This window comes from Ranitomeya imitator, chromosome 3 (assembly GCF_032444005.1).
Source record: "Ranitomeya imitator isolate aRanImi1 chromosome 3, aRanImi1.pri, whole genome shotgun sequence".
NCBI lineage: Eukaryota > Metazoa > Chordata > Amphibia > Anura > Dendrobatidae > Ranitomeya > Ranitomeya imitator.
The window spans coordinates 239,109,632-239,181,720 of record NC_091284.1 but is presented as its reverse complement, the minus strand read 5'-3'; positions in this window follow the sequence as shown (position 1 = coordinate 239,181,720).

Below are 72,089 nucleotides of genomic sequence, written 5' to 3'. Positions count from 1 at the left end.
TGGGTATCCCCTGCCAGTAGCCGTGGCTGGGGCATGTGATGGCGATGGCTCATCATGTGGCTAAGCGGTTACCACTGTTGGTGTCGCTCCAGTCCTGTTGATGGATCCTCGGGAATTCCTTCCTATGAATGAGCTTGTTAAGTACCTTTGATGACGTCGCGGCTTGTGATTGGTCACGTGAGCGGTCACATGACCGCTCAGCAACCAATCACAAGCCGCGACGTCATCGAAGGTCATTAAAGCGCTCATTCTTAGGAAGAAAAGCATGGCGATTGCAGCGGTGACAACCAGGGCTCGTCCGAGGGTAAGTATATCAATATTTTTTATTTTTATTCTTTATTTTACACATTAATATGGATCCCAGGGCCTGAAGGAGAGTTTCCTCTCCTTCAGACCCTAGGAACCATTACGGATACCTTCCGATATTTGTGTCCCATTGACTTGTATTGGTATCGGATATCGGTATCGGCGATATCCGATATTTTTCGGATATCGGCCGATACCATCCGATACCGATACTTTCAAATATCGGACGGTATCGCTCAACACTACTGATGACCCTATCAATTTTTAGAGTGAGGGCCACTTTATGACCTTCTAAAGATTTTGAGTGAGGGCTACATGATGACCCTATAAATATTTGAGTGAGGGCCGCTTAATGACCCTGTTGATATGGTGGAGGAGGACAAGGAAAAGAAGAGGTCTTTTTTTGGGTGGGAAGGGGTGAATGGGAATAGAAGGAAGGGGTGAATGGGAATAGAAGGAACCATTGAATTGACTTTATGTTCCCCTGCTGTCATCAGGTGGGGTTGAAAAGTCTGAGCTAATCCCGGCATTGTTCATTTTCATAAGAGTAAGCATGTCAATATTATTATGTCCCCTGTGTCACTAAAAACCCACTCTGACAAAACGTTAGCAGGCCAGGCAAGCACCTGGGACTCGTCAGGGTGGGAGGGAGGAGGATCAGGATGGAGATTATATGGTCTATACTCCTGGCTAGTGAGAATAAACCATGTGGAAGACAGAGTGGTGCTGGGAAACATACTGGAAGCATTATCTGTCATCCCACCATACTGTTTTGGCTTCAATAGTGGTGGACCTTGTCCCCTTGCAAAGTGAGACAGAAAGCTAGGTCTGGTGTGTTTGTTGTGCTCCCGCAGCAGGCACAGTTTCACCTGGACCTCGGTCATGGCCTCTGAGTTCACCATCAGTGGCATGTCCACTTCCCTGTCCCATACTGCACACATTACACATTTTAAATCATGTATGAGTGTGAGCAGGTTGCGGAATTCAAAAACGGACACTAGACAGAGCAAGGGTTAAAGTTAACTTTACAGAAACAGGGGTATACTCCACACAGGGAGGGGGAAAGTAGAGGCAGGGGTATGACAGGTGACAGGAGCACAATAGGTGTGCTGGGGTAGGTAATGAGTGCAAAAATATAACAACTATTCATCAAGGGGAAAGATCAGTTTGACAGCTTCCTGACTGTAGAATCTTAGATTCTAACGGTGGTGCCCATGCGGTCGGCACGTGATGAGTCCAGTGTTGTCCTGCAGGTGTTGATGATCTGGTTCCTGGTGATGGCGATGGGTCCTTGACATCTTGCACGGGTTCCTGGGTCCAGGATGTGGGTTGAGAGTGAAGAGCCGTCTCCAACACTACTGGGGGTTAACGCCCAGCAGAAATAGGCAGGTGAGGAGGGGAACAGTTCTCGGTAAGTCACTCGGGGTTTCGTAGGCGGCACGCATGCGTTATTTACTGGCCCATAGCATCGGGTACCTGGAGTAGTGGGAGCTGACGGACAAAATACAGTTCTCTGGTCACAGTCTCTGTAAGTGGCAACAGGGATAATATAATATAAGCCTGCGCTGCCACGGTGCTTAGAGGATGGAGCACCATACTTCCACTGCTGCACGCTGCGTGTTCCCACCAAGTCTCTTCCTCTTTTCGAGCACTCTCTCTTTTTTATCCTAGCTATGCTCTCTGCTGTCCAATGCAAATGTCTGTCCCGGTCTCTAAGCTTTCCCCCAGACAACAAAGGTAACAGTTCCAACAGTTGCAGACCCTGCACCAGAGAGGTACCGCCGTCTGGTGCCTGTTCTTACACTTATGCCTGCAAACTTTCCGATATTAATAAGGAAAAGAAAATGTAGCCCTGATAAGGACTGTCATTTTAATGGTGCAGCAGCAGTATACAAGTACTGAAACAGCAATATCAAACATTGCCTAGATTCATCTAATCCTAAACTTTCCCTACACTGCATGCAGTTAACAGCAGTATTACTATAGAAAGGAAAATATTTAGGTCTGAAAAGAAGTGTTCTTTTACAGGAGCAATATTATTGAACCCTGACTCAATCCCTGCTCTAAAGTACACTCTCCCTCCTTTAACAAATCACCTTGAACTTTTTCCTGAACACAGTGTGCTGGGCATCGCGTCACAGTGTCTTAGATAAGATTCTATGTTGACACCTCTCAATCACAGTAATGCTAGCACTCAACATTGCTATGATATTACTGTGTATGGTGGGCAATCTCCGCTTATTCTTTGGCTGTCTAATAGGTGGCAAAAATGCGGGCAGGGACTTGAGAATGGTGCTTTGGCACCCACGATAATCGATCGAGTACCAAGTGTGCCCGAGCACACTGATGCATGATCGAGTATCAAACGGTTGCGAGCATGTTCATTCATAACTATTGGCCACTTCAAGGGTACAAGCGCTTGTACTTGGTTTGAACAGCTATTCTGTGCTCACAGAATTCCTTTAAAAACCGTTAAGTTTGAGAGTGTCTTTTTATGATTGACACTCTTAATAGAAGCATGGAGTTGGGGCTTTTGCAATTTTTCCTATTTCACAGGTAGCATATTTTCATGAAGTTCCACTTCAGCAATTGTAGATTCATTATCTCTCTTCCAGCGATTGTTTTCTAATTAATTTTGAATCATTGCTCAACACAAATTAAGCAGGCAAAGCAAAAGGTGTCAGCGCTCAGCAATAATAACAAAGCAGGCAGGCCTTAAATCACACACATATTGTGTGCACTCATATTCCTGGAGAGATTAACAGATATCAAACACTGTGCCAAAAGTGTATGTTCTAGCATCAGAAGAAGGTTCCAGGAAACAAAGTAATTATCAGCATTTACATTTTTCTTTCATGGTGCTGATAATTATACTGATTTATTTTTTACACAGTCTATTGAAGTGTTTCTAAGGGTACCGTCACACTATACGATTTACCTACGATCACGACCAGCGATATGACCTGGCCGTGATCGTAGGTAAATCGTAGTGTGGTCGCTGGGGAGCTGTCACACAGACAGCTCTCCAGCGACCAACGATGCCGAGGTCCCTGGGTAACCAGGGTAAACATCGGGTAACTAAGCGCAGGACCGCGCTTAGTTACCCGATGTTTACCCTGGTTACAAGCGTTAAACTAAAAAAAAACAAACAGCACATACTTACATTCTGGTGTCCGTCAGGTCCCTTGCCGTCTGCTTCCCGCACTCAGTGACTGCCGGCCGTAAAGTGAAAGTGAAAGCACAGCCGCTGTGCTCTGCTTTCACTTTACGGCCGGCAGTCACAGTGCGGGAAGGAAACGGCAAGGGACCTGACGGACACCAGAATGTAAGTATGTGCTGTTTGTTTTTTTTTAGTTTAACGCTTGTAACCAGGGTAAACATCGGGTAACTAAGCGTGGTCCTGCGCTTAGTTACCTGATGTTTACCCTGGTTACAAGCGAACGCATCGCTGGATCGCATCGCTAGATCGCTAGATCGGTGTCACACACATCGATCTAGCGATGACAGCGGGAGATCCAGCGATGAAAGAAAGTTCTAAACGATCTGCTACGACGTACGATTCTCAGCAGGATCCCTGATCGCTGCTGCGTGTCAGACACAGCGATATCGTAACGATATCGCTGGAACGTCACGAATCGTACCGTCGTAGCGATCGAAATGGTATAGTGTGACGGTACCCTAATTTTTATGCAATACCAATCATCTTCCTATGACTTCGATCTATTTATCTAGTACTGTTTGGATTTCATTAGCAAAGTCTCATCAGTCTAATTAGGGTAGTTAAAGGGTGAGTAACCATACAAAAATCTTGGTCCCCTGACAGTTTGTTATAAAAAGATAAACCACACTTTAATCACTGTCTCCGGGTTAAGCTTTGAGTCTTCAACACTGTTCTTGGTGTTTGGTAATGGTAAGTCATGATGATATTACAGTAGCCAGTTACTGAGCTCAGCTTCTCCAAGCAGGGCATTAAATTTACACTGGCAGAGCCTCAGGAGCATCAGAGAAGACTTAGTGTTTCATCTGGAAATGGAAAAAAAAGCAATATTTGCTATTTTATACAAATACAGAGGCCAACATTTTCCGACAAGGGACAACCAGGGGTGAGTGAACCCAAACTGAAAAGTTTGGGGTTCGTATTGAACCCAGTAAGGTTATCTCAGCTCACAGCCGCCGGTTCTCAGGAGAGTAAATCTGGTAACCTTAATTCACAGTATCCAGGTGTTCCAGCAGTTGAAAAGTCCAGAAACCTTAAAGTCTCTCTTAATGTCGACCTTGAAGTTTCTGGATATCACAGCTGCCAGGAGATCTGCTGGCTGAACTCAGGTAAGCTTAGGGTTTTCATCTGCTGGAACACCTGGATGCTATGAACTCTGGTAATCTTACTTCACAGCATCCAGGTCTTCCAGCGTCTGGCTACTCCAGTAACCTTAAAGTCTTCCTTAAAAACTACCGTAAGGTTTCTGGGCCTCAGTGCTGCTGGAAGACCCATTAGCTGTAAACTCTGGTAACCTAAGGGGCCTCATTTGAGCTCACCACAGTTCACAGCAGACAGTTCTCGTGACGGCAGCGTGAGTGCTATAATGATGAATGCCAAACTGTTGAGTGCTGGACTTGCTGTCGCTCATTAGTCCAGCACACTGCTCTCGTTAGAACCGGCCACTGTGAACCAAGGTGATGCCAATAAGTTTACTTCAGTTCACAGGGTTTCTGCCTTCGTGAGAACCGGCTGCTGTGAACTGAGATAACCTTACTGATAGCACATCAGTTCACAGCAGCTGGGCATCGCAGAGCACAGCACGAGACCAGGTAGTAGCTGCTGCCACATGCTATAAAGCTGAATTCTATGAACACAGCTTCTCAAACTGGATAAAGAAGACTGATCGTCTTGGGACCTCTTTATTATGGATTTTTTTTTTTTTTATAATTTTTCTTAATAAATGGGGGAAAGCGGGAAATATTGGGGGAGATTTTTGGAAAAAAAAACAGACACATGTCCATTACTAACCTGCATTCTTGGTGTCAGCAGACATTACACAGCCGACAACAACCTCACAATCTCATTACCCTGATTGCAACTGCACCATTGCAATCCGGAAGAGCCAAGGCTTAGCTCCAGAACTGAAGCTTATAAAGGATGCTCTATTCCTGGAGTGGCTAAGAACTTGTCTTATTAGGCTGAGAAAGAGCAAATATCCAAGGACACTCCCAGCCTATTAATATCAGGCCCCCATCTGTCTGCTTTTGCTTAGCTGGTTACTAAAGTAAGGGGTAACCCGATGTCAATTTTTCGGGGGTCCCCCTAATTTTAATAACCAGCAAAGGCAAAACAGACAGCTGGGAATTGATCTTAATAAGCAGGGAAGCTCCATGGATATTGGCCCTTTCTCAGCATCATTTTTAATTTATTTATTTAGTAACAAGTACAGTAAACTACATACGCAAAACACTGCTCCACTCCTCCACTTCAACCTCAGCCTCCTAGCTCACGATTATTATTTTTTATATTTTTTATTCTGTTATTTTAAACATTTCCCCATCCATATTTTTTTGAAGGGCAATTGTTTTGCTATTATCTCATTTCCCTTACTTTTGCAGCTCCCAGCCTTTACTGTGACCATTTTACAGACATTTTACAGCACAATAGTTACGGTCCCTCTTGACTTATATGGAGCTCGAGTTCAAGTTCTAGTCAAGTTTTGGTACCTGATCTGAACTTTGGACTAAAGTTTGGCTGAACCCAAGCTTTCATGGGTCTGCTTATCCCTAGGGACAGCCTATTTAAATATTTTCAAATATGATTGCCATTGGAAATTTTTGACTTAAAGGGAACCCATCACCCCCAAAATCAAAGGTGATATAAGCCCACCAGCATCAGGGGCTTATCTGTTCTGTAATGCTGTAGATAAGCCCCGGATGTATCCTGAAAGAAGAGAAAAAGAGGTTAGATTATAACTCACCCAGGGGGGTCCCGGTCAGGTTTTGGTCCGATGGGCACTGCGGTCCGGTCCGGGGTCTCCCATCTTCTTACGATGATGTCCTCTTCTTGTATTCATGATGCGGCTCCGGCGCAGGCATACTTTGTCTGCCCTGTTGAGGGCAGCGCAAAGTACTGCAGTGCGCAGGTGCCGGGAAAGGTCAGAGAGGCCTGGTGCCAATCCTGATCCTTGAATAAAGGTGTACCGTGACTAATGAGTGGAGAAAGGGAAAGTCAGCTCATCCCAAACATGAATATTTTTCTGTCAAATGCTATTGATTTTCTCTGGGAAAAACAACCTCTGATTGAGTTCTGGAATCAGATGCTACCAAATTCATTAGGAGGAGTCATCACTTAATAATTTTGACAGATCTACTCAGCTGCGAGCTCCTCTGTGTGCCCTGCCAGAAATGTTTGTCCTGTCAAGGACAGGACAAACATTTCTGGCACAAGGAATGCCAGCACTAATAATAAATTTAAATTTGACTGGCGGCTTTAGCTATGCCCTATCCTGTTGAGGGCAGAGCAAAGTACTGCAGTGTGCAGGCACCGGGCCTCTGTGACCTTTCCCGGCGCCTGCGCACTGCAGTACTTTGCTCTGCCCTCAACAAGGCAGACAAAGAATTCCTGCACCGGAGATGCAGCGTGAATACAAGAAGAGAATGTCATTGTAAGAAGATGGGAGGCCCCTGGCCGGACCGCGACTCCCATTGGACCAGAACCGGACCGGGACCACCCCTGGGTGAGTATAATCTAACCTCTTTTTCTCATCTTTCAGGATACATCAGGGGCTTATCTACAGCATTACAGAAAGCTGTAGATAACCCCCCGATGCTGGTGGGCTTAGCTCACCTTAGATTTTGGGGGTGACAGGTTCCCTTTAAGATGCCATCAATAGTTTTAAAGGATCTTGCCTTAAAGATCAAAACTCAGAGCACTTACATGGAAAAGTGGTCAGATATGAGCCACTGATATATTATAGTTACTTTAAGCACCATTGAATTACACATTAACGGTTATCCTGAGGGCAGAGTGGAGTTCAGTTCTAAATATTGAATTAAAGTGAACCTGTCACCTGACTTATGTGGCCCAAATAAGAGGCAGCATGAATCAGAGATAGGATCCTTAAATTTTTTTCTCAAAATAGGCATTGACCCATTTCTGACTAGGGGGTGATTCATCAAATAGTTTTTGCGAGAATCTTTTGCAATACACATTAAAAGGTCTCAAAATATTTGCGAAAACAGATACATCAAAATGTGAAGAGCAGGAGAGGACCCAGTGAAGGATAGGGCATAGCTAAGGCCGCCAGTCAAATTTAAATTTATCATTAGTGCTGGCATTCCTTGTGCCAGAAATGTTACTCCTGTCCTTGACAGGACAAACATTTCTGGCAGAGCACACAGAGGAGCTCACAGCTGAGTAGATCTGTCAAATTTATAAAGTGACTCCTCCTAATGAATTTGGTAGCATCTTATTCCAGAACTCAATCAGAGGTTGTTTTCCCAGAGAAAATCCAATAGCATTTTAGAGTAAAATTTTCATGTTTGTGATGAGTTGACTTTACCTTTCTCCACTCATTAGTCACGATACACCTGTATCCAAGGTGCATCATTGCAAGGACTAGCCAGAGTCTAATCACAAATCCAAATAAACAAACAGGTATTAAAATAAAACTTCACATTTATTGATAATATTTAAAAGACTCCATCGTATATGAGCATGTCCACAGAACAGAAAGAAAATACTGTATGTGTTTTGGCAAATAGCCTTAATCATGATGTAAGTTGATACATGTCCCTCCTTGGTTGAACAGTATAGATCAAATCACAAGAACATGAACCAACAAACCCTGTACTTATGAATAACAGAATTCATAAAACACCCCCAAATGCTAAAAAATAAGATAATATCCATTAAAAACTTTACAGAGTATAAGGATTGGTATTGGAACATCAGATGTTGACTTACTCGCAGCTAAAGCTAACAGACAGTTTCCATCCTCCTCATTCTCGACCTGTCCTCTGCTTTCGATACAGTCGACCACTGCCTACAGCTACAGATTCTTTCTTCCCTTGGCATCAAAGGCCTTGCCCTGTCCTGGATCGCCTCATACCTTTCCGACCGCACATTTAGCATTTCCCACTCCCACACTACCTCCTCACCCCGCCCTCTCTCTGTTGGAGTCCCTCAAGGCTCTGTCCTAGGGTCCTTACTTTTTTCCACCTATACCCTTGGCCTAGGACAACTCATAAAGTCCCATGGCTTCCAGTACCACTTTATGCAGATGACACTCAGATCTACCTCTCTGGCTCAGATGTCGCCTCTCTGCTGTTCAGAATCCCAGGGTGTCTGTCAGCCATCTCCTCCTTCTTCAACCCTTGCTTCCCAAAACTCAATGTAGACATAACCGAACTCATCATCTTTCCCCCATCTCGCGTATCCCCCCTACCTGATCTATTTATTATGGTAAACGGCATCATGCTCTCTCCTGCACCTGAAATCCGCTGCCTCGGGGTAATTCTCAACTTTGCTCTGTCCTTCAAACCGCACGTCCAAATTATTGCCACCTCCTGTCACCTCCAACTCAAAAATATTGCAAGAATCCGTCCGTTCCTCAGCCCACAATCTACTAAAACTCTTGTGCATGCCCTCGTCATCTCCCGCCTCGATTACTGCAACACCCTCAGTGGCCTCCCCGCTGACTCCCTTGCACCACTCCAGTCTGTCCTCAACTGCTGCTCGGCTAATCCACCAATCTCCTCGCTACTCCCCTGCTTCTCCCCTCTGCAAATCCCTCTACTGGCTCCCAATTCCCCAACGAATCCAGTTCAAACTACTAACACTGATCTACAAAGCCATCCACAACCTGTCCCCTCCCTATATTTCTAAACTAATCTCCCACTATCTTCCCTCACGTAATCTTCGATCCTCCCAAGACCTCCGACCCTCCTCCACATTTATTCGTTCCTCACACTTCCGCACACATCTGCTTCCAAGATTTCTCTCGAATATCCCCCATCCTCTGGAATTCCACGCCTCAACACGTCCGATTATCTACCACCCTCGGATCCTTCAGACGGAACCTGAAACCCATCTCTTCAAGAAAGCCTAGAGCCTGCCGCCTCACCAACCACCCGAGCTGGCGCCTCACCAACCACCCGAGCTGCCACCTCACCACCACCAGAGCTGCCGCCTCACCACCACCAGTGCTGCAGCACCCTCAACCTCCTGTCTCTTCCCCATTATCCTGTAGAATTTAAGTCGGCAAGGACAGGGTCCTCTCCCCTCTGTACCAGTCTGTCATTGTAAATTTGTTTACTGTTAATGATATCTATAACCCTGTATGTAACCCCTTTTCTCATGTGCAGCACCATGGAATTAATGGTGCTATATAAATATATAATAATAATAATAATAATAATAATAATAATAATAATAAAAAAAAATAATAATGTTGAGTAGTATTTAAATCTGTAACTCTTGTTTCTATGGTAAAAATCCACTTATTTTCCCCATAATGGGCTGTATAAATTTTTTATTCCCATTAAACTTAAACCCTTAACTTCTATTCAATATTTGTGTGCAAAATATCTTGAAACTGTTGATGTATTGACTGTCATGGGATTTAGTGCTTGTGATAACTATCTCATAATGTCCACTTTAAGTCGACACGTAGTGCAGCCAGCAAACTGAATTTGGCACATTGTGCATTCAAACAGATATTGTCATGCTGTGGCTGTCTTTGGTAAGGGGGAGGGATCTCAAATTGTCCCTGGAACTGGGACCTTAACTATACCAGTCCCGGGTGTACTCTTGAATGTACAGAGGGAGAAGGGAGAAGGTAGAGAGAGTCTTACAGTTCCAGCAAAGTGGATGGGATTTATAGAAATGTCATGCCCACTGTGCTTTTCTTTTCTTCATTGTAAACTGACCTGTGGTACTTGTTTCAAAACCACAGCATGTTAATTTATCTTCTGGGCACGCTGGGGTTTCGGGGTGGATTTTCCAACAGACTTAAATGCTGTCAAAATGCACCAAAAATGAATGTAATCTGCACCCAAGTATGTCATTCAAGTTTTGACAAAACCAAATGCCAGGAAGTATGAAAACCAAAGTAGTTTTATTTAAAGCATGACACACCAAAAAGAGAAAAAAAACACTTAAATCAAAAATGTAATAAAAATGCAGCTTAAAAAAGCTCAATTAAAACCGCAAGTAACATAATTTCAATACTACACTGCGTGCAAAATTATTAGGCAAGTTGTATTTTAGAGGATTATTTTTATTATTGATCAACAACTAAGTTCTCAATCAACCCAAAAGACTCATAAATATCAAAGCTTAATATTTTTGGAAGTTGGAGTGGGTTTTTTTTTAGATTTGGCTATCTTAGGAGGATATCTCCTTGTGCAGGTAACTATTACTGTGCAGAAATATTAGGCAACTTAATAAAAAACAAATATATTCCCATCTCTCTTGTTTATTTTCATCAGGTAAACCAATATAACTGCATAAAATTTAGAAATAAACATTTCTGAAATGGAAAAACAAAACCCCCAAAAATTAGTGATCAATATAGCCACCTTTCTTTATGATGATACTCAACAGCCTTTCATCCATAGATTATGTCAGTTGCTTGATATGTTTATGATCAACATTGCATGCAGCCGCCACCACAGCCTCCCAGACACTGCTCCGAGAGGTGTACTGTTTTCCCTCTCTGTAGATCTCACATGTTATGAGGGACCACAGGTTCTCTATGGGATTCAGATCAGGTGAACAAGAGGGCCATGTCATTATTTTTTCTTCTTTGAGACCTTTACTGGCTAGCCACGCTGTTGAGTAGTTGGAGTCATGTGATAGAGCATTGTCCTTCATGAAAATCATGTTTTTCTTGAACGATACCGACTTCTTCCTGTACTACTGCTTGAAGAAGTTGTCTTCCAGAAACTGGCAGTAGGTCTGGGAGTTGAGCTTCACTCCATCCTCAATCCGAAAAGGTCCCACAAGTTCATCTTTGATGATACCAGCCCATACCAGTACCCCACCTCCACCTTGCTGGCATCTGAGTTGGAGTGGAGCTCTCTGCCCTTTACTGATCCAGCCTCTGGCCCATCCATCTGGCCCATCAAGAGTCACTCTCATTTTATCAGTCCATAAAACCTTTGAAAAGTCAGTCTTAAGATATTTCTTGGCCCAGTTTTGAGCTTTTATCTTGTTTCTTGTTTAAAGGTGGTCATTTTTCAGCCTTCTTTACCTTGGCCATGTCCCTGAGTATCGCACACCTTGTGCTTTTTGTTACTCCAGTAACGTTGCAGCTCTGAAATATGGCAAAACAGGTGGCAAATGGCATCTTGGCAGCTTTACGCTTGATTTTCCTCAATTCATGGGCAGTTATTTTGCCCCTTTTTGGCCCAACACACTTCTTGCGACCCTGTTAGCTATTTGCCATGAAACGCTTGATTGTTTGGTGATCACGCTTCAAAAGTTTGGCATTTTCAAGACTGCTGCATTCCTCTGCACGACATCTCACAATTTTGGACTTTTCAGAGCCCATCAAATCTCTCTTCTGACCCTCTTTGCCAAAGAAAAGGAAGTTGCCTAATAATTTAGCACACCTTATATAGGGTTTTGATGTCATTAGACAACACCCCTCTTCATTACTGAGATGCACATCACTTGATTTACTTAATTAGTAGTTGGCTCTCAAGCCTGAACAGCTGGAGTAGGACAACATGTATAAAAAGTATCATGTGATTAACCCCTTCCCGACCCATGACGCCACGTAGGCGTCATGAAAGTCGGTGCCAATCCGACCCATGACGCCTATGTGGCGTCATGGAAAGATCGCGTCCCTGCAGATCGGGTGAAAGGGTTAACTCCCATTTCACCCGATCTGCAGGGACAGGGGGAGTGGTAGTTTAGCCCAGGGGGGGTGGCTTCACCCCCTCGTGGCTACGATCGCTCTGATTGGCTGTTGAAAGTGAAACTGCCAATCAGAGCGATTTGTAATATTTCACCTATTATAACTGGTGAAATATTACAATCCAGCCATGGCCGATGCTGAAATATCATCGGCCATGGCTGGAAATACTAATGTGCCCCCACCCCACCGATCGCCCCCCCAGCCCCACCGATCTGGCCGGTACACTGCTCCGGCTCCCCTCCATCCAGTGCTCCGCTCCCCCCCGTGCTCTTGTCCGCTCCCCCCGTGCTCCAATCACCCCCCCGTGCTCCAATCACCCCCCCTGCACTCCGATCCACCCCCCCGGTGCTCCGTTCCACCCCCCCGTGCTCCATTCCAGCCCCCCGTGCTCCGTTCCACGCCCCCCATGCTCCGTTCCACCCCTCCCGCGCTCCGATTCCCCCCCCCGTGCTCCCCCCCCACCCCATCATACTTACCGATCCAGCCGGGGTCCCGTCCGTCTTCTCCCTGGGTGCCGCCATCTTCCAAAATGGCGGGCGCATGCGCAGTGCGCCCGCCGAATCTGCCGGCCGGCAGATTCGTTCCAAAGTGCATTTTGATCACTGAGATAGATTATATCTCAGTGATCAAAATAAAAAAAATAATAAATGACCCCCTTCCTTTGTCACCCCCATAGGTAGGGACAATAAAAAAATAAAGAATTTTTTTTTTCCACTAATGTTAGAATAGGGTTAGGGTTAGGGGTAGGGTTAGGGGTAGGGTTAGGGTTAGGGGTAGGGTTAGGGTAAGGGGTAGGGTTAGGGTTAGGGCTAGGGTTAGGGGTAGGGTTAGGGTTAGGGGTAGGGTTAGGGGTAGGGTTAGGGTTAGGGGTAGGGTTAGGGTAAGGGGTAGGGTTAGGGGTAGGGTTAGGGTTAGGGGTAGGGTTAGGGGTAGGGGTGGGGGTAGGGTTAGGGTTAGGGCTAGGGTTAGGGTTTCGGTATGTGCACACGTATTCTGGTCCTCTGCGGATTTTTCCGCTGCGGATTTGATAAATCCGCAGTGCTAAACCGCTGCGGATTTATGGCGGATTTACCGCGTTTTTTTCTGCGCATTTCACTGCGGTTTTACAACTGCGATTTTCTATTGGAGCAGTTGTAAAACCGCTGCGGAATCCGCACAAAGAACTGACATGCTGCGGAATGAAAACCGCTGCGTTTCCGTGCAGTTTTTCCGCAGCATGTGTACAGCGATTTTTGTTTCCCGTAGGTTTACATTGAACTGTAAACTCATGGGAAACTGCTGCAGATCCGCAGCGTTTTCCGCAGCGTGTGCACATACCTTTAGAATTAGGCTATGTGCACACTGTGCGGATTTGGCTGCGGATTGGCCGCTGCGGATTCGCAGCAGTGTTCCATCAGGTTTACAGTACCATGTAAACATATGAAAAACCAAATCCGCTGTGCCCATGGTGCGGAAAATACCGCGTGGAAACGCTGCGTTGTATTTTCCGCAGCATGTCAATTCTTTGTGCGGATTCCGCAGCGTTTTACACCTGTTCCTCAATAGGAATCCGCAGGTGAAATCCGCACAAAAAACACTGGAAATCCGCGGAAAATCCGCAGGTAAAACGCAGTGCCTTTTACCCGCGGATTTTTCAAAAATGGTGCGGAAATATCTCACACGAATCCGCAACGTGGGCACATAGCCTTAGGGTTAGGGTTGGAATTAGGGTTGTGGTTAGGGTTGTGATTAGGGTTATGGCTACAGTTGGGATTAGGGTTAGGGGTGTGGGGGGGTTAGTATTGGAGTTAGAATTGAGGGGTTTCCACTGTTTAGGCACATCAGGGGTCTCCAAACGCAACATGGCGCCACCATTGATTCCAGCCAATCTCGTATTCAAAAAGTCAAATGGTGCTCCCTCACTTCCGAGCCCTGACGTGTGCCCAAACAGTGGTTTACCCCCACATATGGGGTACCAGCATACTCAGGACAAACTGCGCAACAATTACTGGGGTCCAATTTCTCCTGTTACCCTTGTGAATCTAAAAAAGGCTTGCTAAAACATAATTTTTGAGTAAAGAAAAATGATTTTTTATTTTCACGGCTCTGCGTTGTAAACGTCTGTGAAGCACTTGGGGGTTCAAAGTGCTCACCACATATCTAGATAAGTTCCTTGAGGGGTCTAGTTTCTAAAATGGGGTCACTTTTGGGGGTTTCTACTGTTTAGGCACACCAGGGGCTCTGCAAACGCAACGTGACACCCGCAGACCATTCCATCAAAGTCTGCATTTCAAAAGTCACTACTTCCCTTCTGAGCCCCGACGTGTGCCCAAACAGTGGTTTACCCCCACTCATGGGGTATCAGCGTACTCAGGAGAAACTGGACAACAACTTTTGGGGTCCAATTTCTCCTGTAACCCTTGGGAAAATAAAAAATTCTGGGCTAAATAATTATTTTTGAGGAAAGAAAACGTATTTATTATTTTCACGGCTCTGCATTATAAACTTCTATGAAGCGCTTGGGGGTTCAAAGTGCTCACCACACATCTAGATAAGTTCCTTTCGGGGTCTAGTTTCCAAAATGGGGTCACTTGTGGGGGGTTTCTACTGTTAAGCTACATCAGGGGCTCTGCAAACGCAACGTGACGCCCACAGAGCATTCCATCAAAGTCTGCATTTCAAAACGTCACTACTTCACTTCCGAGCCCCGGCATGTGCCCAAACAGTGATTTACCCCCACATATGGGGTATCAGCGTACTCAGGAGAAACTGGACAACAACTTTTGAGGTCAAATTTCTCCTGTTACCCTTGGGAAAATAAAAAATTGCAGGCTAAAAGATCATTTTTGAGAAAATAATTTTTTTTTTTTTTTCATGGCTCTGCATTATAAACTTCTGTGAAGCACTTGGGGGTTCAAAGTCCTCACCACACATCTAGATTAGTTCCCTTGGGGGTCTAGTTTCCAAAATGGTGTCATTTGTGGGGGATCTCCAATGTTTAGGCACACAGGGGCTCTCCAAACGTGACATGGTGTCCGCTAATGATTGGAGCTAATTTTCCATTTAAAAAGCCAAATGGCGTGCCTTCCCTTCCGAGCCCTGCCGTGCGCCCAAACAGTGGTTTACCCCCACATATGGGGTATCAGCGTACTCAGGACAAACTGGAAAACAATATTTGGGGTCCAATTTCTCCTATTATCCTTGGCAAAATAGGAAATTCCAGGCTAAAAAATCATTTTTGAGGAAAGAAAAATTATTTTTTATTTTCATGGCTCTGCGTTATAAACTTCTGTGAAGCACCTGGGGGTTTAAAGTGCTCAATATGCATCTAGATAAGTTCCTTGGGGGGTCTAGTTTCCAAAATGGGGTCACTTGTGGGGGAGCTCCAATGTTTAGGCACACAGGGGCTCTCCAAACGCGACATGGTGTCCGCTAACAATTGGAGCTAATTTTCCATTCAAAAACTCAAATGGCGCGCCTTCCCTTCCGAGCCCTGCCGAGTGCCCAAGCAGTGGTTTACCCCCACATATGAGGTATCGACGTACTCGGGAGAAATTGCCCAACAAATTTTATGATCCATTTTATCCTACTGCCCATGTGAAAATGAAAAAATTGAGGCGAAAAGATTTTTTTTGTGAAAAAAAAGTACTTTTTCATTTTTACAGATCAATTTGTGAAGCACCTGAGGGTTTAAAGAGCTCACTAGGCATCTAAATAAGTTCCTTGGGGGGTCTAGTTTCCAAAATGGGGTCACTTGTGGGGGAGCGCCAATGTTTAGGCACACAGGAGCTATCCAAACGCGACATGGTGTCCGCTAACGATGGAAATAATTTTTCATTCAAAAAGTCAAATGGCGCTCCTTCCCTTCCGAGCCTTACCATGTGCCCAAACAGTGGTTTACCCCCACATGTGAGGTATTGGTGTACTCAGGAGAAATTGCCCAACACATTTTAGGATCCATTTTATCCTGTTGCCCATGTGAAAATGAAAAAATTGAGGCTAAAAGAATTTTTTTGTGAAAAAAAAGTACTTTTTCATTTTTACGGATCAATTTGTGAAGCACCTGGGGGTTCAAAGTGCTCACTATGCATCTAGATAAGTTCCTTGGGGCGTCTAGTTTCCAAAATGGGGTCACTTGTGGGGGAGCTCCAATTTTTAGGCACACGGGGGCTCTCCAAACGTGACATGGTGTCCGCTAAAGAGTGGAGACAATTTTTGATTCAAAAAGTCAAATGGCGCTCCTTCCCTTTCAAGCCCTGCCGTGCACCCAAACAGTGGTTTACCCCCACATATGAGGTATCAGCGTACTCAGGACAAATTGGACAACAACTTTCGTGGTTCAGTTTCTCCTTTTACCATTGGGAAAATAAAAAAATTGTTGCTAAAAGATAATTTTTGTGACTAAAAAGTTAAATGTTCATTTTTTCCTTCCATGTTGCTTCTGCTGCTGTGAAGCACCTGAAGGGTTAATAAACTTCTTGAATGTGGTTTTGAGTACCTTGAGGGGTGCAGTTTTTAGAATGGTGTCACTTTTGGGTATTTTCAGCTATATAGACCCCTCAAACTGACTTCAAATGTGAGGTGGTCCCTAAAAAAAATGGTTTTGTAAATTTCGTTGTAAAAATGACAAATCGCTGGTCAAATTTTAACCCTTATAACTTCCTAACAAAAGAAAAATTTGTTTCCAAAATTGTGCTGATGTAAAGTAAACATGTGGGAAATGTTATTTATTAACTATTTTGTGTCACATATCTCTCTGGTTTAACAGAATAAAAATTCAAAATGTGAAAATTGCGAAATTTTCAAAATTTTCGCCAAATTTCCGTTTTTATCACAAATAAACGCAGAATTTATTGACCTAAATTTACCACTGACATGAAGCCCAATATGTCACAAAAAAACAATCTCAGAACCGCTAGGATCCGTTGAAGCGTTCCTGAGTTATTACCTCATAAAGGGACACTGGTCAGAATTGCAAAAAACGGCAAGGTCTTTAAGGTCAAAATAGGCTGGGTCATGAAGGGGTTAAAATACAACATGTCTAATAATTCTGCACACAGTGTAGTTGCAAAAACGGTGCAGAAATTCTGCAGCATTAAAAACTCATCAAAAGCTCATAGCGGAAATGTAGTTTTATGGCCCTGTAAATAAGTGGTTAAATTCCATATACATTACATGTATTAAAGTTGAAGTCGCCCTAGACCAAGAATGGTTTCCATAGTAGGCAACGTTTTTATATTAACACTAGTGTTGAGCGATACCGTCCAATATTTGAAAGTATCGGTATCGGATAGTATCGGCCGATACCCGAAAAATATCGTATATCGCCGATACCGATATCCGATACAAATACAAGTCAATGGGACATCAAGTATCGGAAGGTATTCTCATGGTTCCCAGGGTCTGAAGGAGAGGAAACTCTCCTTCAGGCCCTGGGATCCATAGGGATGTGTAAAATAAAGAATTAAAATAAAAAATATTGATATGCTCACCTCTCCGGCGGCCCCTGGACTTCACGCTGGTAACCGGCCGGCTTCTTTGTTTAAAATGAGCGCCTTCAGGACCTGCGAATGACGTCACGGCTTCTGATTGGTCGCGTGCCGCCCATGTGACCGGCACGCGACCAATCAGAAGCCGCGACGTCATTCGCAGGTCCTTAATTCCTAGAATTAGGAGTTTTGTGAATGAGAATGACGTCGCGGCTTCTGATTGGTCGCGTGCCGGTCACATGGGCGGCACGCGACCAATCAGAAGCCGCGACGTCATTCGCAGGTCCTGAAGGCGCTCATTTTAAACAAAGAAGCCGGCCAGTTACCAGCGTGATGTCCAGGGGCCGCCGGAGAGGTGAGCACATCAATATTTTTTATTTTAATTCTTTATTTTACACATCCCTATTGATCCGATACCGATACCCGATACCACAAAAGTATCGGATCTCGGTATCGGAATTCCGATACCGCAAGTATCGGCCGATACCCGATACTTGCGGTATCGGAATGCTCAACACTAGTGTTGAGCGATACCGTCCGATACTTGAAAGTATCGGTATCGGATAGTATCGGCCGATACCCGAAAAATATCGGATATCGCCGATACCGATATCCGATACCAATACAAGTCAATGGGACATCAAGTATCGGAATGTATCCTCATGGATCCCAGGGTCTGAAGGAGAGGAAACTCTCCTTCAGGCCCTGGGATCCATATTAAAGTGTAAAATAAAGAATTAAAATAAAAAATATTGTTATATTCACCTCTCCGGCGGCCCCTGGACATCAGCGGGAGGATCCGGCGTCCGGCACGGCTTCTTTCTTCAAAATGCGCGCCTTTAGGACCTGTGGAATGACGTCCCGGCTTCTGATTGGTCGCGTGCCGCCCATGTGACCGCCACGCGACCAATCAGAAGCCGCGACGTCATTCCTCAGGTCCTAGAAGGCGCTCATTCTAGGACTTTAGCTGAGGAATGACGTCGCGGCTTCTGATTGGTCGCGTGGCGGTCACATGGGCGGCACGCGACCAATCAGAAGCCGGGACGTCATACCACAGGTCCTAAAGGCGCGCATTTTGAAGAAAGAAGCCGTGCCGGACGCCGGATCCTCCCGCTGATGTCCAGGGGCCGCCGGAGAGGTGAATATAACAATATTTTTTATTTTAATTCTTTATTTTACACTTCCGATACCGATACCCGATATCACAAAAATATCGGATCTCGGTATCGGAATTCCGATACCGCAAGTATCGGCCGATACCCGATACTTGCGGTATCGGAATGCTCAACACTACTCAACACTAATTAACACTAATCCAACCTAAATTTACAAAATATCCATTATTCAGAAATAAAACTATTCTGTTGGTGACACTAGACTACAGATACAATTGATGAATAACACTGATGGCAATAATAATAAATAATTCCATCCTCAGGAAGAATAATGCAGCTTCAGTAAACACAAGAACATACCTAAAAGTACCCAAAGTATGGGAGAAAAACAACTTTCTTCATTTTGCTCTTTGTGACCAGTATCAGTATTGTACCTGTAAGTATATGTGTTAAAGGATTCAAACAGAGGAATGAACTTGAAAATCATCAGCAGATGTCTCTTCAGAAGTTTCTGCAATGAAGTTGTGTTTCTTGTGAACAATTCCATTTAAAATTGAAACAGGTGCTAAGTTGCTTGTCAATGTTGCTAATATATATTATGACTGCCACTGAAATTAAAGCCTATGCTTTCCTGTCATTTTACATTGTGCTGCTATTTTGAATGTGCTGTCACTGAGAAAACCAACAAATGTTTTTGAATATGGCAGACAGATTCTCAGAAAATTAAGCTTAGATTTTGCTTTGAATGTAACTGTTGGACTTATGTGAACTGCAGTATATGCCAAGGATGAAGGATTGATGGATATTCTTACATTGGTAAAAAAATACTTCTGTAAAAAATATTTTAGTGCCATATTTTCAATGTACCATGTTAATTAGGTTTGTACAAACATGCAATTAGAACAATACAATGTTATTACAGGATAGACATTATTGGCATATGACTAGGATTTGTCCACAAAGCTCAATGTGCTTGAGTTCAACTACTGGAACCCCACACACATTTGATCACACATACCGAGGTGGACGGCTCGGCAACATATTACCAATATTAAAAAAAATTCTGTAATAGTATCATACATAAGCTAATGAGTGAGTTTTGTACTGCCAGAATTTTTATCTCTTTGCCCACTTTTATACCGATAACATTAATTGGCAGAAGCAATTTCCTCTTTAGTTTAAAATGAACCTGTCAAGTCCAGAAATGCTATTTACCTGCAGGTACAGAGTTAATCTGTTAATTGAAAGCATTAAAATCATACCTGCCTGTCTTCCTGGAGCAGCAGCTTAAGGGAGAAAATGAACTTACATCGTCCCTGCAGCCACTCACTTACAGTCATACAGAAGGTCCAGGAAGCTATTATAGTCACCGCTCACTATACTGTGAGTGTGGCTGTATTCAACTCCCTGTGGTTGTAATCATTCCTCCTCTGCAGCATGTGGGCAGGATCAGTACAAAGCAGGCTGTCAATCAAAGTGCCAGGGAGTATTTACATCAGCGCACAATGTATAGTGAGCAATGACTGTACCTACTGCCTGCATCGCCCCTATGACTGGAAGTGAGCAGCTACAGGGAGAATATAAGCTCATGTTCTCCATGTAGCCACTAGTCCAGGAAGGTAGGGAGGCAGGTATGATTTTAATACTATTGACCTACAGAGTAGCACCATATGTGCAGGGAAATAGAGTTTCTGAACATGACAGGCTCCTTTTACAGCTAGCCATGCTGCCATGCATCACGTGACATTGAATCACAGCGACATATTTCAATATTGGATGTAACGATTTCCTATGGTGTCACATTGCAACTTGTGACATATTGTGACATATTGTGACTGCAACACTGAGTATTAAGTGTTTTCAAATGTGTTGGATTTTCTATTGCTGGTTGCAAGTCACGCATTGCCATATACTTCAGTGCAAATCATACATTTTATTATTAAGTCGTATTTTGATTGGTTTGATGGGGCTTCTTATCTGATGTGCATTAGACCAGGGAGTAACAGGCCCTGACAGGGGTCGATTCTAAGCGGGGGCACCATTTGCAATTATCAGTAGGGTGCCAACCTCAGCTGCTATGCAGTTTCAACTCCCTAAAGACACACTGGAGAGGTAGAAGCATAACACACATCTACCTGTGTTATCAGTGTGGGGCATTTTCTGTCAATTGTTTTTTTTTGTTTTTTTGGGGGGTTTTTTGTGGAAAATTATTTACTTTTGCTTTGTGGCTATTTTACCTTTTTTAAAATATACATTATTTAAGTAATTAATAAAAGTAAAATTTTAAAGGGCTTTTGTCTTATATGGGCTCATTTAGACGAGCGTATTATATGCACATTTCTTACCGAAATCAGATAGAATATGGACAGCACAATGACAAATGTTATACAAATGGGAAGAAGGAATCAATATCACCATTACACACTTGGGGATCCTGGTTAATGATAAACTTACCTGGAGCAGCCAGTGCCAGGCAGCAGCTGCCAAGGCAAACAGGATAACGGGGTGCATTAAAAGAGTTCTGGATACACATGATGAGAGCATTATACTGCCTCTGTACAAATCCCTGGCACATGGAGCACTGTGTACAGTTTTGAGCACCGGTGCTCAGGAAGGATACAATGGAACTAGAGCGAGTACAAATGAGGGCAACAAAATTAATAAAAGGGATGGGGGAACTACAATACCCAGGGAGATTGAGCAAAATTAGGATTATTTAGTCTAGAAAAAAGAACGACTGAGGGGCGATCTAATCACCATGTATAAGTATATAAGGGGACAATACAAATATCTCTCAGAGGATCTGTTTATACCAAGGAAGGTGATGGTCACAAGGGGGCATTCTCTGCATCTGGAGGAGAGAAGGTTTTTCCACCAACAAAGAAGATTCTTTACTGTTAGGGCAGTGAGAATTTGGAATTCCTTGCCTGAGGAGGTGGTGATGGCGAACTCAGTCGAGGGGTTCAAAAGAGGCCTGGATGTCTTCCTTGAGCAGAACAATATTGTATCTTAAAGTTATTAGGTTCTTTAGAAGGACAAAGATCTGGGGATTTATTCTGATGGATTATAGGCTGAACTGGATGGACAAATGTCTTGTTCCGGCCTTGCTAACTATGTTACTATGTATGCATTCAATCAGTATTGTACATTGCAGCATGCACTATTCTCTTCTATATTTCAGATGAGAATTACCCTTTCAAATCAATGGGTGAGCAAAAAAAATCAGATCCTATATGAATCATGTGCATTGCATTCGATTTTTATGGATCCGTCCATAAATTACACTGAAAACAAAGGACTGGATGGCAGGCAGTGAGCAGGGGAGTGTATGGAAAGTTGAGTGGTGAGATGAGTATTAGTTTTGTTTTTTTTTCTTAACATTTTGTAACATTTTGCCAACCCTTTATGGTTAAGCAAAATGGTATCCAGCTGATTACCATTTTGCTGAATATCAGCAACACAAATTACAAAAATTCTGTATTCTATTGAATATAGATTTTTGTAAGATTCAAGAAGAATTCAACATCACTCAAACAAATTTATTTATCGCTACACCTGACACATTCTGGAAGCCCTGAAAATTTGTAAATCAAATTATAGTGGGTGTGTACCAAGGCTAAAAGTACTACCAAAAAGTATTGTTTACAATTGTAATGTCCGAACCCTAAGTGTGGCAGCGTCTTCACCCAGATATGCTTGCCATTCAATGCACCAATGCAGTATAAAAATTGTACATCAGCATGCAAAATCTCAGAAATTTCAGCTATTGTTGTTGTGTAGGTTTCCGCATTACAGCTTGCTTTGGTCAGTCCCAGATAAGGTCAAATTCAGAATGCACAGTAGTAGAAATAGTAGATGTCCACACCCAAAAAAAAATGTAGTGCAAAAAATTATATTCTAGAGGCAAGAAATCTGCACAGTTAAAAAAATATATATTTCAGCAGAGTATAATATTTAAAAATGATCCCCAGCTTTCCTTACGAAAAACAGGGATATTGTCATTGGTAGCTATTTACACTGTATTATAAGGCCGGCACAACACTAGAGAGGAATACGGACGCCGTACAGTCATGTCCCACAATTTAAATCCATCTGAAGGGGTTAATAAATTTACAACCAGGAGCCTGCTAATGCAGTCGCCCCTGATATCTTTCAAAAAAGGGTATACTAACAAATATGTTACCTCTTTAGGGCGATATATATGCTTTTGGCCAAAAGTAGACATGTTTCTCTTAAAAATTGGATAGAAAAAAAGATTTGCACTACAGACACGAAGGGCAAAGAAATAGGGAAGAAAAGTAAAAAGGTACAGCTGCCAATTGTACATTTTTTCTGGACAATTTTTCAAATGTTCTTCTGAATGTGGCCTAAAATAGATTTGTCAGCAGGTAGGTATGTGAGAATACAATCAAAAAGAGTGAAATCACAGCATTGTTGTGGGTGTAGTTGATGGACAAGGATTAGTAAAGCTATGCTTTATATTTTGAAGTCATGAAAACATTACGCACCGGTCTATGTCTGGCTTATACCAGTAGTATGGAGTGGACATCTAGTATCATCGCTAATAGCCTGCTCAGAAATAAAGATTCTCAGGGTTTACAGATAAAATATTGAGAGTAGGCTTGAAGAGTCATATGCAGAAGAAGACTGTAAGTCCTCTCACAATATAGATGAGAAAGGCCACAGGAAACAAATTTTCTCATACATATTCAGAGTAAAAAAAATTGTCTTTTTTACCAAATAACTCTTGCCCTTGAGAGTTATTACCATGAAGATCTTCTCTTTCCCCTTTGCTATCCAGTGGTGTTCTATTTTTCAATTTTTGAAGTGATAACATATGGTGTCTCAATAAGCATTTTTCGAGTTAACCTAATCATATGTTCTCTCTCTCTGAATCCATGCATACTTCCTTTTAATCTTAGCTGTAAAAAATCTAATATCTGGATGCACGTAGGTGTTCCAAATTACAGGTCCGCATCTAATCTTCCTTTTGTGCTTTGCTGGTGTGAGCATGCTGAGTACATCTCTTATCTCAACCTTTCAAGAATTCATTCTTCACAATAGAATTTGAGAAGAACTTTAAATAGAAATTGAGCAGTTATGCATGCAGAGGTGTGAAAATAAGGGGCTGCTGAAATAGCAAAAGACTTGACACCTTGGTGATTGAATCATCTTGCTATAGATTAATATTGGTGCGGCACAACTGCAAATTTCCTGGACAAAGAAAAAATTTTTAAATGTAGATTGTGTTGTTACTATTAAATACTAGTTGGTCAACTGGACGATGGAATGCTGAAGATCCCATTTCAGGTTAGGGTCAAATTACAGTAGATTCTCTCATCCAAGAGAATCGGATCGATTATGCAAGTGGCACTCCTATCAATGTATATATGATTCTTTTGTATGGAGAATCGGACCACACTTGGAAGAGACGATGGAGAGCAAAATTTTTTTTTAATCAATTTTTTAGTTTTTTTAATCCATTTCCAGTCCCTCATTTGTTATGCTTTGGGGCAGGAAAGCTCTCATAGCACATTAAAGTCTTTTCAGGGCAGATTCATTTCAGATCATTTTTATTCTAACAAATCAAATGTCAGTCTTTTTGATTAAACTACCTGAACAAATTTCTAGAGATTATCTGAGCTTTAACCAAAAGTGATTATATTGAAGACTGTGTGATTTTGTTAGTACTCTATCCTACTTTGGCCTTTACTACTATTTTTTGTCGTCAAGACGTTGTTACCAGTAATCTCATTGTGGGTCTACATTTTGCTGCAAATATCATCAATCTGGAAACATACTGTATACACCATTTTTTAAAACTACGCAACACAATTTACTTTAAGATGAATCCCAGGTTTAGACAGCAACAAATATAAAAAAAACATATTCCCTACTTATTATAATAACTTTCCTGGCAGTGTAAAGAGATGGAGTCAATATCACTATTGACTATTGTTAGTGTTTCTTTGCAGCATGAGCCTTAAAGGGAACCTGTCACCCCGAAAATCGCGGGTGAGGTAAGCCCACCGGCATCAGGGGCTTATCTGCAGCATTCTGTAATGCTGTAGATAAGCCCCCGATGTTACCTGAAAGAGGAGAAAAAGACGTTATATTATACTCACCCAGGGGCGGTCCCGCTGCTGGTCAGGTCGGATGGGCGTCTCCGGTCGGCTACATCAACGCACAGCTCAGCTTCATCAACACACGCTGCTTATCTACCACACATACAGCTCAGCTACAATTCACACAGCTCAGCTACAAGACACCCAGCTACAGTGGCTTGTGAAAGTATTTGCCACATTGGCATTTTTTGTGTCTTGCTACTTCACAACCTGAAAATTCACTTTTTTTTAGGGTTTTCATCAATTCATGTAAAGAACATGCCTGCAACTGTAAACATTTTGTTTTCCTTTTATTGTGAAGAAAACAACAAATAAAAAAAAATTTCAGTGTGCATAACTATTCAACTGCCATAAAGTCAGTATTTTATATAGCCTCCTTTTGCTACAGTTACATTTGAAGTTGCTTTGAATAATTCTCTATGAGCTTTCCACATGTTGCCACTGAGATTTTTGCTCATTCCTTAAGGCAAAATTGCTCCAGCTCCTTGAAGTTAGATTGTTTCTATTAACCACAAATTCTCAATTGGATTAAAGTCTAAGCTTTGACTGGGCCACTCCAAAACATTTACATGTTTCCCCTTAAAACTTGAGAGTTGTTTTATCAGTATGCTTTGGTTCATTGTCTTATTGGAGCATCCCAGTCTTGAATCACATGCAGACTGAAGAAAGTTTTTGCTCAAGAATATCCCTGTATTTTGCATCATCCATCTTCCCCTTGACTTGGACCATTTTTCCTATTCCTGCTGCCAAAAAACATCTGCACAGCATGATGCTGCCACCACCATGTTTCACTGTGGGGATGGTGTCCATAGCATTTACCTTGGTGGTCAAAAAGTTCAATTTTCTCATCTGACAACAGCACATTTCTCCATACAACTGAGGAGTGGCCAACATGTCTTTTGACAAACTGAAAACAAGCCTTAGAATTATTGTGTATAATTAAAGGATTTTTTCTGCCCACTCCTTCATAAAGGCTAACTCTGCAACTTCTTCAGGGTTACCTTTGGTCTGTGTGCTGCCTCTTTGATTAATTCTTTTCTTGCCTGGGCAGAGAGTTTTGATGGGCAGTTCCTCTCTTGGAAGGTTTGTTGGGTCACCGTGTTCTTTCTATTTGATGATATTGGATTTGATGGTGTTCCTGGGGATAATCATAGATTGAAATTTTTTTATAACCCACCCCTGACTAGCACTTTTCCCTGACTTGTTTGGAGATCTCCTTGGTTTTCATGGTGTTGTTAAGTTAGTGGTGCCTCTTGCTTAATGGTGTTGCATCCTCTGTGGCCTTTCAAAAAAAGTGGGTATATATTGACTATGTGACACTTTGATTTCGCACAGGTGGACTTCCTTTCACTAACCATGTCACTTATGAAGGTAAATGCTTGCATCAGAGATTTTTCCGGGCTTCAGAGCAAAAGGAGTGCCAATTTTTAGTAATTTAATCCCACAAATTTAATTTATGCCTCGACTTTTCTCTCTTCACATCACTAACTTATAATATTTAGTGCATCTCACGCAAATCACATTATGAAAATATTTAACCCCTTCACCCCCGGAGCTTTTTCAGCTTTTTCATTTTCGTTTTTTGCTCCCCTCCTTCCCAGAGCCATAACTTTTTTATTTTTCTCTCAATATGGCCATGTGAGGGCTTATTTTTTGCAGGACAAGATGTACTTTTGAATGATACCATTGGTTTTACCATGCCATGTAACAGAAAACGGGAAAAAAATTCCAAGTGTGATGAAATTGCAAAAAAAGTGCAATCTCACACTTGTTTTTTGTTTGGCTTTTTTGCTAGGTTCACGAAATGCTAAAACTAACCAGCCATTATGATTCTCCAGGTCATTACGAGTTCATAGACATCTAACATGTCTAGGTTACTTTTTATCTAAGTGGTGAAAAAAAATTCCAAAGTTTGCTTAAAAAAAAAAAATATTGCGCGATTTTTCGATACCCGTAGCGTCTCCAATTTTTGTGATCTTGGGTCAGGTGAGGGATTGTTTTTTGCATGCCGAGCTGTCATTTTTAATGATACCATTTTGGTGTAAATACGTTCTTTTGATCGCCCGTTATGGCATTTTAATGCAATGTCGTGGCGACCAAAAAAAGGTAATTTGGGCGTTTTGATTTTATTTCTCGCTATGCCATTTAGCGGTCAGGTTAATCCTTTGTTTTTATTGATAGATCGGGCGATTCTGAATGTGGCGATACCAAATATGTGTATGTTTGATTTTTTTTAATTGTTTTATTTTGATTGGGGCAAAAGGGGGGTGATTTGAACTGTTATATATTTTTTATTTTTTTTATATTTTTAATCACTTTTTTTTTTAATTTTGGCATGCTTCAATAGCCTCCATAGGAAGCTAGAAGCATGCACAACTCGATCGCATCTGCTACATAGAGGTGATGCACAGATCACCTCTATGTAGCAGAAATGCAGGGTTGCTTTGAACGCCGACCACAGGGTGGCGCTCAAAGCAATCGGCCATCAACAACCATAGAGGTCTCAAGGAGACCTCTGGTTGTTATGGCAATGCACTGCTGACCCCCGATCGTATGACGAGGGTCCGCAATGCGCATAATCCGGCCGCACGGCCGGGAGCGCTAGTTAAGTGCCGCTGTCAGCGCTTGACGGCGGCATTTAACTAGTTAATGGGCGTGGGCGGTGTTGTGATAGGCAATTCAGTATCACAATGGACATAGCGGTCAGAGCACATACAGTGATCTGACAATAACCCAAAATAATAGAACGAGCTCTGAGACGTGGGAACTCTGCAGACCGCAATCCCTAATCCTCTCCAAACAACACTAGAGGCAGCCGTGGATTGCGCCTAACTCTGCCTATGCAACTCGGCACAGCCTGAGAAACTAACTAGCCTGAAGATAGAAAATAAGCCTACCTTGCCTCAAAGAAATACCCCAAAGGAAAAGGCAGCCCCCCACATATAATGACTGTGAGTTAAGATGAAAAGACAAACGTAGGGATGAAATAGATTCAGCAAAGTGAGGCCCGACTTTCTTAACAGAGCGAGGATAGGAAAGATAACTTTGCGGTCTACACAAAACCCTAAAGAAAACCACGCAAAGGGGGCAAAAAGACCCTCCGTACCGAACTAACGGCACGGAGGTACACCCTTTGCGTCCCAGAGCTTCCAGCAAAACAATTAGACAAGCTGGACAGAAAAAATAGCAAACAAATAGCAAAGAAGAACTTAGCTATGCAGAGCAGCAGGCCACAGGAATGATCCAGGGAAAAACAAGTCCAACACTGGAACATTGACAGGAAGCATGGATCAAAGCATTAGGTGGAGTTAAGTAGAGAAGCATCTAACGACCTCACCAGATCACCTGAGGGAGGAAACTCAGAAGCCGCAGTACCACTTTCCTCCACAAACGGAAGCTCCCAGAGAGAATGAGCCGAAGTACCACTTGTGACCACAGGAGGGAGCTCTGCCACAGAATTCACAACAGTACCCCCCCCTTGAGGAGAGGTCACCGAACCCTCACCAGAGCCCCCAGGCAGACCAGGATGAGCCACATGAAAGGCACGAACAAGATCGGGAGCATGGACATCAGAGGCAAAAACCCAGGAATTATCTTCCTGAGCATAACCTTTCCATTTAACCAGATACTGGAGTTTCCGTCTTGAAACACGAGAATCCAAAATCTTCTCCACAATATACTCCAATTCCCCCTCCACCAAAACCGGGGCAGGAGGGTCAACAGATGGAACCATAGGTGCCACGTATCTCCGCAACAATGACCTATGGAATACGTTATGTATGCAATTGTTACCATCCACCTCTCGTGTCTCCCCTTTTCCCCATAGTTTGTAAGCTTGCGAGCAGGGCCCTCACTCCTCCTGGTATCTGTTTTGAACTGTATTTCTGTTATGCTGTAATGTCTATTGTCTGTACAAGCCCCCTCTATAATTTGTAAAGCGCTGCGGAATATGTTGGCGCTATATAAATAAAATTATTATTATTATTATTATAAAAAGAATCTGGGAGGGTCAGACGAAAAGACACAGGATTAAGAACCTCAGAAATCCTATACGGACCAATGAAACGAGGTTTAAAATTAGGAGAGGAAACCTTCATAGGAATATGACGAGAAGATAACCAAACCAGATCCCCAAAACGAAGTCGGGGACCCACACGTCGTCTGCGATTAGCGAAATGTTGAGCCTTCTCCTGGGACAAGGTCAAATTGTCCACTACATGAGTCCAAATCTGCTGCAACCTGTCCACCACAGTATCCACACCAGGACAGTCCGAAGACTCAACCTGTCCTGAAGAGAAACGAGGATGGAACCCAGAATTGCAGAAAAATGTCGAAACCAAGGTAGCCGAGCTGGCCCGATTATTAAGGGCGAACTCAGCCAAAGGCAAAAAGGACACCCAGTCATCCTGATCGGCAGAAACAAAGCATCTCAGATAGGTTTCCAAGGTCTGATTGGTTCGTTCGGTCTGGCCATTAGTCTGAGGATGGAAAGCCGAGGAAAAAGACAAGTCAATGCCCATCCTACCACAAAAGGCTCGCCAAAACCTCGAAACAAACTGGGAACCTCTGTCAGAAACGATATTCTCTGGAATGCCATGCAAACGAACCACATGCTGGAAGAACAATGGCACCAAATCAGAGGAGGAAGGCAATTTAGACAAGGGTACCAGATGGACCATCTTAGAAAAGCGATCACAGACCACCCAAATGACTGACATCTTTTGAGAAACGGGAAGATCTGAAATAAAATCCATAGAGATATGTGTCCAAGGCCTCTTCGGGACCGGCAAGGGCAAAAGCAACCCACTGGCACGAGAACAGCAGGGCTTAGCCCGAGCACAAATCCCACAGGACTGCACAAAAGTACGCACATCCCGCGACAGAGATGGCCACCAAAAGGATCTAGCCACTAACTCTCTGGTACCAAAGATTCCAGGATGACCAGCCAACACCGAACAATGAACCTCAGAGATAACTTTATCCGTCCACCTATCAGGGACAAACAGTTTCTCCGCTGGACAACGATCAGGTTTATTAGCCTGAAATTTTTGCAGCACCCGCCGCAAATCAGGGGAGATGGCAGACACAATTACTCCTTCCTTGAGGATACCCGCCAGCTCAGATAAACCCGGAGAGTCGGGCACAAAACTCCTAGACAGAGCATCTGCCTTCACATTTTTAGAGCCCGGAAGGTACGAAATCACAAAGTCAAAACGGGCAAAAAACAGCGACCAACGAGCCTGTCTAGGATTCAAACGCTTAGCAGACTCGAGATAAGTCAAGTTCTTATGATCAGTCAATACCACCACGCGATGCTTAGCTCCTTCAAGCCAATGACGCCACTCCTCGAATGCCCACTTCATGGCCAGCAACTCTCGGTTGCCCACATCATAATTTCGCTCAGCAGGCGAAAACTTCCTGGAAAAGAAAGCGCATGGTTTCATCACTGAGCAATCAGAACCTCTCTGCGACAAAACAGCCCCTGCTCCAATCTCAGAAGCATCAACCTCGACCTGGAACGGAAGAGAAACATCTGGTTGACACAACACAGGGGCAGAAGAAAAACGACGCTTCAACTCTTGAAAATCTTCCACAGCAGCAGAAGACCAATTGACCAAATCTGCACCCTTCTTGGTCAAATCGGTCAATGGTTTGGCAATACTAGAAAATTTGCAGATGAAGCGACGATAAAAATTAGCAAAGCCCAGGAACTTTTGCAGACTTTTCAGAGATGTCGGCTGAGTCCAATCATGGATGGCTTGGACCTTAACAGGATCCATCTCGATAGTAGAAGGGGAAAAGATGAACCCCAAAAATGAAACCTTCTGCACACCAAAGAGACACTTTGATCCCTTCACAAACAAAGAATTAGCACGCAGGACCTGAAAAACCGTTCTGACCTGCTTCACATGAGACTCCCAATCATCCGAGAAGATCAAAATGTAATCCAAGTACACAATCAGGAATTTATCCAGGTACTCTCGGAAGATGTCATGCATAAAGGACTGAAACACTGATGGAGCATTGGCAAGTCCGAATGGCATCACTAGATACTCAAAATGACCCTCGGGCGTATTAAATGCAGTTTTCCATTCATCGCCTCGCCTGATTCGCACCAGATTATACGCACCACGAAGATCTATCTTGGTGAACCAACTAGCCCCCTTAATCCGAGCAAACAAATCAGATAACAATGGCAAGGGGTACTGAAATTTAACAGTGATCTTATTAAGAAGGCGGTAATCTATACAAGGTCTCAGCGAACCATCCTTCTTGGCTACAAAAAAGAACCCTGCTCCTAATGGCGAAGATGACGGGCGAATATGCCCCTTCTCCAGGGATTCCTTCACATAACTGCGCATAGCGGTGTGCTCAGGCACGGATAAATTAAACAGTCGACCTTTTGGGAATTTACTACCAGGAATCAAATTGATAGCACAATCACAATCCCTATGCGGAGGTAGGGCATCGGACTTGGGCTCATCAAATACATCCCGGTAATCAGACAAGAACTCTGGAACCTCAGAAGGGGTGGATGACGAAATTGACAGAAATGGAACATCACCATGTACCCCCTGACAGCCCCAGCTGGACACCGACATGGATTTCCAATCCAATACTGGATTATGGGCTTGTAGCCATGGCAACCCCAACACGACCACATCATGCAGATTATGCAACACCAGAAAGCGAATAACCTCCTGATGTGCAGGAGCCATGCACATGGTCAACTGGGTCCAGTATTGAGGCTTATTCTTGGCCAAAGGCGTAGCATCAATTCCTCTCAATGGAATAGGACACTGCAAGGGCTCCAAGAAAAACCCACAATGCTTAGCATACTCCAAGTCCATCAAATTCAGGGCAGCGCCTGAATCCACAAACGCCATGACAGAATACGATGACAAAGAGCAGATCAAGGTAACGGACAGAAGAAATTTTGACTGTACTGTACCAATGGTGGCAGACCTAGCGAACCGCTTAGTGCGCTTAGGACAATCAGAGATAGCATGAGTGGAATCACCACAGTAGAAACACAGCCCATTCAGATGTCTGTGTTCTTGCCGTTCAACTCTGGTCATAGTCCTATCGCACTGCATAGGCTCAGGTTTAATCTCAGGTAATACCGCCAAATGGTGCACAGATTTACGCTCACGCAAGCGTCGACCGATCTGAATGGCCAAGGACATAGACTCATTCAAACCAGCAGGCATAGGAAATCCCACCATGACATCCTTAAGGGCTTCAGAGAGACCCTTTCTGAATATAGCTGCCAGCGCATATTCATTCCATTGAGTGAGCACGGACCACTTTCTAAATTTCTGGCAATATACCTCTATCTCATCCTGAGCCTGACAAAGAGCCAGCAAATTTTTTTCTGCCTGATCCACTGAATTAGGCTCATCGTACAGCAATCCAAGCACCAGGAAAAACGCATCGATATTACTTAATGCAGGATCTCCTGACGCAAGAGAAAATGCCCAGTCCTGAGGGTCGCCACGCAAAAAAGAAATGATGATCCTAACCTGTTGAACTGGGTCACCAGAGGAGCGAGGTTTCAAAGCCAGAAACAGTTTACAATTATTTTTGAAACTCAGAAATTTAGTTCTATCTCCAAAAAACAAATCTGGAATAGGAATTCTCGGTTCTAACAAAGAATTCTGAACCACAAAATCTTGAATATTTTGAACTCTTGCCGTGAGCTGATCCACACATGAAGACAGACCTTTAATGTCCATTGCTACACCTGTGTCCTGAACCACCCAAATGTCTAGGGGAAAAAAAGGCAAAACACAGTGCAGAGAAAAAAAAATGGTCTCAGAACGTCTTTTTTCCCTCTATTGAGAATCATTAGCACTTTTGGCTTCCTGTACTGTTGTGATAGGCAATTCAGTATCACAATGGACATAGCGGTCAGAGCACATACAGTGATCTGACAATAACCCAAAATAATAGAACGAGCTCTGAGACGTGGGAACTCTGCAGACCGCAATCCCTAATCCTCTCCAAACAACACTAGAGGCAGCCGTGGATTGCGCCTAACTCTGCCTATGCAACTCGGCACAGCCTGAGAAACTAACTAGCCTGAAGATAGAAAATAAGCCTACCTTGCCTCAGAGAAATACCCCAAAGGAAAAGGCAGCCCCCCACATATAATGACTGTGAGTTAAGATGAAAAGACAAACGTAGGGATGAAATAGATTCAGCAAAGTGAGGCCCGACTTTCTTAACAGAGCGAGGATAGGAAAGATAACTTTGCGGTCTACACAAAACCCTAAAGAAAACCACGCAAAGGGGGCAAAAAGACCCTCCGTACCGAACTAACGGCACGGAGGTACACCCTTTGCGTCCCAGAGCTTCCAGCAAAACAATTAGACAAGCTGGACAGAAAAAATAGCAAACAAATAGCAAAGAAGAACTTAGCTATGCAGAGCAGCAGGCCACAGGAATGATCCAGGGAAAAACAAGTCCAACACTGGAACATTGACAGGAAGCATGGATCAAAGCATTAGGTGGAGTTAAGTAGAGAAGCACCTAACGACCTCACCAGATCACCTGAGGGAGGAAACTCAGAAGCCGCAGTACCACTTTCCTCCACAAACAGAAGCTCCCAGATAGAATCAGCCGAAGTACCACTTGTGACCACAGGAGGGAGCTCTGCCACAGAATTCACAACAGGGCGGATCGCGATTCCGCTCATGCTCATTGCGTGCACATGTCAGCTGTACAAAACAGCTGACATGTCGCGGCTTTGAGGTGGGCTCACCGCCGGAGCCCACCTCAAAGCAGGGGATCTGTCAGCTGACGTACTATTCCGTCAGCTGGCAGAAAGGGGTTAAACATGGGTTATGATTAGTGATGAGTGAATAAAATCGTTACTTGAGATTTCCCGAGCATGCTCGGGTGTCCTCTGAGTATTTTTTAGTGCTTGGAGATTTAGTTTTCATCACTTCAGCTGAATGATTTACATCTCTTAGCCAGCATAAGTACATGTGGGGATTCCCTAGCAACCAGGCAAACCCCACATGTACTTATGCTGGCTAGCAGATGTAAATAATTCAGCTGAGGCGATGAAAACTATATCTCCGAGCACTAAAAAATACTCGGAGGTCACCCGAACGTGCTTGGGAAATCTCAAGTAACGAGTATATTCGCTCATCACTAGAGTTGAGCGACTTTTACTTTTTTAGGATCGAGTCGAGTTTCGCGTGAAATCGAGTCGGGTGAAATCGGCCGATTGTTGCGAAAAGTCGGGGGCCGACCGAAACACGAAACCCAATGCAAGTCAATGGGGAATCAAAGTCGGCAGTGAGTGGAGGACAGGAAAACACCTACAGTGCCCATTTTAATGCCAAAAACATCAATTCTTATTTCTTAAGCTTGTCAATCTTAATTTAATTTATAATAATAGTTAGGCATTGAAAACAGGGGGTCATTTGGCTAAAGTTGTGGGGGGGGGGGTACGGCTGGCTCAAGATTTTCGTGGGCCCAGGAAATGCGGAATACGTCACGGTGGTGGAGCAGGGAGAGGTAAGTAATTTAACATTGCAAGTGCTGTGATCCTGAGCAAGCAGGGGGGACCCACTAGTTGGCCCTGGCACAGGGCCCCTCATAGTACGGCGGTGTGTTTGATGGCGGGTGGCGTCTCCCACTGCCAGAGACACTTTTGCGTGCTATGAGGGGCCATGTGCCAGTACCAATGAGTATGCCCCCCCACCTGATGAAGGAACCTGCACTTTCATCTGCACCTTCCTCTTTGTCCCCGTGAAAGGTGGCATGGTATGTGGGAACTGGAACCTGACTTTCAGCAGGGTCAAATTCTGGCTGTGTAGAGTGCAAGGGGAATGTAGTGGTCTGGGTCAATGTACCAGACTCATCTAGCAGTGGCTGGGCAATGGGCAGGAGGAGGAGGAAACACAGATATAGGTCCAAAATAAAAAAGTAGGCTAAATTCAGTTCAAAATTGGTAACAGGACTAAACAGGCGGCATAGCTTTGTTTAGTGGAGGACAATTGTAATGAGTGGAGCAGACACAGGTAGTAGGCCCAAAATACAAAAGTAGGCTAAATTTAGTTTAAGATTGGTAACAGGACTAAACAGGTGGCATAGCGTTGTTAAGTGGAGGACAATTGTAATAAGTGGCGCAGACACAGGTAGTAGGCCCAAAATAAAAAATTAGGCTAAATTCAGTTCAAAATTGGTAACAGGACTAAACAGGCGGCATAGCTTTGTTAAGTGGAGGACAATTGTAATGAGTGGCGCAGACACAGGTAGTAGGCCCAAATTACAAATGTAGGCTAAATTCAGTTCAAAATTGGCAACAGGACTAAACAGGCGGCATAGCTTTGTTCTGTGGAGGACAATTGTAATGAGTGGCGCAGACACAGGTAGTAGGCCCAAATTACAAAAGTAGGCTAAATGCAGTTCAAAATTGGTAACAGGATTAAACAAGCGGCATAGCTAGGTACTGGGGTGGGCTCCTCTGCTGAGTAGCAGATAGTGGTAGTAGGCGCAAAGTATTAACTTTTCAAAATGGAGGCCAGGGCCCCTGTATATTTTAACTATCATCTATCATTTCAACAAATTTGTATTGGCAGTGCCATTGAAGGATTTAACAGCACAGACTACACAGTGGTGGAGCAGGGAGAGGTAATTATTGCAAGTGGTAGAGCACTGTTCGAGCTGGGGGGAACACTCTCTTGTGGGTGGCGGTACTGGCACAGGGCCTCTCATATTACGATGGTGTCTGACGTTGGTTGTGCACCACCACCGTCAGAGACACTTCATTGTACTATGAGGGACCCTGTGCCAGTGCCGTCGCCCAAGAGTGGACACACCCACCTGTCCAGGCAAACGGCACTCGCACGGGTGCTTGCGGCAGGTGGTGACTACGGCCCTGTGGGGGGAGTCAGACCATTTGGCGTGGTATGAAAATGTCCTATGGTGGACATTCAGCTGCTGCAAATGGAGGAATTGAAGAAGTCAGTAAGAGGAGGCCAAAAGCAAGACATTTTTCAGGCAACCTACGTGTCAGCAGGAGAAGGTGGGGCAAAATAATTTGAAATCCATGATTGGTTCATTTTAATGAAGGTTAGATCATCAACAATCTGGGTAGCCAGACGTGTCCTTTTTTCGGTCAGTATTGAACAAGCAGCACTGAAGACTCTTTCTGATAGCACACTAGAAGCAGGGCAAGCGAGCTCCTGTAATGTAATTCTGCCAATTCAGGCAGGTGTCTATTTTAGATGCCTAATAATAAAAGGGGAATGACCTGTGAGGGAGAACATTGATAAGGGAGGAAAAGTAGTTCATAACCATACTGGACAAATGCTGTCTCCTATCACTTTGAATCGATGCAGCAGTACCTGTCGTGTCAGCGGTCATTGCGAAATCACTCCACAACCTGGTCATAAAACCCCTCTGTCCAATGCCACTTTGGATTTGTGCACCTCTAACACCTCTGCCATGTTGCCCCTACAGCTCGGGTGAGAACCATCACCGCCGCTGTGTGTTCGGAATGCCTGAACCAAATTGTTTACAAGAGTTGCTTGTTTGGTAGCCAATATTTGCTCAAGGTTCTCATGTGGCATGATATTTTGTAATTTTCCTTTGTATCATGGATCCATCATCATTTTGATAATGCGGTGGTCCCTTTTTATGATACGCAAGGCATACTCAGCCATGTGGGCCAATGTTCCAGGTGTCAATTCACTGCTTGTGCTGGGTTGAGGAGCACTTTCTTGCAAATCAACATCACTTGTGTCCGCAAAAACCCTGTTCCTGACCTTGCAATGCCACCAGTTTCAATTGCCCCCTGAGAAGCATCCTCCTCCCATAAATATTCATCCCCATCATCCTCCTCCTCCTCTTCATCCACCACCTCATCCAGGAGAGTTCCCTGAGCAGACAATGGCTGACTGTCATCAAGGCTTCCCTCCTCCTCGGCTGTAGACGCCAGCTCCTTAATGTGCATCAAACTTTGCATCAGCAGACACATTAGTGGGATGCTCATGCTTATGATGGCGTTGTCTGCTCTTACCAGCTGTGTGCATTCCTGAAAACACTGAAGGACTTGACAGAGGTCTTGTAGCTTCGACCACTGCACACCAGACAACTCCATGTCTGCCATCCAACTGTCTGCCCATGTATGTGTATTCACCCACAAATTAATCACAGCACACCTCTGTTCACACAGCCACTGAACCATGTGCAGTGTGGAGTTCCACCTTGTTGCAACATCGATTATTAGGCGGTGCTGGGGAAGATTCAGCGATCGCTGATGGTTCAGCATACTGCTGGAGTGTACAGGCGACCGGTGGATGTGCGAGCAAAGCCTTTGCACCTTCAGGAGCAGGGCTGGTAACTCTGGATAATTTTTGAGGAAGCACTGCACCACCAGGTTCAAGGTGTGAGCCAGGCAATATGTGTTTAAGTTCTGAACGGGCTATGGCAGCCATAAAATTCCTTCTGTTATCACTGACTACCTTGCCTGCCTCAAGATGTACACTGACCAGCCATGTCTGGGTTTGTTGCTGCAAGTACTCGGCCAGTACTTCGGCGGTGTGTCTGTCGCCCAAGCACTTCATTTGTAGCACAGCCTGCTGACGCTCACCACTAGCTGTTCGATAATGGGACACCTCATGTGCAACACTGGCAGCTGCGGATGGAGTGGTCATGCGACTGCGCTCTGTGGATGAGCTTTCGCTTCTGGAGGAGGAGGAGGAGGGGTGGCGAACGCCTACAGCCAACTGTTTCCTAGACCGTGGGCTAGGCAGAACTGTCCCACTATGGCTGTCCCCTGTGGACCCTGCATCCACCACATTAACCCAGTGTGCCGTGATGGATACGTAACGTCCCTGGTTATGCCTACTGGTTCATGCATCTGTTGTGAGGTGCACCTTTCTATTGACTGATTGCCTCATTGCATGGACAATGCGGTCTTTGATATGCTGGTGGAGGGCTGGGATGGCTTTTCTCGCAAAAAAGTGTCGACTGGGTAGGTCATAGAGTTGTACTGCTTAGGCCATCAGAGCTTTGAAAGCTTAGCTTTCAACCAACCGGTAGGGCATAATCTCTAATGAGATTAGTCTAGCAATGTGGGTATTCAAACCCTGTGTAAGCAAATGAGAGGATGCGTACTTTCTTTTCCTAACAAGAGTCTCTTGTAGGGTGAGCTGGACTGGAGAGGTGCATATGGTGGAACTAGCGGTGGTGGTGGTGGACATGGCGGATTGAGAGAGGGTTGGTGATGGTATTCTCGATGTTGGCCTACTTACAGTGTTTCCTACCAAGAACCTTTTCATTCCCTGACTGCTTTGGCCTTGTGACAATACCTCCACATTTGCTGCTGGTGGTGTCCTAACCGGTGGGCTTACAGTGAGGGAAGCAATGTAGCGTTGCTGACTACCTTCATTCCGAGCAGGTGCACCAACGGTACGGTACGTTTGGTAGTTAGACCAGGCTTGCAAGTGCATGCTGGTTAAATGTCTAAGCATGCACGTTGTATTTAAATTTTGAAGATTCTTCCCTCTGCTAAAGGTCTTTGAGCATTTTTACAGATAACTTTTGACTAATCATTCGGATCTTAGTTAAAAAATTGCCACAATGCACTCTTCCTACTATGGAATACCTTTTCAGGCATTGCACGCTGTGCTACTTTCACTGGATGGCCACGCTGTCCTAAAACTGTTTTTGACAAACGTTTTTGGCCTGATACAGGCCTGCCAGATGACAGCTGTTGCGATGTAGATGGCTGCTGCGGATCATCCTCCTCCGCTTCTGAGCTACTGGCAGCGGCACCCTCTTCCTCCAATGGCTGCCAATCTGGGTGAACAACTGAGTCATCTATCACCTCTTCTTCAATGTCATGTGCACCTTCCTCTGTGTCACCGTGTAAGGTGCTATAGCGTTTGGGACGGGGCACCATAGTCTCATCAGGGTCAGATTCTGGCTCAGTACACTGCGAGGGCAATGTAGTGATCTGAGTCAATGGAACAGCATTATAATCTAGCTGTGGCTGTGCATCAGTGCACTCCATGTCCGATTCATCTTGTAATGGGCAGTTAACAATTTCCCGTTCTAACCCAGGCACGGTATGTGTAAAGAGCTCTATGGAGTAACCTGTAGTGTCGCCTGACGCATCCTTCACTTTTGGTTTGGGTGAAGGACACAAGGAAATGTCTTGTTCCTGACCAAGAGCATCCACTGATGACTCACTGCTTTTATATTTTGAACTTTCTGAAGAGGAGGCGAAAGAGCTAGAGGCTGAGTCAGCAAGGAAAGCCAACACTTTTTCCTGCTGCTCCGGCTTTAAAAGCCGTTTTCCTACTCCCACATAAGGGAACCGTCGAGGCCTTGTGTAGCCAGATGATGACGCTGGCTCAACACCTCCAGCCTTTGGTGCTATTGTGCTTTTGCCACTGCCACCAGATACACCACCACCACCATCAGTACCAGCTCGCAACCACCACCCACGGCCTCTTCCACCTGATTTCCTCATTTTTTGGAAAATCTAACCAAAATAACAACCATTACATGGTACTGTAAAACAAGGTAGAAAGTGTATATAAACGTGTTGAGATTTTAAATCTCCCTTTTTTTTTGGGGGGGAGACTGAACAAAAAATCAGGCCCTGTGCAAAAAACAACACAATGTAAGTGGCTGAAAGTGGCGGAATGATATACGACAAAAAACAGGACAGAAGTATATCCACTTTGTGAGAATTTGAATCTCCCCTTTTTTTGGGAGACAGAACCACAACTTAGGCCCAGTGTATATAACAACGCAATATAAGTGGCAGAAAGTGGCTGGCTGATGTGGGACAAACTAACAGGACAGAAGTATATCCACTTTGTGAGAATTTGAATCTCCCCTTTTTTTGGGGAGACTTAACCACAGCTTAGGCCCAGTGTATATAACAACGCAATCTAAGTGCCAGAAAGTGGCTGGCTGATATACGACAAACTAACAGGACAGAAGTATATCCACTTTGTGAGAATTTGAATCACCGTCTTTTTTTTGGGAGACTGAACCACAACTTAGGCCCAGTGTATATAACAACGCAATCTAAGTGGCAGAAAGTGGCTGGCTGATATACGACAAACTAACAGGACAGAAATATATCCACTTTGTGAGAATTTGAATCTCCCCTTTTTTGGGGGGAGACTGAACCTCAGCTTAGGCCCAGTGTATATAAAAATGCAATCTAAGTGGCAGAAAATGGCTGGCTGATGTACACCAAACTAACAGGACTGCAGTAGATCCACTTTGTGAGATTTTGAAACTCCCTTTTTTTGGGGAGACTGACCCAAAACTCAGGCCCAGTGTATATAACAACGCAATCTATGTGGTAGAAAGTGGCTGGCTGACATACACCAAACTAACAGGACTGCAGTAGATCCACTTTGTGAGAATTTGAATCTCCCCTTTTTTGGGGGGAGACTGACCCAAAACTCAGGCCCAGTGTATATAACAACGCAATCTAAATGGCAGAAAGTGGCTGGCTGACATACACCAAACTAACAGGACTGCAGTAGATCCACTTTGTGAGAATTTTAAACTCCCTTTTTTGGGGGGAGACTGACCCAAAAGTCAGGCCCAGTGTATATAACAACGAAATCTAAGTGGCAGAAAGTGGCTGGCTGACATACATCAAACTAACAGGACTGCAGTAGATCCACTATGTGAGAATTTGAAACTCCCTTTTTTGGGGGAGACTGACCCAAAAGTCAGGCCCAGTGTATATAACAACGAAATCTAAGTGGCAGAAAGTGGCTGGCTGACAGACACCAAACTAACAGGACTGCAGTAGATCCACTTTGTGAGAATTTGAATCTCACTTTTTTTTGGGTAGACTGAACCAAAACTCAGGCCCAGTGTATAAACAACACAATGTAAGTGGCAGAAAGTGGCTGGAAGATATATGAAAAAATACAAGGACTGTAGTACAATTTCAATCTCCCTACAATGATCTCAGGAAAAGTATGGCAGCAATAAAAAAAACTGCTGCACACAAAAGTGTGGACAAATAAGCAAGATAACTGTGCAGAAAAGAGCAACAGGATTTTTGCTTTTAAAAAAGCAGTTGGTTTGCACAGCGGCGTGCAAACAGCAATGCAGCTATCAGGGAGCCTTATAAGGCAGCCTAATAAGCTAGAGAGCTGATGCACAAAAATATAGCCTCCACTGTCCCTGAAAACAAATGGTGGTGTTGGACAGTGGAAATCGCTACAGCACAAGCAGTTTCGGTGCTTAATCTTCCCTCCCTAACTATATCTGTTGTGAATTCTGCTTTTGGGCTCCCTCCGGTGGTTGTAGGTGGTAATGCAGTTGTCCCTGGGCTGCAGTCTTGGACAGGTGTATCTGCTGATTGCAATTCTGACTGGGGTATTTTAGGTTTGCAGGACTCATTAGTCCTTGCCAGTTGTCAATGTTTCTTGGGAAGTGTTGAATCTCTGTCTGGCTTCTCCTTCTTAGCTGCCAATTCAGCAAAGATAAGTGTCTGTTTCTTTTTCTGTGGCACACATGCTGTGTGCTTATATTCTGTGCTATTCATTTGTTTTCTCTTGTCCAGCTTAGACTGTGTCAGTGTTTTCTCAGTCTTGTTGGATTCTCTGGAGTTGCAGATATACGCTCCACATCTTTAGTTAGATGGTGGAGTTTTTGTATTTTCTGCTGGGGATATTTTTGGAAGGATTTTAATACTGACCGCTTAGTATCCTGTCCTATCCTTTCCTATTTTAGCTTGTGTGGCCTCTTTTGCTAAATCCTGTTTCCTGCCTGCGTGTGTCTTTTCCTCTACTACTCACAGTCATTATTTGTGGGAGGCTGTCTATCCTTTGGGGTTCTGCTCTGAGGCAAGGTAGAATTCCTATTTCCATCTATAGGGGTATTTAGTCCTCCGGCTGTGTCGAGGTGTCTAGGATTTGTTAGGCACACCCCACGGCTACATCTAGTTGCGGTGGTAAGATCAGGGTTTGCGGTCAGTATAGTTACCACCTACTCCAGTGAAAGTTTTCATGCTGCTCCAAGGTCACCAGATCATAACAGTACAACTGGCCCATAATGAGTTAAATGCATCTCAGAAGAAGGGAAGAAAGGTCTTGAGCCATTTTTTCTTCAGTCTGCTTTGTCTTCTCCTCCCTCTTTACCTCTGGGTGGCTGAGGAGCCTTGTGCTAGCATGAATGTTCAGGAATTAGCTTCTCGTGTAGACCAGCTTGCTGCTAGGGTAAAGGGTATTTCTGATTATATTGTTCACACTCCTGTTTTAGAACCGAAGATTCCTACTCCTGATTTGTTTTTTGGTGACAGGTCCAAATTTTTGAGTTTTAAAAACAACTGTAAACTGTTTTTTACTTTGAGACCTCGATCCTCCGGTGATTCCATTCAGCGGGTTAAAATCGTCATCTCCCTGCTGCGTGGCGACCCGCAGGATTGGGCATTTTCCCTGGAATCTGGGAATCCGATTTTGCTTAATGTAGACTCCTTCTTTCAGGCTTTAGGATTATTATATGATGAACCTAATTCTGTGGATCAAGCTGAGTAGACCTTGTTGGCCCTGTCTCAGGGTCAGGAGGCGGCAGAATTGTATTGTCAGAAATTCAGAAAATGGTCTTTGTTGACTAAATGGAATAATGATGCTTTGGCGGCAATTTTCAGAAAGGGTCTGTTAGGGGTCGAGTTCCCACTTCTGCACAGGGGGAATCTCGAGCCATCTCCGCTGCAGTCTCCCATTCTTGTCCAGCCGCAGTGGAGTCTGCTCAGCAAAGACGTCGGTCCCAGCGTCTTGCTCATTCTCACTCTTTTCTGAGAGTTACTGCTGCTTCTCCAGTCTCTGCCATTAAAGTCAGTGCTGGTCAGCAGCGAGCGGACTTCTCTGGGACTAAGTCCTTGTCGGCACGTACTGAGCATGTCCAGGGTAAGATCTCCCGTTGGAGATCGAGGGTCATGTGCTCAGGCTCTGCAGCACATTCCATTGGTCCTTTTGGCAGGTCTTGGAAGGGCAAAGGTACTGTAGCCACTTCCTGTGCTGCTGCTATATAAACTGCGCATGACCGCACGGCCATGCGCTAGTATTGTCTTACTATTGAATACGTGTGTATGTTGTGAGTGCAAGTCGTTCATTAAATACCCCTACCCTATTGTATGACTGTTCGCGTATGGAGTATGGCTGCTATCTAGCGCCCGACTAATCACTCAACGTGTCACACACGTATCAGCGTCTATTGCTGTGACCGCCAGTGCGGCGCCACGCGCCAGTAGTGCGCTTCCTGACCCACGTCTGGGTGCTTAGTGGTGCCTGCCAGCACGGCACAGTTCGCACTTCGGTGCTCTTATTATAAGAGTTGCCTAACACACCCTGTTGCGGTGTTGTGTCAGCAAGTGGTCTAATCGGACTTCAATCCTGTGTCTTGGGGTTGTGTTCGCTGACTCCTTGCTTGCACTCTTTAGTGCGGTATTGCGGACCTGTGGTTTTACCGGGTTCGCTTCCACCGCCATATTACGCTGCCATTTACTAGCAGCAGGTTTTTACCTGCACGGTGGACCCCGGACTGCGAACGCATCTATTACATTTTTCTTGGTGCGTTCCGCCAGTCCTAACAGAATACTAGCGCCAGGGTCTGGCTAGTAAATGGCAGACGATCAGCGTTTACAGCGGTACATCCAGCAGCTGGAGGGAAGGTTGGCGGCTCTAGAGCGTTCAACCTCAGCTGTGGATGTCACTGCTGTCGCTGTTCAGGCTGCAAGTGTAGCCGCAGCCAGTTTGTCCGCTGCCACCTCTGCCCCGACTTTATCCCGTCTCCCGCTTCCTGACAAGTTTGCTGGTGACAGTAAACAATGTCGCGGATTCGTAAGCCAGTGCTCCATACACCTTGAGCTCCTGGCGGCGCGTTTCCCTACGGAACGGGCGAAAGTGGGATTTATTTTATCTCTCTTGTCGGGCAGGGCGTTGGAGTGGGCAACGCCACTTTGGGAGCGTGATGACCGTGTGGTACAGAGTGCTCCGCTCTTTCTGGACGCTCTGAAGCAGGTCTTTTTGGGACTCCGTATTACACACGATACCGCGCTCCAGTTATTGACAATCACTCAGGGTTCGTCCGTGGTCAGTCAGTTTGCCATTCAGTTCCGGACTCTAGCCTCGGAGTTAGAGTGGTCGGATAAAGTTCTAATTCCGGTGTTCTGGAGGGGACTGGCAGATCACGTGAAGGACGCCTTAGCCACCAGGGAGATACCCGCCACACTGGAGGAGCTTATTTCTCTATCTACCCGCATCGACCTCCGTTTTCACGAACGGAGGTTAGAGCGGACCCAGTGTAGGCAGAGGTTTAAACTGGCCCCCACCTTCGCCAGACCTCTTGAATCTTCTGTTTTGGCGTCCGACTCCCATGAGCCCATGGAGGTTTCTCGAGCGGGACCTAAGTCTCAGGCCACTCGAGTACCCATGGTTTGTAAAAAATGTCACCAACGAGGACATTACACTAATAAATGTCCACGGCGGTCGGGGAAACGATCGCGTCTAGTAACCTTAGGGGGAGGTTCACTAGACACAGCGGTTTTTTCCTCCAAACTGTCCTTTAAAGGGACAATCCTGTTTGACTCATCCACTCTACCAGTCGAGCTTTGTGTGGATTCAGGAGCAGAGGGAAATTTCATGTCCTCTGCTTTTGCTCTGCGCCACGCTGTACCACTTCTTATGCTCGCTAAACCTGTAACTGTTAGAGTTGTGAATGGGTCGACACTTCCACAACAAATCACACACCAGACTGTTCCATTCTCGTTGTCCATATCCCCTTCCCACCAGGAGATTATTTCCCTTCTAGTCCTACCCGAGGGAATGGATGAGATTTTACTGGGAATACCCTGGCTCCGTTACCACTCCCCACATATTGAGTGGTCCTCTGGGAGAATATTGGGTTGGAGTAAGTCTTGTATGGGCAGGTGTGTGAGTGAGTGTGTACAGGTCTCTACTACCGAGGTACCCGCAGACCTTTCATCTCTTCCAAGGTACTATAGGTGCTATGCAGATGTATTCTCTAAAAAGGCAGCAGAGACTCTACCGCCTCATCGCCCCTATGACTGTCCTATTGACCTCTTGCCTGGAGCTGAACCTCCTCGGGGAAGGGTATATCCCCTCTCTCTCCCTGAGATGGAGGCTATGTCTCAATACATCCAGGAGAATTTGGCAAGAGGATTCATTAGGAAGTCAGTGTCTCCTGCAGGGGCGGGATTCTTCTTCGTACAGAAGAAGAATGGGGAATTACGTCCTTGCATCGATTACAGGGGTCTCAATGCTACCACCATTAAAAATAAGTACCCGTTGCCCCTGATATCGGAGCTCTTTGACAGGCTAAGGGGAGCAAAGATATTCACCAAACTAGATCTGCTGGGTGCCTACAACTTGATTCGCATCCGTGAGGGGAACGAATGGAAAACGGCTTTCAATACCAGGAATGGGCACTATGAGTACCTGGTGATACCCTTCGGGCTCTGTAATGCCCTAGCCGTTTTTCAGGACTTTGTCAACGATATCTTCCGGGATATGCTTTCCACCTCGGTTGTAGTCTATCTGGATGATATTCACATCTTCTCTCCAGATATTGACTCCCACCGGAGAGATGTTGGCAGAGTCTTTGAACTCTTATGGGCGAATTCCTTATATGCAAAGTTGGAGAAGTGTGTGTTTGAACAGGAGTCCTTGCCTTTCCTGGGCTATATCATCTCGGCCCAGGGATTGGCTATGGATCCTGCCAAACTACAAGCAGTGATGGACTGGCAGGAACCCCATTCTCTTAAAGCGGTGCAGCGCTTTATGGGGTTCATAAATTACTATCGCCAGTTCATCCCCCACTTCTCAACTTTGGTAGCTCCCTTGGTATCCCTCACCAAGAAGGGAGCGAATCCCAAATCGTGGTCCGAAGGGGTCTCCAAGGCCTTCTCTTCTATAAAGTCCCATTTTGCCAGTGCTCCTATCTTACATCGTCCCGATGTGGGTAAGCCATTCCTTTTGGAAGTGGATGCCTCATCCGTTGGTGCTGGAGCAGTCCTCTATCAAAAGGATGCTCAGGGTCGGAAGTACCCATGCTTCTTTTTCTCAAAGACCTTCACACCAGCGGAGAGAAATTACTCCATCGGGGATAGAGAGTTGCTGGCAATGAAGTTGGCCTTTTCGGAGTGGAGACATCTCTTGGAGGGTGCTCGGTTCCCATTCCAAGTTTTCACGGATCACAAGAATTTGGTCTATTTACAAACAGCCCAGCGGCTGAATTCTCGTCAGGCCAGATGGTCCTTGTTTTTCTCCCGGTTCCACTTTACCCTACATTATCTTGCCGGGGAGAAGAACATTCGTGCTGATGCTCTTTCTCGCTCCTTCATGTCAGCTGAGGAGGAGGAGGACGAGCCTCGGCTCATTGTCCCTTCGGAGAGTCTGAGAACTGTAGCTCCGGTTTCGCTGGAGTCTGTGCCCCCGGGCAAGACTTTTGTTCCCATCAATTTGCGTCCGGAGGTTCTCGCTTGGGCTCATTCATCCAGAGTGGGTGGACACTTTGGGGCAAAAAGGACATCTGAGCTACTGGCGAGGACGTACTGGTGGCCACATATGGTTCGTGATGTCGGAGACTACGTTCAGGCATGTGTCTCTTGTGCCAAGAATAAGTCTTCCCGACAACGGCCAGCTGGTTTGTTATACCCTCTGCCGGTGGAAGACAGGCCCTGGGAGATGGTCGGGATGGATTTTGTTGTGGGTCTGCCCAAGTCTCGTGGCTGTACCATTGTTTGGGTAATCACCGACCATTTTTCTAAAATGGTGCATTTGGTGCCGCTTCCCCGGTTACCTTCTGCACGGGCCTTGGCAGCGTTGTTTGTCAAACACATCTTTCGTCTTCACGGTATGCCAGACAAAATTGTCAGTGACCGAGGTCCCCAGTTTGCGTCTCGGTTCTGGAGAGAGCTTTGTCGTCTTCTCAGTATCGAGTTGAATCTCTCTTCGGCTTATCATCCCGAGACGAATGGGTTGGTAGAGAGAGCCAACCAGACCTTGGTCACATATCTGCGACATTTTGTTTCGGCTAAGCAGGATGACTGGGCACCTTTGCTACCGTGGGCGGAGTTTGCTCTTAACAATGCCGTCGCTGATTCCACTGGACAGACTCCATTCCTCCTTAACTATGGTCAGCATCCGCGGGTACCTGTGCCCATGCCCGTGTCTTCCGCCGATTCCAGGGTGGCAGACTGGGCTGTGGAGGCACGGGACATTTGGGATCGCACTCAGGATGCCATTCAGGCTTCCAAGGAGAGAATGAGGTCCTCCGCCGATGCACATCGGCGCCCCGCTCCAACCTTTGCTCCTGGCGACTTAGTGTGGCTCTCCGCCCATAACATCAGGCTGCGAGTTGAGTCTACCAAGTTTGCACCTCGCTACTTAGGTCCTTTTAAGGTCCTCGAACAGGTTAATCCTGTGGTTTACCGTCTGGCCCTTCCTCCACGCCTAGGTATCACCGACACCTTTCACGTGTCCCTCCTTAAGCCCGTCTACATGTCCCGGTTTTCTGAGTCATCTACTGGGACGTCGGGTTCGTCTACGGACGATTACGAGGTGAACGCTATCTTGGGGTACAAGGTGGTTCGTGGCAAAAAATTTTATTTGGGGGATTGGAGAGGTTACGGTCCTGAGGATAGATCCTGGGAGCCTGCTGAGCACATTCGGGCTCCGCAGCTCATTGCTGCCTTCGAACGGGTAATGTTAGGGGTCGAGTTCCCGCTTCTGCACAGGGGGAATCTCGAGCCATCTCCGCTGCGGTCTCCCATTCTTGTCCAGCCGCAGTGGAGTCTGCTCAGCAAAGACGTCGGTCCCAGCGTCATGCTCATTCTCACTCTGTTCTGAGAGTTACTGCTGCTTCTCCAGTCTCTGCCATTAAAGTCAGTGCTGGTCAGCAGCGAGCGGTCTTCTCTGGGACTAAGTCCTTGTCGGCACGTACTGAGCATGTCCAGGGTAAGATCTCCCGTTGGAGATCGAGGGTCATGTGCTCAGGCTCTGCAGCACATTCCATTGGTCCTTTTGGCAGGTCTTGGAAGGGCAAAGGTACTGTAGCCACTTCCTGTGCTGCTGCTATATAAACTGCGCATGACCGTACGGCCATGCGCTAGTATTGTCTTACTATTGAATACGTGAGTATGTTGTGAGTGCAAGTCGTTCATTAAATACCCCTACCCTATTGTATGACTGTTCGCGTATGGAGTATGGCTGCTATCTAGCGCCCGACTAATCACTCAACGTGTCACACACGCATCAGTGTCTATTGCTGTGACCGCCAGTGCGGCGCCACGCGCCAGTAGTGCGCTTCCTGACCCACGTCTGGGTGCTTAGTGGTGCCTGCCAGCACGGCACAGTTCGCACTTCGGTGCTCTTATTATAAGAGTTGCCTAACACACCCTGTTGCGGTGTTGTGTCAGCAAGTGGTCTAATCGGACTTCAATCCTGTGTCTTGGGGTTGTGTTCGCTGACTCCTTGCTTGCACTCTTTAGTGCGGTATTACGGACCTGTGGTTTTACCGGGTTCGCTTCCACCGCCATATTACGCTGCCATTTACTAGCAGCAGGTTTTTACCTGCACGGTGGACCCCGGACTGCGAACGCATCTATTACATCTTTCTTGGTGCGTTCCGCCAGTCCTAGCAGGGTCTTTCTGAATCCGTTAAAGATGTTATGGTGGGGTTTCCCACGCCTTCCGGTCTGAGTGATTTTATGTCTCTGGCCATTCAGATTGACCGGCGCTTGCGGGAGCGCAGAACAGTGTGCGCTGTGGCGCTATCCTCAGAGCAAATTCCTGAGCCAATGCAGTGTGATAGGATTCTGTCTAGAACGGAACGACAAGGTTTCAGACGTCAGAATAGGTTGTGCTATTATTGTGGCGACGCTTCTCATGCAATTTCTGTCTGCCCCAAGCGGACAAAGAGGATCGCCAGTTCATTTACCATCAGTACTGTACAACCTAAATTTCTGTTATCTGTGCACTTGATCTGCTCATTGTTATCATTTTCTGTCATGGCATTTGTGGATTCAGGCGCCGCCTTGAACTTAATGGACTTTGAGTTTGCCAGGCATTGTGGTTTTCCCTTGCAGCCTTTGCAGAACCTTATTCATTTAAGGGGCATTGATGCTACACCCTTCTGATTTGTTTGCTAGGATTAAGGGAGCTAGTTGGTTTACGAAGATTGACCTTCGGGGGGGGCATATAATCTTGTTCGTATTAAGCAGGGTGATGAATGGAAAACTGTGTTTAACACGCCCGAAGGCCATTTTGAATACCTTGTGATGCCGTTCGGGCTCTCTAATGCTCCATCTATTTTTCAGTCCTTCATGCATGATATCTTCCGGACTTATCTTGATAAATTCTTGATTGTATATTTGGACGATATTTTGATTTTTTCCGATGATTGGGAGTCTCATGTGCAACAGGTCAGGATGGTATTTCAGATCCTTCGAGACAATGCTTTGTTTGTGAAAGGGTCTAAGTGTCTCTTTGGGGTGCAGAAGGTTTCCTTTTTGGGCTTTATTTTTTCTCCCTCGTCTATAGAGATGGATCCGGTTAAGGTTCAGGCCATTCATGATTGGATTCAGCCCACATCCGTGAAGAGCCTTCAGAAATGTTTGGGTTTTGCAAGTTTTTATCGCCGTTTCATTGCTAATTTTTCCTGCGTGGTTAAGCCCTTGACCGATTTGACGAAGAAAGGTGCTGATGTGGCGAATTGGTCCTCTGCGGCTGTCTCTGCCTTTCAGGAGCTTAAACGTCGATTTACTTCTGCTCCGGTGTTACGCCAACTGGATGTTTCTCTTTCGTTTCAGGTTGAGGTTGACGCTTCTGAGATTGGGGCAGGGGCCGTTTTGTCTCAGAGAGATCCTGTTGGTTCCTTAATTAAACCGTGTGCCTTCTTTTCCCATAAGTTTTCGCCTGCTGAACGCAGTTATGATGTCGGCAATCGGGAGTTGTTGGCTATGAAGTGGGCGTTTGAGGAGTGGCGACATTGGCTTGAGGGAGCTAAGCACCGTATTGTGGTCTTGACCGATCATAAGAATTTGATTTACCTCGAGTCTGCCAAACGGCTGAATCCTAGACAGGCTCGATGGTCCTTGTTTTTTTCCCGTTTTGATTTTGTGGTCTCGTACCTTCCGGGTTCTAAGAATATTAAGGCTGATGCCCTCTCTAGGAGTTTTTTGCCTGATTCTCCTGAGGTCTTAGAACCGGTCAGTATTCTGAAAGAAGGGGTGGTCCTTTCTGCCATTTCCCCTGATTTACGACGGGTTCTTCAGGAATTTCAGGCTGACAAACCTGACCGCTGTCCTGTGGGGAAACTGTTTGTTCCTGACAGATGGACTAGTAGAGTGATTTCTGAGGTTCACTGTGTAAGGAGTCGAGTTTCCTCTGCTGCACAGGGGGAATCTCGATCCGTGTCTGCTGCGGTCTCCCATTCGGTATCGGCCGCAGTGGGCTCTGCTCAGCGGAGACGTCGCTCCCAGCGTCTCGCTGGGGCTGATTCGGTGCATAGGGTCACTACTGCCTTTTCTGGCTTTCCTATGGTACCCTGCACTGATCTGCGGCGAGCGAGCCTCTCTGGGACTAAGTCCTTGTTTACTCACACTGAGCATGCCCAGGGCAGGGTCTCCCATTGGAGGTCGAGGGCCACATGTTCTGTCACATGCTCAGGTGCTGCAGTAGATTCCATTGGTCCTTCTGGAAGGTCCTGAAAGGGCAAAACATGCTCAGGTACTGCAGCACTTTCCATTGGTCCTTCTGGACGGTCCTGAAAGGGCAAAAACTTCAGTAGCAGCTTCCTGTGCTGCAACTATATAAACTGCGCATGACCGCACGGCCATGCGCTAGTATTGTCTTATGTTATGTGCTTTGCGCCAGTGTGGTCACATGTATGTGTGTTCAGGGACCCGGCTGAAATAAGCCCCTAGAATGCTGGCTCCTCCGGCGAGGAGATTGAGTCTGAGTGTATTCAGGGACCCGGCTGAAATAAGCCCCTAGAATGCTGGCTCCTCCGGCGAGGAGTTTTGTGTGTTTGTGTGACCACTGACTGCTCTCTGTTTGGGCAGTTAGCCTGTGCCTCTGTGGAGTCTAACAGGGCACAGTGCTTTCCTTTCACGGCTACTCAGTGAATTAACTGAGTTAGTCTATACCGCCATATAGCTCCACCGTTTGCTAGCAGCATGTACTCCTGCACGGTGGACCCCGGGCTGCGAACGCACCAATATCAATAAACATCTCTATTTACTCGGTGCGTTCCGCTAGCCCTAACAGAATACTAGCGCCAGGGTCTGGCTAGTAAATGGCGGACATTCAGCAATCTTTGCGGTATATCCAGCAGCTGGAGGGTAGGTTGGCGGCTCTCGAGAGCTCAACCTCAGCTGTGGATGTTACCGCAGTTGCTGTACAGGCTGCTAGCGTGGCTGCAGCAACCTTGTCCACTGCCACCCCTGTTCCGACGTTATCTCGCCTCCCGCTGCCAGAATAATTTTCTGGAAATAGCAAAACTTGTAGGGGATTCGTGAGTCAGTGCTCTATTCACCTCGAGCTCCTGGCTGCACGTTTTCCTACAGAGCGGGCTAAGGTGGGATTTATTGTGTCTCTTTTGTCGGACAGGGCGTTGGAGTGGGCTACGCCGCTGTGGGAGCGTGGTGATCATGTGGTGCAGAGTGCTCCGTTGTTCCTGAGCACTCTGAAAAAGGTCTTTATAGGACCTCAAGTCACCCATGACACAGCGCTCCAACTACTGGCATTAACTCAGGGTGAGTCCTTGGTCAGCCATTTTTCCGTACGCTTCCGTACTTTAGCTTCCGAGCTGGAGTGGTCGGATAAAGCCCTTATCCCCATATTTTGGAGGGGCCTGGCTGACCACATTAAGGACGCTCTGGCCACTAGGGAGATTCCTGCCACACTGGAGGAGTTAATAACTGTCTCTACTCGTATTGACCTCCGTTTTAACGAGCGGAGGTTGGAGCGAGCCCAGTGTAGGCAGAGGTTTCGGCTGGCTCCCACCTTCGCCAAACCTTTGGAATCTCCAGTCCAGGCATCCGAGTCACATGAGGCCTTAGAGGTGACACGAGCGGGATCCAAGTCTCAGTCTGCCCGTGCACATAAGGTCCATCATGTTTGCCAGCAGTCAGGACACCTTGCCTCCAAGGGTCCTCAGCGGTCGGGGAAACGTCAGCGTCTAGTGGCAGTTGGAGGAGGTACACTAGACACGGCGACGTTTGCCTCAAAGTTGTCCTTCAAGGGGACAATTACCATAGGCCCATCCACTCTTATGGTCGAGCTATGCGTGGATTCTGGGGCAGAGGGTAACTTTATGTCTTCCGCTTTTGCCCAGCGTCACGCAATACCCTTGGTGATGCTTACCAAGCCGGTAACCGTTCGAGTGGTAAATGGGTCAACACTACCTTCACAGATTACCCACCAAACCATTCCTTTCACGCTATCTGTGTCTCCATCACATCAGGAGATAATCTCCCTATTAGTCATTCCTGAGGGAATTGATGAGGTCCTGTTGGGGATACCATGGCTTCGCTACCATTCTCCCCATATTGAGTGGTCCTCTGGGAGAATTTTGGGATGGAGTAAATCCTGCGAGGGTAGATGTCTGAGGGAGTGCGTTCAGGTTGCTACTACACAGGTACCCGCAGATCTTTCCTCTCTCCCCAAGCACTATTGGCCCTATGCAGACGTGTTCTCCAAAAGAGCTGCGGAGACCCTTCCGCCTCACCGCCCCTATGACTGTCCTATTGATCTCTTGCCTGGTGCTGAGCCTCCCCGAGGTCGAGTCTATCCGTTATCTCTCCCGGAGACGGAGGCAATGTCCCAGTACATCCAAGAGAATCTTGCAAGAGGATTCATTAGGAAGTCAGTGTCACCGGCAGGGGCAGGGTTCTTCTTCGTACAAAAGAAGACTGGAGACTTACGTCCATGCATAGACTACAGGGGTCTTAACGCCATCACCGTTAAGAACAAGTACCCACTACCCCTGATATCTGAGCTGTTTGATAGGCTACGGGGAGCGAGGGTATTTACAAAGTTAGATCTGCGGGGTGCTTACAACCTGATTCGCATCCCTGAGGGGGATGAATGGAAGACGGCTTTTAATACCAGGGATGGGCACTATGAATATCTGGTGATGCCCTTCGGGCTCTGTAATGCCCCAGCCGTTTTCCAAGACTTTGTGAATGACATCTTCCGGGATATGCTCACCACCTCGGTCGTAGCCTATCTGATTGATATTCTCATCTTCTCTCCAGATATTGACTCCCATCGCAGAGATGTTCGCAAAGTCTTCGACCTCTTACGGGCAAACTCCCTCTACGCCAAGTTGGAGAAGTGTGTGTTTGAGCAGGAGTCCTTGCCTTTCCTTGGTTATATCATCTCTGCCCAGGGTTTGGCTATGGATCCTGCCAAGCTACAGGCTGTAATGGACTGGCAGGAACCCCATTCTCTTAAAGCGGTGCAGCGCTTTATGGGGTTCATTAATTACTATCGCCAGTTCATTCCACACTTCTCAACTTTGGTAGCTCCCTTGGTTGCCCTCATCTAGAAGGGAGCAAATCCCAAGTTGTGGTCAGAGGAGGTCTCCAAAGCCTTTCTTTCGATCAAGTCACACTTCGCTAGCGCTCCCATCCTACATCGCCCCGATGTTGATAAGCCATTTATCTTGGAGGTGGATGCCTCATCCGTTGGTGCTGGAGCAGTCCTTTTCCAAAAGGATGCTCAAGGTCGAAAGCATCCTTGCTTCTTCTTCTCCAAGACCTTCACACCAGCGGAAAGGAATTATTCCATCGGGGACAGGGAGTTGCTGGCCATGAAGTTGGCTTTTTCGGAGTGGAGACATCTCTTGGAGGGATGTTATGTTTGCTAATGACAGGTGTTATGAAGGCAATCCAGAAACACAGTGTGCTTAGCGATCAGAGCGCACACAGTGATCTGACAAATACCCAAAAATACAAGAACGAGCTCTGAGACGTGGAAACTCTGTAGACTGCACACCTGATCCTATCCTAAACACAACTAAAAGCGGCTGTGGATTGCGCCTAACAACTACCTAGGCAACTCGGCACAGCCTAAGAAACTAGCTAGCCTGAAGATAGAAAAATAGGCCTGACTTGCCTCAGAGAAATTCCCCAAAGGAAAAGGCAGCCCCCCACATATAATGACTGTGAGTAAGATGAAAAGACAAAACGTAGGGATGAAATAGATTCAGCAAAGTGGGGCCCGATATTCTAGGACAGAGCGAGGACAGTAAAGCGAACTTTGCAGTCTACAAAAAACCCCTAAGCAAAACCACGCAAAGGGGGCAAAAAAAAACCACCGTGCCGAACTAACGGCACGGCGGTACACCCTTTGCGACTCAGAGCTTCCAGCAAAACAAAAGACAAGCTGGACAGAAAAAAAGCAACAAAAAAGCAAAAAGCACTTAGCTATACAGAGCAGCAGGTCACAGGAACAATCAGGAGAAGCTCAGATCCAACACTGAAACATTGACAAGGAGCAAGGATAGCAGCATCAGGCGGAGTTAAGTAATGAAGCAGTTAACGAGCTCACCAGAACACCTGAGGGAGGAAGCTCAGAAGCTGCAGTACCACTTGTGACCACAGGAGTGAATTCAACCACAGAATTCACAACAGTACCCCCCCCTTGAGGAGGGGTCACCGAACCCTCACCAGAGCCCCCAGGCCGACCAGGATGAGCCGCATGAAAGGCACGAACAAGATCGGAAGCATGAACATCAGAGGCAAAAACCCAGGAATTATCTTCCTGAGCATAACCCTTCCATTTAACCAGATACTGGAGTTTCCGTCTAGAAACACGAGAATTCAAAATCTTCTCCACAATATACTCCAATTCCCCCTCCACCAAAACCGGGGCAGGAGGCTCAACAGATGGAACCATAGGTGCCACGTATCTCCGCAACAACGGCCTATGGAATACATTATGTATGGAAAAGGAGTCTGGGAGGGTCAAACGAAAAGACACAGGATTGAGAACCTCAGAAATCCTATACGGACCAATAAAACGAGGTTTAAATTTAGGAGAGGAAACCTTCATAGGAATATGACGAGAAGATAACCAAACCAGATCCCCAACACGAAGTCGGGGACCCACACGGCGTCTGCGATTAGCGAAAAGTTGAGCTTTCTCCTGGGACAAGATCAAATTGTCCACTACCTGAGTCCAGATCTGCTGCAACCTATCCACCACAGAATCCACACCAGGACAGTCCGAAGACTCAACCTGTCCTGAAGAGAAACGAGGATGGAACCCAGAATTGCAAAAAAATGGAGAAACCAAGGTAGCCGAGCTGGCCCGATTATTAAGGGCGAACTCAGCCAACGGCAAAAAGGACACCCAATCATCCTGGTCTGCAGAAACAAAACATCTCAGATATGTTTCCAAGGTCTGATTGGTTCGTTCGGTCTGGCCATTAGTCTGAGGATGGAAAGCCGAGGAAAAGGATAGGTCAATGCCCATCCTACCACAAAAGGCTCGCCAAAACCTTGAAACAAACTGGGAACCTCTGTCAGAAACAATATTCTCAGGAATGCCATGCAACCGAACCACATGCTGAAAGAACAAAGGTACCAAATCAGAGGAGGAAGGCAATTTAGCCAAGGGCACCAGATGGACCATTTTAGAAAAGCGATCACAGACCACCCAAATGACTGACATCTTTTGAGAAACGGGAAGGTCAGAAATGAAATCCATCGAAACATGTGTCCAAGGCCTCTTTGGGACCGGCAAGGGCAAAAGCAACCCACTGGCACGAGAACAGCAGGGCTTAACCCTAGCACAAATCCCACAGGACTGCACAAAAGTACGTACATCCCGTGACAGAGATGGCCACCAGAAGGATCTAGCCACTAACTCTCTGGTACCAAAGATTCCAGGATGACCAGCCAACACCGAACAATGAAGTTCAGAGATAAGTTTATTAGTCCACCTATCAGGGACGAACAGTTTCTCTGCTGGACAACGATCAGGTTTATTCGCCTGAAATTTTTGCAGCACCCGCCGCAAATCAGGGGAGATGGCAGACACAATGACTCCTTCCTTGAGGATACCCGCTGGCTCAGATAAACCCGGAGAGTCGGCCACAAAACTCCTAGACAGAGCATCCGCCTTCACATTTTTAGAGCCCGGAAGGTACGAAATCACAAAGTCGAAGCGGGCAAAAAATAACGACCAACGGGCCTGTCTAGGATTCAAGCGCTTGGCAGACTCGAGATAAGTCAAGTTCTTATGATCAGTCAATACCACCACGCGATGCTTAGCTCCTTCAAGCCAATGACGCCACTCCTCGAATGCCCACTTCATGGCCAGCAACTCTCGATTGCCCACATCATAATTACGCTCAGTGGGCGAAAACTTCCTGGAAAAGAAAGCACATGGTTTCATCACTGAGCAATCAGAACCTCTCTGTGACAAAACCGCCCCTGCTCCAATCTCAGAAGCATCAACCTCGACCTGGAACGGTAGAGAAACATCTGGCTGACACAACACAGGTGCAGAACAAAAACGACGCTTCAACTTCTGAAAAGCTTCCACAGCAGCAGAAGACCAATTAACCAAATCAGCACCCTTCTTGGTCAAATCGGTCAATGGTTTGGCAATGCTAGAAAAATTACAGATGAAGCGACGATAAAAATTAGCAAAGCCCAGGAACTTTTGCAGACTTTTCAGAGATGTCGGCTGAATCCAATCCTGGATGGCTTGGACCTTAACTGGATCCATCTCGATAGTAGAAGGGGTAAAGATGAACCCCAAAAATGAAACTTTCTGCACACCGAAGAGACACTTTGATCCCTTCACAAACAAAGAGTTAGCACGCAGGACCTGAAAAACCATTCTGACCTGCTTCACATGAGACTCCCAATCATCCGAGAAGATCAAAATGTCATCCAAGTACACAATCAGGAATTTATCCAGGTACTCTCGGGAAGATGTCATGCATAAAGGACTGAAACACTGATGGAGCATTAGAAAGTCCGAATGGCATCACTAGATACTCAAAATGACCCTCGGGCGTATTGAATGCAGTTTTCCATTCATCTCCTTGCCTGATTCTCACCAGATTATACGCACCACGAAGATCTATCTTAGTGAACCAACTAGCCCCCTTAATCCGAGCAAACAAGTCAGATAACAATGGCAAGGGATACTGAAATTTAACAGTGATCTTATTAAGAAGGCGGTAATCAATACACGGTCTCAGCGAACCATCCTTCTTGGCTACAAAGAAGAACCCTGCTCCCAGTGGTGATGACGATGGGCGAATATGTCCCTTCTCCAGGGATTCCTTCACATAACTGCGCATAGCGGCGTGTTCGGGCACGGATAAATTAAATAATCGACCTTTAGGGAATTTACTACCAGGAATCAAATTGATAGCACAATCACAATCCCTATGCGGAGGTAGAGCATCGGACTTGGGCTCTTCAAATACATCCTGATAATCAGACAAGAACTCTGGGACCTCAGAAGGGGTGGATGACGAAATCGACAAAAATGGAACATCACCATGTACCCCCTGACAACCCCAGCTGGATACCAACATGGAATTCCAATCCAATACTGGATTATGGGTTTGTAGCCATGGCAACCCCAACACGACCACATCATGCAGATTATGCAACACCAGAAAGCGAATAGCTTCCTGATGTGCAGGAGCCATGCACATGGTCAGCTGGGCCCAGTATTGAGGTTTATTCTTGGCCAAAGGTGTAGCATCAATTCCTCTCAATGGAATAGGACACCGCAAAGGCTCCAAGAAAAACCCACAACGTTTAGCATAATCCAAATCCATCAGATTCAAGGCAGCGCCCGAATCCACAAACGCCATGACAGAAAACGACGACAAACAGCATATCAAGGTAATGGACAGAAGGAATTTGGACTGTACAGTACCAATGACGGCAGACCTAGCGGACCGCTTAGTGCGCTTAGGACAATCAGAAATAGCATGAGTGGAATCACCACAGTAGAAACACAGACCATTCAGACGTCTGTATTCCTGCCGTTCAACTCTAGTCATAGTCCTATCGCACTGCATAGGCTCAGGTTTAACCTCAGGCAGTACCGCCAAATGGTGCACAGATTTACGCTCGCGCAAGCGTCGACCGATCTGAATGGCCAAAGACAAAGACTCATTCAAACCAGCAGGCATAGGAAATCCCACCATGACATCCTTAAGAGCCTCAGAGAGACCCTTTCTGAACAAAGCTGCCAGCGCAGATTCATTCCACTGAGTGAGTACTGACCATTTCCTACATTTCTGACAATATACTTCTATATCATCCTGACCCTGGCACAAAGCCAGCAAATTTTTCTCAGCCTGATCCACTGAATTAGGCTCATCGTACAGCAATCCGAGCGCCAGGAAAAACGCATTGACACTACTCAATGCAGGGTCTCCTGGCGCAAGAGAAAATGCCCAGTCTTGAGGGTCGCCGCGCAAAAAAGAAATAATAATCAAAACCTGTTGAATAGGATTACCAGAAGAATGAGGTTTCAAGGCCAGAAATAGCTTACAATTATTTTTGAAACTTAGAAACTTAGTTCTATCTCCAAAAAACAAATCAGGAATAGGAATTCTTGGTTCTAACATAGATTTCTGATCAATAGTATCTTGAATTTTTTGTACATTTATAACGAGATTATCCATTGAAGAGCACAGACCCTGAATATCCATGTCCACACCTGTGTCCAGAATCACCCAAATGTCTAGGGGAAATAAAAAAAGTGAACACAGAGCAGAAAAAAAAAAAAAAAAATGATGTCAGAACTTTTTCTTTCCCTCTATTGAGAATCATTAGTTTGGCTCCTTGTACTGTTATGTTTGCTAATGACAGGTGTTATGAAGGCAATCCAGAAACACAGTGTGCTTAGCGATCAGAGCGCACACAGTGATCTGACAAATACCCAAAAATACAAGAACGAGCTCTGAGACGTGGAAACTCTGTAGACTGCACACCTGATCCTATCCTAAACACAACTAAAAGCGGCTGTGGATTGCGCCTAACAACTACCTAGGCAACTCGGCACAGCCTAAGAAACTAGCTAGCCTGAAGATAGAAAAATAGGCCTGACTTGCCCCAGAGAAATTCCCCAAAGGAAAAGGCAGCCCCCCACATATAATGACTGTGAGTAAGATGAAAAGACAAAACGTAGGGATGAAATAGATTCAGCAAAGTGGGGCCCGATATTCTAGGACAGAGCGAGGACAGTAAGCGAACTTTGCAGTCTACAAAAAACCCCTAAGCAAAACCACGCAAAGGGGGCAAAAAAAACCCACCGTGCCGAACTAACGGCACGGCGGTACACCCTTTGCGTCTCAGAGCTTCCAGCAAAACAAAAGACAAGCTGGACAGAAAAAAAGCAACAAAAAAGCAAAAAGCACTTAGCTATACAGAGCAGCAGGTCACAGGAACAATCAGGAGAAGCTCAGATCCAACACTGAAACATTGACAAGGAGCAAGGATAGCAGCATCAGGCGGAGTTAAGCAATGAAGCAGTTAACGAGCTCACCAGAACACCTGAGGGAGGAAGCTCAGAAGCTGCAGTACCACTTGTGACCACAGGAGTGAATTCAGCCACAGAATTCACAACAGAGGGAGCTCGCTTTTCCTTCCAAGTCTTCACTGACCACAAGAACTTGGTGTATCTGCAAACGGCCCAGCGGCTGAATTCTCGCCAGGCTAGATGGTCCCTGTTCTTCTCCCGGTTCCATTTTACTCTCCATTTCCTCTCCGGGGAGAAGAACGTTCGTGCTGACGTTCTCTCCCGCTCCATGGTGTCATCAGAGGAGGAGGAGGAGGAGCCTCAGCTTATTGTCCCTTCTGAGAGCCTGAGAACTGTAGCTCCGGTTTCGCTAGAGGCTGTGCCCCCGGGCAAGACTTTCGTACCAGCTAACTTGCGACCGGAGGTTCTCTCTTGGGCTCACTCCTCCAGAGTGGGTGGGCATTTTGGGACCAAGAGGACATCTGAGCTTCTGGCGAGAACATACTGGTGGCCGCATATGGCCCGAGATGTCAAGGACTATATTCAGGCGTGCGTTTCTTGCGCCCAGAATCGGTCTCCTCGGCAACGGCCTGCTGGGTTGCTTTACCCTCTACCGGTGGCAGACAGGCCCTGGGAGGTGGTCGGGATGGACTTTGTGGTGGGTCTACCCAAGTCGCGTGGCTGCTCCATTATTTGGGTTGTCACCGACCATTTCTCCAAGATGGTGCATTTGGTGCCGCTTCCTCGGTTACCTGTCATGATTCCAATGGCAGGGAATCACAAAAGGACAAGCACCAACGAGCTCTAGGGTGATGGAACCTGAGCTGACCGCGACCCTAAACCTGAACACACAAATAACAATAGCCGGGGAACGTGCCTACGTTGATCCTAGACGTCTCGCACCAGCCGAAGATCTAACTTCCCCTATTAGAAGAAACACAGACCTCTCTTGCCTCCAGAGAAATACCCCACAGAAATAGCAGCCCCCCACATATAATGACGGTGAAATGAGAGGAAGGCACATACACAGTATGAAAACAGATTCAGCAAAATGAGGCCCGCTAAAACTAGATAGCAGAGGATACAAAAGTAAACTGCGCGGTCAGCAAAAAACCCTTCAAAAAACCATCCTGTAATTACTTGAACTCATGTTCCAACTCATGGAACATGAGGAGCAATTACAGCCCACTAGAGCAACCAGCAGCAAAGAAACAATTATATGCAAGCTGGACAAGACAAAAATAAAGCAAAACGTGGAACAAGAAAATCAAAAACTTAGAATGTCCTGAAGATTACTGAAGCCAGAAGCTGAGGTAACAAAACACTCTGATAATCTTGATAGCCGGCGGGGAAATGACAAGAAAGCCCGGTTAAATAGGAAACTCCCAAATCCTAATAGAACAGGTGGACACCAGAGACAGCAGAACACAAATCACCCAGTACCATCAGTAACCACCAGAGGGAGCCCAAAAACAGAACCCACAACAGTACCCCCCCCTTGAGGAGGGGTCACCGAACCCTCACGAGAACCACCAGGACAACCAGGATGAGCCCTATGAAAAGCGCGGACCAAATCATCAGCATGAACATCAGAGGCAACCACCCAAGAATTATCCTCCTGACCATAACCCTTCCACTTGACCAAATATTGGAGTTTCCGTCTGGAAACACGAGAATCCAAGATCTTCTCCACAACATACTCCAATTCTCCCTCCACCAGCACCGGAGCAGGAGGCTCAAGCGAAGGAACAACAGGTACCTCATACCTCCGCAACAACGACCGATGGAACACATTATGAATAGCAAACGATGCCGGGAGATCCAAACGAAACGACACAGGGTTAAGAATTTCCAAGATCCTATAAGGACCGATGAACCGAGGCTTGAACTTAGGAGAAGAGACCTTCATAGGAACAAAACGAGAAGACAACCACACCAAGTCCCCAACACGAAGTCGAGGACCCACGCGGCGACGGCGATTAGCAAACTGCTTAGCCTTCTCCTGGGACAACTTCAAATTGTCCACCACATGACTCCAAATCTGATGCAACCTATCCACCACCATGTCCACTCCAGGACAATCAGAAGGCTCCACCTGACCAGAGGAAAAACGAGGATGAAACCCCGAATTACAAAAGAAAGGAGAAACCAAGGTAGCAGAAATAGCCCGATTATTAAGGGCAAACTCGGCCAGCGGCAAAAAGGTAACCCAGTCATCCTGATCAGCAGAAACAAAACATCTCAAATATGTTTCCAAGGTCTGATTAGTTCGCTCCGTCTGGCCATTCGTCTGAGGGTGGAATGCAGACGAAAAGGACAAATCAATGCCCATCTTAGCACAGAACGTCCGCCAAAATCTAGACACAAACTGGGATCCCCTGTCAGAAACGATGTTCTCCGGAATCCCATGCAAACGAACCACGTTCTGGAAAAACAGAGGGACCAACTCAGAGGAGGAAGGTAACTTAGGCAAGGGTACAAGATGAACCATTTTAGAAAAGCGGTCACACACAACCCAGATGACGGACATTTTTTGAGAGACAGGGAGATCCGAAATAAAGTCCATGGAAATGTGCGTCCAAGGCCTCTTCGGGATAGGCAAAGGTGACAACAATCCACTGGCTCGAGAACAGCAAGGCTTAGCCCGAGCACAAACCTCACAAGACTGCACAAAAGAACGCACATCCCTCGACAAGGAAGGCCACCAAAAAGACCTGGCCACCAAGTCTCTAGTACCAAATATTCCAGGATGACCTGCCAACGCAGAAGAATGGACCTCGGAGATGACTCTACTGGTCCAACTATCCGGAACAAACAGTCTCTCAGGCGGACAACGATCAGGTTTACCCGCCTGATACTCCTGCAAAGCACGTCGCAAGTCTGGGAAGACGGCCGACAAAATCACCCCATCCCTAAGGATACCAGTGGGCTCAGAATTTCCAAGGGAGTCAGGCACAAAACTCCTAGAAAGAGCATCCGCCTTCACATTCTTTGAACCTGGCAGCTATGAAACCACAAAATTGAAACGAGAGAAAAACAGTGACCAACGAGCCTGTCTAGGATTCAGACGCCTGGCAGACTCAAGGTAAATCAGATTTTTGTGATCAGTCAAGACCACCACACGATGTCTAGCACCCTCCAGCCAATGACGCCACTCCTCAAATGCCCACTTCATGGCCAAAAGTTCCCGATTACCCACATCATAATTCCGCTCAGCGGGCAAAAATTTTCTAGAAAAGAACGCACATGGCTTCATCACCGAGCAATCGGAGCTTCTCTGTGACAAAACCGCCCCCGCTCCAAGAACTTCTGCAAACTCTTAAGAGATGCAGGCTGCGTCCAGTCACAAATAGCCCGAACCTTGACGGGATCCATCTCAATAGTAGAAGGGGAAAAAATATACCCCAAGAAAGAAATCTTCTGGACTCCAAAGAGACACTTTGAGCCCTTTACAAACAAGGAATTAGCCCGCAGGACCTGAAACACCTTCCTGACCTGCTGAACATGAGACTCCCAGTCATCAGAAAAAACCAAAATATCATCCAAATACACAATCATAAATTTATCCAGATATTCACGGAAAATATCGTGCATAAAGGACTGGAAGACTGAAGGAGCATTAGAAAGTCCGAAAGGCATTACCAAATACTCAAAATGGCCCTCAGGCGTATTAAATGCGGTTTTCCACTCATCACCTTGCTTTATTCGTATAAGATTATACGCACCCCGGAGATCAATCTTAGTGAACCATTTAGCCCCCTTAATGCGAGCAAACAAATCAGTCAACAAAGGCAAAGGATACTGATATTTTACGGTAATCTTATTCAAAAGACGATAATCTATACAAGGCCTCAAGGACCCATCTTTCTTGGCCACGAAAAAAAAACCTGCTCCCAAAGGGGACGAAGATGGACGGATATGTCCCTTTTCCAAGGACTCCTTAACATAATCCCGCATAGCAGTATGCTCTGGCACTGACAGATTGAACAAACGACCTTTAGGAAATTTACTACCAGGAATTAAATCTATAGCACAATCGCAATCCCTGTGAGGGGGAAGCAAACTGAGCTTAGGCTCCTCAAAAACATCCCGATAATCCGACAAAAATACAGGAACCTCAGAAGGAGTAGATGAAGCGATAGAAATCGGAGGTGCATCATCATGAACCCCCTGACATTCCCAGCTTACCACAGACATTGTTTTCCAGTCAAGGACTGGATTATGAGTTTGTAACCATGGCAGACCAAGTACTAGAACATCATGTAAATTATACAATACCAGGAAGCGAATCACCTCCTGATGAACGGGAGTCATACGCATGGTCACTTGTGTCCAGTACTGAGGTTTATTCATAGCTAAAGGTGTAGAGTCAATTCCCTTCAAAGGAATAGGGACTTCCAGAGGCTCAAGACTAAACCCACATCGCTTGGCAAATGACCAATCCATAAGACTCAGGGCAGCGCCTGAATCTACATAGGCATCGACGGAAATGGATGATAATGAGCAAATCAGAGTCACAGACAGAATGAACTTAGACTGTAACGTACTAATGGCAACAGACTTATCAACCTTTTTTGTGCGTTTAGAGCATGCTGATATAACATGAGCTGAATCACCACAATAAAAGCACAACCCATTTTTCCGCCTATAGTTTTGCCGTTCACTTCTAGACAGAACTCTATCACATTGCATTGTCTCAAGTGCCTGTTCAGAAGACACCGCCAAATGGTGCACAGGTTTGCGCTCCCGTAAACGCCGATCAATCTGAATAGCCATAGTCATAGACTCATTCAGACCCGTAGGCGCAGGGAACCCCACCATAACATCTTTAATGGCCTCAGAAAGGCCATCTCTGAACTTTGCAGCCAGGGCGCACTCATTCCACTGAGTAAGCACTGACCATTTCCGAAATTTTTGACAATATATTTCTGCTTCATCTTGCCCCTGAGAGAGAGCTAATAAAGCTTTTTCAGCCTGAATCTCTTGGTTAGGTTCCTCATAGAGCAAACCCAATGCCAGAAAAAACGCATCCACATTAAGCAACGCAGGATCCCCTGGTGCCAATGCAAATGCCCAATTTTGAGGGTCACCCCGCAGGAAAGATATAATAATCTTAACCTGCTGAGCAGGGTCTCCAGAAGAGCGAGATTTCAAAGAAAGGAACAGCTTGCAATTGTTCCTAAAATTCAGAAAACTAGATCTATCTCCAGCAAAGAACTCTGGAATAGGAATTCTAGGTTCAGACATAGGAGCATGTACAACAAAATCTTGTATATTTTGAACCTTAGCAGCAAGATTATTCAAGCTGGAAGCTAAACTCTGGACGTCCATGATAAACAGCTAAGGTCAGAGCCATTCAAGGATTAAGAGGAGGAAAAAAAAAAAAATCAGCCAGGCTGCAAATAGGGCTAGGCAGCAACCTCAGAGGAGAAGAAAAAAAAAAAAAAAAAAAACTTCCTCAGACTACTTTTCCTCCTACTTCAGCCCAAACATTTTTGGCCGGCTATACTGTCATGATTCCAATGGCAGGGAATCACAAAAGGACAAGCACCAACGAGCTCTAGGGTGATGGAACCTGAGCTGACCGCGACCCTAAACCTGAACACACAAATAACAATAGCCGGGGAACGTGCCTACGTTGATCCTAGACGTCTCGCACCAGCCGAAGATCTAACTTCCCCTATTAGAAGAAACACAGACCTCTCTTGCCTCCAGAGAAATACCCCACAGAAATAGCAGCCCCCCACATATAATGACAGTGAAATGAGAGGAAGGCACATACACAGTATGAAAACAGATTCAGCAAAATGAGGCCCGCTAAAACTAGATAGCAGAGGATACAAAAGTAAACTGCGCGGTCAGCAAAAAACCCTTCAAAAAACCATCCTGTAATTACTTGAACTCATGTTCCAACTCATGGAACATGAGGAGCAATTACAGCCCACTAGAGCAACCAGCAGCAAAGAAACAATTATATGCAAGCTGGACAAGACAAAAATAAAGCAAAACGTGGAACAAGAAAATCAAAAACTTAGCTTGTCCTGAAGATTACTGAAGCCAGAAGCTGAGGTAACAAAACACTCTGATAACCTTGATAGCCGGCGGGGAAATGACAAGAAAGCCCGGTTAAATAGGAAACTCCCAAATCCTAATAGAACAGGTGGACACCAGAGACAGCAGAACACAAATCACCCAGTACCATCAGTAACCACCAGAGGGAGCCCAAAAACAGAACCCACAACAGTTACCCTCAGCACAGGCCTTGGCGGTGTTGTTCATTAAACACGTTTTCCGATTGCATGGTATGCCTGATAAGATTGTCAGCGATCGGGGTCCCCAGTTCGCATCTCGGTTTTGGAGAGAGCTCTGCCGTTTACTCAGCATAGAGTTAAACCTCTCCTCTGCATACCATCCCGAGACGAATGGGTTGGTGGAGAGAACCAACCAAACTCTGGTGACATATTTGCGACATTTTGTCTCTGCTAGGCAGGATGACTGGGCATCTTTGCTACCTTGGGCGGAATTTGCCCTGAACAATGCCGTAGCCGATTCCACTGGTCAAACTCCTTTTCTCCTTAATTTCGGCCAGCATCCGCGTGTCCCTGTGCCCATGCCCGTGTCATCCACCAATTCTAGGGTGGCAGACTGGGCGGTGGAGGCATGTGACATCTGGGACCGCACACAGGATGCCATCTGGGCCTCCAAGGAGAGAATGAGGGTTTCGGCTGATACACACCGGCGCCCCGCTCCGGTCTTTGCTCCTGGCGACTTAGTGTGGCTCTCCGCCCGTAACATCAGGCTGCGAGTTGAGTCCACTAAGTTTGCTCCTCGCTACATTGGCCCGTTTAAGGTTCTGGAACAGGTCAACCCTGTGGTCTACCGTTTGGCTATTCCTCCACGCCTTGGTATCACCGATACTTTCCACGTTTCCCTCTTAAAGCCCGTTCATTTGTCCCGGTTTTCCAAGTCATCTGCTGGGACATCGGGTTCATCCACGGATGAGTTTGAGGTGAATGCTATTGTGGGGTGCAAGGTGGTACGTGGCAAGAAATTTTATCTGGTGGACTGGAAGGGTCACGGCCCAGAGGATAGAACCTGGGAGCCTGTGGAGCACATTCGGGCTCCGCTGCTTATCGCAGCTTTTGAACGTAGTGAGGCTCAAGGAGGGGGGGGGCCCTAGGAGGGGGGGGTAATGTTAGGAGTCGAGTTTCCTCTGCTGCACAGGAGGAATCTCGATCCGTGTCTGCTGCGGTCTCCCATTCGGTATCGGCCGCAGTGGGCTCTGCTCAGCGGAGACGTCGCTCCCAGCGTCTCGCTGGGGCTGATTCGGTGCATAGGGTCACTACTGCCTTTTCTGGCTTTTCTATGGTACCCTGCACTGATCTGCGGCGAGCGAGCCTCTCTGGGATTAAGTCCTTGTTTACTCACACTGAGCATGCCCAGGGCAGGGTCTCCCATTGGAGGTCGAGGGCCACATGTTCGGTCACATGCTCAGGTGCTGCAGTACATTCCATTGGTCCTTCTGGAAGGTCCTGAAAGGGCAAAACATGCTCAAGTACTGCAGCACTTTCCATTGGTCCATCTGGAAGGTCCTGAAAGGGCAAAAACTTCAGTAGCAGCTTCCTGTGCTGCAACTATATAAACTGCGCATGACCGCACGACCATGCGCTAGTATTGTCTTATGTGCTTTGCGCCAGTGTGGTCACATGTATGTGTGTTCAGGGACCCGGCTGAAATAAGCCCCTAGAATGCTGGCTCCTCTGGTGAGGAGATTGAGTCTGAGTGTATTCAGGGACCCGGCTGAAATAAGCCCCTAGAATGCTGGCTCCTCCGGCGAGGGGTTTTGTGTGTTTGTGTGACCACTGACTGCTCTCTGTTTGGGCAGTTAGCCTGTGCCTCTGTGGAGTCTAACAGGGCACAGTGCTTTCCTTTCACGGCTACTCAGTGAATTAACTGAGTTAGTCTATACCACCATAAAGCTCTGCCGTTTGCTAGCAGCAGGTACTCCTGCACGGTGGACCCCGGGCTGCGAACGCACCAATATCAATAAACATCTCTATTTACTCGGTGCGTTCCGCTAGCCCTAACATACTGTTCCACGTTGGCTGGTCAACCTGGCATTTTTGGTACCAGAGACTTGGTTGGTAGGACCTTGTGGTGGCCTTCTTTGTCGCGTGATGTGCCTTCTTTTGTGCAGTCCTGTGGGACTTGTGCACGGGCCAAGCCTTGTTGCTCCCGTGCTAGTGGGTTGCTTTTGCCATTGCTGGTCCCTGAGAGGCCCTGGACGCATATTTCTATGGATTTTATTTCCGATCTTCTGGTTTCCCAGTGGATGTCGGTTATCTGGGTTGTTTGTGACAGATTCTCTAAGAAGGTTCATTTGGTGCCTTTGCCTAAATTGCCTTCCTCTTCGGATTTGGTTCCGTTGTTTTTTCAGCATGTGGTCTGTTTGCATGGTATTCCGGAGAATATTGTGTCCGACAGAGGTTCCCAGTTTGTTTCTAGGTTTTGGCAGGCCTTTTGTGCTAGGCTGGGCATTGATTTGTCTTTTTCTTCTGCATTTCATCCTCAGACAAATGGCCAGACCGAGCGAACTAATCAGATTTTGGAGACTTATTTGAGATGCTTTGTGTCTGCTGATCAGGATGATTGGGTGGCTTTCTTGCCATTGGCCGAGTTTGCCATTCATAATCGGGCTAGTTCGGCTACTTTGGTTTCGCCTTTTTTTTGTAATTTTGGTTTTCATCCTCGTTTTTCTTCTGGGCAGGTTGAGCCTTCTGACTGTCCTGGTGTGGATTCTGTGGCTGACAGGTTGCAGCAGATTTGGGCTCATGTGGTGGACAATTTGGTGTTTTCTCAGGAGGAGGCTCAACGTTTTGCTAACCGTCGTCGGTGTGTTGGTTCCCGGCTTCGGGTTGGGGATCTGGTCTGGTTCTCTTCCCATCATGTTTCTATGAAGGTTTCTTCTCCTAAGTTTAAGCCTCGGTTTATTGGTCCTTATAGGATTTCTGAGATTATTAATCCGGTGTCTTTTTGACTGGCGCTTCCGGCCTCTTTTACTATCCATAATGTCTTCCATAGATCTTTATTGCGGAAATATGTGGAGCCCGTTGTTCCCTCTGTTGATCCTCCGGCCCCTGTGTTGGTTGATGGGGAGTTGGAATATGTTGTTGAGAAGATTTTGGATTCACGTTTTTCGAGGCGGAAGCTTCAGTACCTTGTCAAATGGAAGGGTTATGGCCAGGAGGATAATTCTTGGGTTTTTGCCTCTGATGTCCATGCCGCTGATTTGGTTTGTACCTTTCATCTGGCTCATCCTGATTGGTCTGGGGGCTCTGGTGAGGGTTCGGTGACCCCTCCTCAAGGGGGGGTACTGTTGTGAATTCTGCTTTTGGGCTCCCTCCTGTGGTTGTAGGTGGTAATGCAGTTGTCCCTGGGCTGCAGTCTTGGACAGGTGTATCTGCTGATTGCAATTCTGACTGGGGTATTTTAGGTTTGCAGGACTCATTAGTCCTTGCCAGTTGTCAATGTTTCTTGGGAAGTGTTGGATCTCTGTCTGGCTTCTCCTGCGTAGCTGCCAATTCAGCAAAGATAAGTGTCTGTTTCTTTATCTGTGGCACACATGCTGTGTGCTTATATTCTGTGCTATTCATTTGTTTTCTCTTGTCCAGCTTAGACTGTGTCAGTGTTTTCTCAGTCTTGTTGGATTCTCTGGAGTTGCAGATATACGCTCCACATCTTTAGTTAGATGGTGGAGTTTTTGTATTTTCTGCTGGGGATATTTTTGGAAGGATTTTAATACTGACCGCTTAGTATCCTGTCCTATCCTTTCCTATTTTAGCTAGTGTGGCCTCTTTTGCTGAATCCTGTTTCCTGCCTGCGTGTGTCTTTTCCTCTACTACTCCCAGTCATTATTTGTGGGGGGCTTCCTATTCTTTGGGGGTTCTGCTCTGAGGCAAGGTAGAATTCCTATTTCCATCTATAGGGGTATTCAGTCCTCCGGCTGTGTCGAGCTGTATAGGATTTGTTAGGCACACCCCACGGCTACTTCTAGTTGCGGTGTTAAGATCAGGGTTTGCGGTCAGTATAGTTACCACCTACTCCAGTGAAAGTTTTCATGCTGCTCCAAAGTCACCAGATCATAACATATATCCCTTCTTCTGATGCAGCTGCGGCAACCTCTCCCTATGCTACGATCGGCAGAAGTAAGATGGCGGTCAGCGTGCATGCCCTTTTATAGCCCCTGTGTTGCCGCAGAAAGCAAGCCAATCACTGTCATGCCCTTCTGTAAGATGGTGGGGACCCAGACCTATATCATCACGCTGCCCACACTCTGCATCCTCCTTCATTGCCTGAAAAATGGCGCTGAAAGCGTCATAAGAAATGCGACTTTGGCGCGAAGATCACCGACCTCATGGCCAATCCCACACTAGGATCGGGTCGGGTTTCATGAAACCTGACTTTGCCGAAAGTCGGCAATTTTTGAATTTGTCTGATCCGTTTCGCTCAACCCTACTCATCACTAGTTATGATGTAACAAAATAGGTAAAAAGCAAAGGAGGTGAATACTTTTGCAAGTCACTGTAAATCATCAAAACACACACGCAAAAATACTGTACTAGAAAGAGGCCCGATGCTATCGCATCGGGAGAGAGGTGAAATTAACATCTGTGTATGCTTAGTGGTGCTGACAGGAGCAGTGGACATGTCTCACATCGTTTGCGCTTTCCAACATACCATATTTTTCTTATTATAAGATGCTTCAGATTATAAGACGCACCCCAAAGTTTGAGGAGAAAAATAAGAAAGAAATATTTTTTAATATAATTGTGGTGCTTCTTATAATCCTTGCATCTTATTGCTTACCGGGAGTGGTGCTGCAGTGATGCGGGGTCCCAGGGTCGCTGCTGGAGGAGGAAAGTGTGGAGTGATGCTGCCGGCCGCAGGCAGGGATGAGGGGGGCTCCGATGTGCTGCACGCTGCTGCGGGGGGTCTTGTGCTACTGTGGGGGTCTTGTGCTGCTGCTGAGTGTCTCCAGGTGCCCGGCGGTTGCTGGCCGGTGCTGTGGATGTCTCCTGTGCCTAGCGGTGCTGCATGGGTGTCTGGCGCTGCCCGGGGCTCTGCCAACATTTTGCAACAGGCCAGAGCTCCAGCACTTCCATGGTTCCATATGTGGTTGTCTCCGAGAATATGGCGTAGAAAAAAATACTCCTTGACGATTCATAAAAGCAATGCTGTTATTTAATGCCAAAATTTCATAAATCAACTCTGTACAGCTGCATGTCCCATTGTACTGGGAAAGGAATCAGTTTCTGAGCCTTGTTCCCACTAAGTGGATTCAGAAATACACCATAATATATACAAAATGCAAAATTCCTGGTCATTCTGCCTGATTTTTGCTGGCATGAAGGTTATAGAATGGCTTTCTGTCACTGCCTCAGTGTCTCCCTTGACACATGCCCTGTCCACTCCATTACTTGGAGTCAAATCTCCTCCTATTTTGGCTCTCTGGTTTTTATATTGGGGAACTGCATCATCAAGGTCTCCTGACCCAGTGCTCCATCCACACTCTTCCCTCCTGAAACTCTTCCTCTTCCAGTCAGTTCTGCAGGGACTTGCTTGGACCATAGATGACGGTCTATCCATGGTGCTGTACATGTGAAAAGTGCTTACATACAAAATATAGATATAAATTACAATTAACAGAATAACAGGGATTGGATGGTACAGAGCAGAGAGAGCTCTGTCCTTGTGGGCTTACAGTCTACAGGTTAATGGTGGAAGAGACAGAAGGTTTGCGGGGTTGCAGCAGCTCCTATGGGGGTGAGGTGACAACAGGGTAACTGCACGCTCTGAATTTTCTAGAAGTGATGAGTATTTAAGTTATTTCTGAAAATTCCCAGTCTGGAGAAAACCGGACGCGAAGGGGCACAGAATTCACATGCAGGTGGTGAGTGCTTGAATGTATGGTTTGAAGGACAGGGCAAAGTCAATGTTAACTCTGAGGCAGCAGACTTCTGCTACAGGGGAAACCGTGATATCACTTACTATGGTAGATCGTTTTTAGGGAAGTTACAGGGAAGGTGCCATTAACAAAAATTTCCGCAACTAAAAAAATTTAAAATACCGTATTAATGTTTTCATTTTTTAAATATTAGCATTTGTTTTTAATTAAATAAAATCTAAAAAATAATTTAAACTGCAAAGTGACATTGACAAGTGACCTGTCATCGAGTACAGCTGGCAGCAATGATTCTGTTAGTTGGTGCTGCTCAATTAATCATAAACTGTAGTTAGATATGTGTAGGGTAACACACAGTGGGATTATTCGCAGCACATGATACACTACGCATATCTAGAAACAGGGCTCACTATGGTGGATAACATGATGAGATTAGATAGGAACATACAGTGGGTACGGAAAGTATTCAGACCGCTTTAAATTTTTCACTCTTTATTTCATTGCAGCCATTTGGTAAATTCAAAAAAGTTAATTTTTTTTCTCATTAATGTTCTCTCTCCACCCCATCTTGACTGAAAAAAAACAGAAATGTAGAAATTTTTGCAAATTTATTAAAAAAGAAAAGCGGAAATATCATATGGTCATACTCATAAGTACATAAATATTCAG